The following is a 72,089-nucleotide window of genomic DNA, read 5'->3' as shown; positions in this document are numbered from 1 at the left end:
CTCGGACTGGACCTGGAAACCCAGACAACCCTTCCAAAGCCTTCCAAAGCCTTATCATCTTCCAGAACGCTTTACACACAGAAGATAAAAATGTAGTTCCGTATAACACCGCAAGAAAACTTTTGCAAAGGTAAGGCATTATTCTCATTGTAAAATAATTCACTTTAGTGGGGGGGAAAAAACCTCACCTTGACACTTCTTGAGATAGCAAGTTAGCTGACTGCTGAGTTTAGACTGCTTTAAGAGCATCACCTTAGCACGTGACTCTCATGAATATTTCCCCCCAACTAGATGAGAACTTATCCCTCTCATTTGGATCTTCGCCGAGTCACCCCTTTGTGTGGAGTTGCCAGCTCCCAGTAGGGCCCATAAGGACAGCAGAGCTCTATTCTCTGACTCTATCCATGTCCCATCACCTCCAGCCTCCTTCACTTGGTGGCAGCCCATTGTCTCCATCTCTGTCTTGAACATACCAGGTTTGTTTCCTCCTCAGACCCTTTGCACTTGCCATGGCCCTGCCCGAACTTGCCCTTCTTCCAGGCTTTGGTTAGTGACGCACTGTCATCATTCTGATTAGGATTGAATGCCACCCCTCCACGGGGCTTCCCTTAGCCCCTGTTAACGTCTGCTCCCCACCCACTCAGACTCCATTCGACTCCCTCTCAAGTCCAAGCCATAACCCCAATGTCCTTTTTTTCACGTAACTTTCCCCTAAGTTCCTTATGTCTTATTTACACCCAGGCCATCCCTGGGGACACTTGCTTTCCTCGTGTAATCATTAATTACTCTCAAGTGTTCTGGTTGAAATACGAAACTATAACATTATCATAGTTATCACTTCTAGAAATGGGGTTTATTTATTTTTCCGTATCCTTCGTAGATGTCTCTTCACTAGAAAGTAGGCACAGGGACTTTGTGCCAGGTAATTATTTAGGCACTGGGGAGGCAACAGTAAATACAGATTATGAGAACTCATTCAATATTTTTTGATGGAACCAGTTAAAGAAAACGAATGACAGGCTTTCATATAATGTGTTTGTGCACAGACACATAAACGAACTGAAGTGATGATTTTGTGTTCTTTTGTTTTTCTTTTAATTTTTATTTTATATTGGAGTCCAGTTGATTAACAACGTTGTGTTAGTTTCAGGTGTACAGCAGAGTGATTCAGTCATACATGTATTTATTCTTTTTCAAATTCTTTTCCCATTTAGGTTATTACAAAGTATTTAGCAGAGCTCCCTGTGCTATACGGTAGGTCCTTGTTGGTTATCGTTTTTAAACATAGCCGTGTGTACATGTCAATCCCAAACTCCCAATCTATCCTTCCCCCTCCCCCTCCCCCCACGTCACCCCGGGTAACCATAAGTTTATTTTCTATGTCAGTGAGTCTGGTTTTTTTTTTTGTTAAATAAGTTTATTTTTATCTTATTTAAGTGAAGATTTTGGATCAAGTTTTATTTCATAGTTATGTGGACATATGCTCCAAAAAATAATAAATAGGGAAAAACTCACACTCATTCAGAGGAATGAGATTGCAAAGAAATTGTCAAAAAGTTCAAATTGAAAAAGAAACTTGTTTGGAAAGGTTGCTTCTGCTACATTGCATGAAACTTCCTAAAGAGGTCAGCGACTCCTCCATTAGTACCTGGGGTCTTCTCTGTATCTTTGTCAATTGTTTTCTTTTCAACACTGGCCTTGGAATATGACAAGTTATTCTAGATAATTTAGGCAATATTCTTGCAAGTAGCCATAATGTGGGGGACCCAGATGTGGGGGACGAGTTTATCCATCTGTAGACAGAGCAACGATACTGGGGTCGCTGCTCGCCTTTGCACACGGAGCCATGGATGAATTAAGAACAGATTTTCCTTTGAGAGGATAAACTGGGAGAAAAAAGCTGAGGTTGTGTTTCAACCTCCACTTGTCTCCTAGGCTTGAAAGCTTCGGGCAGTACACGGTCTGCATCACTTCATGTGGAAACATGGGCGGTAGCAAAGACCATTTATTTTCAGTGTATGTAAAACCGATGAAATCAAAATTTACCCAGAGAACTATTTAAATTGGCGTTTATTTCTTTCTGACCCCAAGGGTGATTTATTCCCATCCACACCCCAGACACGGACACAGCTTCAAATGGACACTTCAGCAGCTGGGATGTACTGAGTTGCAGGAGGTCCCACCTTACAAATCAGAATAGTTCAGAGAAGTGACACAATCATATGCATGTTTAAAGGCAACCCAGAACTAGGAACACAGGGAAACCCCACTGAACTGAATTCCAGTAAGAGACAAGCCCTTCCTAGCAGAGACCATGGGTACTTTCATCCCTGCCGCATTTTTCCTTACTCAGTATGTGTGGGATGTGGCACCCACCTGTCTTTTAAACGTCTGCCAACTACAGATTGGCACTTGCCATCTGCCTCTACAAGGATTAAATCATGAACTGCTGCAGCCGCTGACCTTCCACACCCCCTGAAAGGAGCTCAGGGTGGAGAGCAGGAAGGAGGCCCTCTGTGCTCTGGGAAAACCCGGCAGAACAGGCCTTCAGATAGTTAGATATTCTCAGGAGATATTATGAGCCCAATTCTTGCATCTCCTTGTATCTAGAAAAGCACTAAAATCATTAATGGAGACATCTGCTCCTTGTGACGAGCAGCCACCTTCTGCCAAAATGCATGGGTTTTTTTTTTTCATTTATTTTTTGCGGTACGCGGGCCTCTCACTGCTGTGGCCTCTCCCGTCGCGGAGCACAGGCTCCGGACGCGCAGGCTCAGCGGCCATGGCTCACGGGCCCAGCCGCTCCGCGGCATGTGGGATCTTCCCGGACCGGGGCACGAACCCGTGTCCCCTGCATCGGCAGGCGGACTCTCAACCACTATGCCACCAGGGAGGCCCTCAAAATGCATGTTTGACTGCATGTTCCCCCTTCACTAAAATCACATCTATACTGACCTCCCCCTGCCTCTTGGGGACAGTTTCTCAGAGCTCTCTGAGAGGCTGTCTCCCAGGCTATAGTCCTCATTTTGCCCCAAATAAAACTTAACGCAGAACTCTCATGTTGTGCATCTTTTTAGGCAACTCTTCATCAGCCGTGTGTGGGCTGAGAGGAAGGTTTGGAATTCTGAGGATTCCCAGGCTTGGAGTGAATCCACACCACATCCTTCTCACGGGACCTTCACTGGGTGCATGGTAGCAGCACCAAGGCAGGTAAGCCCTCCCGATGTGCGGTACCTGGACCAAGTACGTGGCCGGGCCCTTCTGGAGGCTTGGGGACGTGCAGGATGGCCAAGGGAGCTTCCTAGGGCACAGGAGGCTCCTCCTGGATGCGAGGCCGCAGCAAATCAAAGCCTGCTCCTCTGGTAGAAGAATGGAGAGCGATCTGCAAAGGCTCAGGGAGTGGCTGCTCACGTGTAAAGTCTGGAGCCTTAATAATGATACTCGTGTACTGCCTTATTAAGCACTTTAACCTTTACGCTCTAATTCTCATAATAAACACATTACGTTTGTGATGTTATTCCCAAACTCTGGAGGATAACTGGCTTACTCTAGGCTTTAGAAAGTGAGTGTGCAGCAAAAGCAGGACAGAGACCCAAGATTGTTGCCTCTTAGTTTATGCTTTTCCAAGAAACAATAGTTACTCTGCTGCTGCACTATCCTTACCTCAGAAAACTCCTGCTGTAGCAACGTTTGTTGTTGAGGTCTCTGAAATACCTGTTTTGTTCTGAACCTCTGAACTTTCTTGGCTCAAAATGGGAATGACAGCCTTTAACACATGATTATCATTTTATAGCAATGTATGCATTTAGAATTCTGAGTTATGATTCACCCAGTTATCTGAATTAAAATATTTTCCTTGCCTTCATTGTTGGGCTTTGAAGTACCACCGTAAACCCACCTACCCCTTTCCCCAGAGTCTGGGGTAGGCGCTTCAATATGCCCCCATAGCACCATAAGATCCCCCACCATAATGCCCATCACAAGATACTGGACCTTCCAGTTTATGCGTCTGCTTCTACCCAGCGGTGAGCTCAGGGATTTTCTGCTTGGAGGAGAAATTATTTCGTATTCATCTTTTATCCCAGGGCTTATTACAGTGGCATTCAAGGGTCAGTGAATAAATACTACTGAATGACTAAACAAACAGGGTAAATAAATGCCTTAGGAGAATCGGTCACCCCCTGGTCTGCCATATCTCACCACGACTACATTGATACATTGATTAATAATTTGCCTGGAAAGAAGCTCTTTTATGATGGTGTGGATGATAGTAAAAGTAATATTTTCATCGTGTTATTAAGTGCAGTGTTGTTCAACCTGTCTGCTTATCTGCCAACGTACGGTCCGGGGCAGAGATCACGTCAGCTTTGCTGTCGTATCTACAGCAGTTTGCAGAGTTATCGGCACACGGTAGTGGCTTACTTTCCTGGGTGAATAAATACCTTTTTATGATGATTATGTAATACATGTACAGTTCTGTAAACATTATATATATTAGTCATGCTTTACATGTACACATATAAATTTAAACTTACCCATCTTTTTCTTCATTGATTGTGATTTTTGTCACTTGTTTAATAATTGCTTCTTTTCCCCAAGGCACTGTCTTTATTTTTTGGTAAGATTTGGGGGTTTGATTTTTATATATTGATAGTTAATTCATTAAAATTGTTTTCTTTTTGTGGTGTGAGGTAGGTATCAGATTTTTTAATGTATGCGTAAACAGTTTTCCCAGCTCTATTTATTGAATAGCTTAGCTTTCCTTCTCTGATTTGCAATGTCATTTATCAATGTTCTATAATTAATAGGCATTCTTTTCTATTATATATGTTGGCATTGATATCATAGTGTTTTCATTACTACAGTTTTGTAAGTCTTGATAACTAGTAAGAAATGTTTTGTTCCTTTTCTTCTCTCTTCTTGATCTTTCTTCTTAGAGGTTTTTAAAAAGCAAATTTTTCTTTTGTTGAAGCTCATTTGCTTTTTTCTTTTTCCATTTTATTGATTTCCTACCTATTATGTCTGCCCTATTTTTAAAAGCTTATTCTAAGCTTTTAAGTTCTTCAGACATTTACTTTTAATCTTTTTCTTTTATTAATGCACATATTTCCCTTTTTCTTGGTCCTACTATAGATGACTATGATGTAGTACACTTTTTGGTATTCAATTCTAAATATGTCTTAGTTTCCTACGTGAATAACTTATTATCTTGAGTAATTTGAGTCCATTTAAGTCTGTGCTTGTTGCTGATTTCTAATTACTTGGAGTTTTGCTCTGAGAATCTGATCTGAATGTGTATCACTCACACTCTAGCAGGAAGCAGATGCCGTACTCAAGTGGGTAATGGAGGAAGGTTTAATGAAGAGGCTGCTCATAAATATGTAAGCAGGGTTACAGGAAACCAAGAGCGATGGTTGAAATGCTCTAAACTAACTAGCAAGATGGAGGAGCCATTACTACCCTCAGGACTGAAGGTTAAGGAGAGGCAAAGTTGACCAGAACCCAGAGATAGTAGCTGTTGTTGTAGCAGAGGGTTTCCTGACAGGGGCTGTGGTCTTGGTAGAGAAACTTACTTCAACATATAACGACCCATCACAGAGGAAACCAGGAAATAAATAAGTACCCTGATCTCACTCTGTTCTCCAGTCCAGTCTCCACCAATGCTTCCCATTTATGCGAAACAACCAGAAGCCAGATGGCAAAGGGAACCATGGACGAAGTCCAGCCAGTTCAGCCTCCCAGGGTAGAGGCAGATGGAAGAAAGGCAGAGGGTGGGTTTGGATGGTATAATGAAAGTGTCCAGTACTGTTCATTCTTTCTGTCCCCTCCAAAGCTTCACTCACCTGTTTGGCATTCAAGTAAAATAAATGTGTTCTCAATGCCGGGGACAACAAAGTTCCATGAGCTGCCGTATAGATTGAGTGATGTCAATACCTGAAAGATAAAATGTTAGCCACCCCAAGCTGCCCACCATCAACTGAATGTTTTTTCCTGATATTCCAAATCATAAGATTGGATATTAACAGTAATATTAAATTATCCCTTGGAAATGGTTGGTATATATCAGAACAGGCACAAGTTAATCGCACAGGTAGCTGGGTCATTTACTCACCTGGAAACTGTGCCTATTTCTGTGTCTACTGCTTTGCCCTCAACACACACCTGTGGCCTCATGAGGGTTCCCTATGAAAAGTTAACAAAAAGGGTAGGTCTGGTTTGCAGATGGATTTGCATAATATACACATAGATAACCAAATGTATTACAGCTCCACACAGGGATGGTGGATTTGGGAAAAAAACAGTGATGATGGGCAATCACTTGGGGGTCAAGCACTAAGTTTCCACCAGGGTCAATAGGAGGCCAGGAACTGCTTACCAACTTGAGGCTAGTTACTGGCAGAAGACGGCATGGCTTCATTCCCAAACCCAAGGGACCATGCAGTGATTCTTTCTTTGGGATTTTTCAGTTGCTGTTAAAATATATTATCTGCCTCACACACAGGAAATACCGTAGCATATCTTGACACACAGCATAAGTGACAAGACAGCTTGAACTACTTCCTGGACATGATACGGAAGTCTAAGCAGTAGACCTTCTTGTTCTTTGCTCTTTCCACCCGCTACCCCCCCACCCCCCGCAAACTGGCCATCTTAAGCGTTACTCAATAATCATGTTACAAAATCATGCTTACATATCCTATATGTAGCCTTCAGAAAGCAAAAAGTCCATCAACAGTTATGTCTATTTCTTTGAAATGGGTGCTACAAAGTGTCACAGTATATTTTCACTTTAGAGTGAAAGTGAAAGAGTTTAGGTCTCCAAACTCTTGTGGGGCTTATCTCTTACCCTCTCACCCTTGCTACTTCCTCTCATCAGCTCCAGTGAGCAAAACGTCATCAACGTGATGTGGTACCTGATGTGATATTAAGACATTCAATTCCCTCTGGTCTGTCTTAGGACCAAAGCAGGAGAGATGGATGATGTAGGGGTGCTGATGCTCCTGCCACAAGAGAATGAGTTGTTTCTGATCATCTTTACTGATAGAAATGGGGAAAATTATCAGTATATGCCAGGTCAACAGCCGTATACTCGGTGGTAGAGCAATGTTGATTTGCTTCGGTAAAGATACCACATGTGGAACTACAGTTATGATGGACATGAGCACCTGATTAAGTGTGCGATAACCCACAGTCATCCTCCAAGACTCATCTGGGTTTTGCACCATTCAAACGGGTAAGGCAGAGGGACTTCCCTGGTGGTCCAGTGGTTAAGACTCTGCCTTCCAACGCATGGGGTGCAGGTTCAATCCCTGCTTGGGGAGCTAAGATCCCACAAGCCTTAGAGCCGAAAAAACAAAACATAAAACAGAAGCAATATTGTAACAAATAAAGACTCCTGTTTTCCTCCTGTTTGTACAATGTTTTTTTAAAAATCCCTGTGACAGAGTTCTCCTGGTGTGAACCGCATGGGTTATGGCTTCAATAGCAACCAGAAGTGACAGCTCCTAGGTCCTCATTGGGAGAAGCTTCCTACATGGGGGAAAGAGAGCTGGAAGGCATGAACCCTGAGTGGGAGGAGGGCGCTGCAGCATCAACGGTGCAGGTGAGGGTCATGGCAAGGATGCTGGCCGCCAGAGCCACACTCGGTCTCAGTTATGCTCACCTTTTTGCTGAAGAACAGGGGGAAGCCTGTCCCCTTTCCCTCTCCGAATCGATCCAGAGAAGGTGGCCCTGGCCGGCTTGCCACTCTGTAGAGCCTCGAGTTGGCCACCAGGAGGCAGTGCTGTCTCTTCTCAGACGCAAGGGTAGAAGGTCCCACCTGGCTCGGAGGTGAGTTCTCGGGTGACCTGTGGGAGGTGTGAAGACAGAGAAAGGTGGAGACAAAGAGGGCTTTTCTCTCCCACTCCGATGTAGGGAGGAACCTGTCGCCACCCTGGGGTGTTCTGATCGCAAGCATTTAAGCGGAGCCTAGAGGATCCCCACCCCCGCCCCGGTCAGGCAGGTGGGGATTGAAGTTTCCCTCCAGAAGGTATTTGCCTGGTTCACCAGAAAACACCTGACGTCCAATGCTTTAGTCCAATGAGTTCCCTGAAGGCAGGGCTACTGCCTCTTCATCTCTCTCCTAGCAGGGCGTGTGCTTAACTGACAAGTCGTCCAGTGAGTGATTTAATACATAAAGCATCTGACCTTTGCTAAGACGCTGCTTTCGGAGGCAAGGAACCAGGTTTTCATGTCGGCCCTCCTACCGGTCTGTCGCTGAGAAATAACTTCTGTCTGAGCCTCCACTCCCCGTGTGTGACTCACGCGCAGATGTAAAGTCGAACTCTGCTGAAGGCAGGGACACAGTTACGGATGCATGTTTTTGAAAGGAAAAAATGGTTGTGAATGTGAAATCCACGTTTCTTCCTTGACTGTTTTAGATCTTATAGGGTAGAGTAAATTTCTTATGTGAAGGCACCTAGAGATTTGCCTCATGGCCCTCAAGGCATGATTACCAGGGGGTAAGGGGGAGACGGATAAATTGGGAGATTGGGATTGACATATACACACTATATAGATAACTAATAAGAACCTATTGTATAACACAGGGAACTCTACTCAATACTCTGTAACGGCCTATATGGGAAAAGAATCTTAAAAAAGAGTGGAGGGGGCTTCCCTGGTGGCGCAGTGGTTGAGAGTCCGCCTGCCGATGCAGGGGACACGGGTTCATGCCCCGGTCCGGGAAGATCCCACATGCCGCGGAGCGGCTGGGCCCGTGAGCCATGGCCGCTGAGCCTGCGCGTCCGGAGCCTGTGCTTCGCAACAGTGAGAGGCCCGCGTACCACAAAAAAAAAAAAAAAAAAAAGAATGGAGGTATGTATATGTATAACAGATTCACTTTGCTGTACACCTGAAATTAACACAACATTGTAAATCAACAATACTCCAATAAAAATTAAAAATAATAGTAACACATTGAGCTGAGAGTGCAAAATGGGTGGAGAGCCCGTCCACTCGATTTACAACCTGGACAGCGGCCTGCATCGTGGACGAGGAGGCTTGTCTGTGGACGCTTCAGGGATGTGGCCTGGTTAGTTTCACGTTGACCCTCCCCAGTTATCCCTGACCACCCCCGTCAGGGGGCGCTAGATAGTAAGGTTCTCGGGAGTAAGAACTATGCTTGGGGTGGGATAGGGAGGGTGGGAGGGAGGGAGACGCAAGAGGGAAGACATATGGGAACATATGTTTATGTATAACGGATTCACTTTGTTATAAAGCAGAAACTAACACACCATTGTAAAGCAATTATACCCCAATAAAGATGTTAAAAAAAAAAGAACTATGCTTCATTCATCCAGTAACTCGTTCAATATCCCCTACACACTCCTCGTCCACTTGCCTTCTTGGGTCCTCCAGACCGTGTCCTCTGGGTGTGTGTGTCCCCATGGCAACCTCTCCATACTCAATAAAAGCCATAGGTTTGCACCAGCAAACACGAACCTTAGGTCTGCATGTTTCCTTCACCTCAGCTACACCTTTTCTTACATTACCCAGGATCAGCCACTATCCAACGCGTCATCCCAGCCAAGCCAGAAACACCCTCAAATACAGCTGGTCCTTTTCCACTCCACTCCACTTCCTATTCCGTCGTCCATTCCATCACCTTCATGATGTCATATCTTCACGTTTTGGCGTCGCCAATGTTGGAATAGCTTGTCACTTACCATCTTACCACCCTCTTTCCTTCCTGTCCAGCTCCTTCAACATTCTGTGAGCTCAGCCACGGCAGGGAGGGTCTTGCATTCCCAGTATCTTCCGCTGGTGTTGGCCATATGGAGTCCTGAAATCAGCGTTTGGGAAATGATCAGATAAAAGAATGGCCCGTACGTTCTGAGTCGTGAAAACTCTCTCAGTCAGGGATGTTTACTGCTTTGCTGGGAGATGCATGCAAATTCCTACTTTAGGGAAAGTTGGGATTTTCATAGGCATATTGAATCATCTCTTAAATGATAGAAAATTTTAATATATATAACCTCAGCCTGGTGATGCAGGCAGAGCAAATATTGCTTTTCTGAGGTTTAAGTTGTAAGAGGAAGAAATGGGGCCTCAGAGGTGTAAAGTGATTGCCAAGGTCATGACTGTGTCTGGCAAGAAATAGGATCTCCCCGCCCTGACCGCAGTGCCCTTTCTTCATTGTATCTCCTCCCTCATGACCTGTGGAGTGAATGATGGATGGGTATCTGCTCATGGATGCTTACAATGGGTATCTCTGACCTCTCCAATAATTGATGGGGCAGAATCCTTTGAGTTCAGGCTTAAGGAAGACAGACACTAACTGGGGTAAAATTAAGTGGTTTAAAATGCTTTTGAGATACTTCACCTGAAGACGTGCTACTGACAGGTAAATGAAATGAATTTGGAGAAACCTCTTCCCTGCCAATGAATAACACATAGCTTTCAGGCAAGTAGGTAAATTCAAGGAGACTGTCTTTCTTAGCTACGCTTAAAAAGTTCAGTACATGAATAATTGAACAACTTCCTGGCACACTCAATATTTATTTGTAAGCCTGCTCCGGGCAGAAAAAGAGAAAAAGCATTTTGAAAACAAGTTTTGCATTAGCTAGGAGTTTATTTGTTTGCCGGAAGATTCCCTAATTACATTTGCAAAGGAACATATTGTTGTGTCTTGTTATTTTCTCGTTGACCTATTGATGTGAAATATATGAGACAAATTAGAAGGGAGATGGGTAAAAATCTGAACCACGTGTGTACGTGTGCGCTTTAGGAGACCAGAATAGAACTTGCAGAAATCTGCACATGGATTACGATCCTTATTACAGTCTTACAATCCTATGGAATAAGAACTGCTTTTGCACTTGCTTTTTCTCTCCAGTTAAGCCAGTGGCCAGTCCAGGAGGGCCACAGAGCTTCACCAGAAGCGGATGCTCAAAAACTGCTGAATAAATGTTTTGCTGGTTTGCAAACTGGTCCCCATATATGGAGGGCAAAGAGAGACCGAAGAAGGAGGCAGACACTCCAGATTGGCAGGTGGCAGTTTTAATAAGCAAGGGGACTTACCTATGAGGCTTGTCTTGGGGGCCACAGATGATTAGATGTCCACACTAGGTGGTCTCAGCACCAGCTCGCTCTCTCAAGGCTGCGTCCTCGGAAGGGCTCTCGCTGTGGAATGGTGGGCAGATGCACCTTCAAATGTGGGGATGGGATGAGGAACCTCCACTGCCTGGGTCCGCCTTGAGGGTCAGCTGGTGGTCACGTCCTCTCGATGACCTCCTCCAACATGTTTCCTATTCCAAAACGTTCGCAATGTCTTCTTTATGAAATCTAAGTTATGAGCGTGTAAACAAGCAGAGGGTCTTCCATCGTCCTCCGTCTAGTGGGGGTAGGAAGTCCCATCCAGAGAAAGCCTGACTGCCTGATTCTGTTGGTTCTTCACATGCTTATTGGGTCTAATGAGGAGGAGAGGCTGCTGGTGACATGGACCCAAAGATGGGATTCTGGGGAGTCAGCACCAGGGGTCTGGGAAATGGACCCTGCATCTAATCTCCGTAACACATATTATAGACAATGTGTCTCCTTTAGACCTGAGGGCTCACTAATCATGCATTCACTGCTTCATTCACTGAATGAATAGATTTTGAACACCTTCTATGTGCTGGACGCTGTTCTTGGTGTGGATAACAGCAGGGAGTGAAAGAGACAGCCATCTCTGCCCTGGGGGGGCTCACATTCTATGGGGGAAGACGGCCAACAAAACAACACAGGGATGTGTGATCTAGTGTGATTGGAGACTCCGTAGAGATTCACCGTGAGATGCAGCTCACATCCCGTTGACTGAATATTTGTGATCCAGGATCAGGCAGTCACCTCTCTGGGGCAGGAAGTGAACGTCAGCCTCCCAGGACTGTACTCCTCCCAGGGGAAACCATCAAGATTGCTGCACTGATTTAAACATTGGTTAGAGAAAATTAACCTGTTTCATTTAAATAGCTTTAACCAAATGCAAATTAGTTTTTCCTCATGGGAGGGTGTTAAAATACAGGTCTCCTGCTAATTCAGGGCTTTGCCAAGTAAACTACAGCACCGAGGTTCAGATCTGAGAAAACTGTTGGTTATACTCTATTGGCCATCACAGACTCCTCTCTTCCTCTCATTTCCTCTCTCTCTGTCTCTCTCTCTCTCTCTCTCTCCCCCCCCACCTTGCATATTTGATGTTGTCTTGTAGGTTTCCATTGAAAAAAAAATCAATGCTTGGCTCTGATTATGTTCTTGGTACAGGTGTGAACTCCGATTAGGTAACTGCTGTTGCATTTGACTTTTTCCTTTGATCTGAATTGAGGTGATAAGTGTGGCAGACAGAATAGGAGGGAGATTAGCAGCCTTTCCTACCAATATACTTTCTAAAAAAATAAAATAAAATATTCATGCTGGTTATTCTTCATCCCTGCCTTCCCCCCCCCCCTTTCTTCTTCTTCCTTCTTGGTCTTCTCCGCATGCCTGTTGGGGATGTATTTGTTTGCCCTGAGGCTGTACCCCCTGCTTCAGCCAGAGGCGCAGCTGGGGAGAGGGCGGGGATTTACGCCCACTTTTGGCTTCTGTCCCAGTAGCAGCTCATCTCTCGGAGAAGCTCAGCTCTGCTGGGCGCCTGCACCCCACCCCCTCCGCCTCCCACACAGCTCAAGCCCTCACCAGGGTGCTCTGTTTCTTCTTCTTGACCCTTGGGGTCTGCGAATGCCAACCCCTCCCCAGGACTGCTACTTCTGGGTGCGCCGACCTTCTCAGATGATGTGCTTAACCCCGCAGCCCCTCATAAGTCCCTATAGGCAGCTCTCTCCAGAATCCCATAGGAACATGCCTTCTCTTTCCAGGTGGGCCCCTGACTGATATTGTAATCTATTTAAGTAACTAAGCATCGAATATAAAACATTACTGTTTTGAGAAAAAAAAAAATAATTATTTAAAGGGAGACAAAAGCACAAAGGTATGATTTAGGTATCCCGTTTTTCCTTAATCATCTTAAGTTAGTGCCTAAACTAACCCTGTTTTTCTTCCAGCTTCAAGGGATCACTTCTTTAAAATCACTCTCAGTTTCTGATTTTAGATCAGAAACCCTCCCCCCCCAAAGGATACATTTGACTCTGGAGCATCTCAGCTTCAGAGACAGTTGAAATCTTAAATTCTCTTCCGTTCTGGCTGAGAGTTAAAACTGAGTTCTCTGTTTCCCGTAACTGCAGGAAAGGAGTCCGCTGAGGACACAAACACGCAAGCAAAAACCTGTAATAGAAAGTGGAAAGTGTGACCTTCACCTGGGGAAACTTGGCGAAGAAGTTGGCAACTGTGGTGGGACCTACAGGATGAGTGGGCACGAGTGTGTCATCTGCTGGTAATGACCTTCACCCTCTGTATCTGGAGAAGAGGCACCAGCAGCTGGAGTATCTGGGGAGCCTTGAGTCATGGTGAAATGGATCAGGGGTGGGAGGGGGTGAGGGCAGCCCCAGGAAAGCTGAGGTCACCCCTGTTGCCTGAACTCCCAGCCTGCTATTAAGACAATTTCCAGAGGCTTTATTTCCCTTGTCAGGAACGCCCTTTACTCCCTCTTCCACTTACTGAATGGAGCAGAAAATGTCCTCTACCTACCCATGGAAAGCCTGTTATTAGGAAAGAGTGATTATTTTCACTTCTCTGATTAAAAAAAGCATGAAGGTACAATTTAGGTATCTACTATTCTAAATCTACAATTCAGAAAAGAGAAGCCTTGACATTTTCTTGTTTTAATTCTTTGCTTTTTAAAATGTAGAGTTTGGGTTACTCCTATGATTTAAACGATTATCCCACTAACTCTGACATGTTGCCTCTTTCAGCCTGAGCTCCTACTTGAATTCCAAAGTTAAGTTCCAATGCACCTGTTTGATTTTAGAGGGTGAGGAGAGAATTTATGAATATTTGAAAGCTTGAACTTGAGGTCACGGCACACTCTTCCTCTCCTCCAGCCTCACCTTTTGGTCTCGTTTCCCCCTTCCTGTCCCTGCTTTCTTCCCTTCCCTTCTGTTTCTCTCCCATAGAGACTCGCTCTTCTTCACACCTCATCCCCACCTGGGGCGCGGGTCCCACTGGCCCCATGAAGGGAAATCATTTCAGCCCTCCTGTGCGAGCCCCCCAGAGGGGTCTGCATGGCTTCCTAGTGGCTCTGGAGATGGGAAAGTTTGCCGTGAAGGAGAAGAGACCAGGTGACATAGCTGAGCGCTGAGTGAAAGGTTGAGAGAGATTCCAAGTGGACTTTGAGCTGTTAAACCTCAGGGTGGAAGTGGGGGTCAGAAGGAGGGTCGTAAGAAGGATGAGGGCAGGAAGGCCGTGTTACCAAACCAAACTTAGGTCCACTCACCCGTGCGTAGTAAAGCCAGTCTACTGTCACCAGGTTGTGGTGAAGAGAAGTTCAGCGTTTATTGCCAGTGCCAAGAAAGAAGAATGGGCAGCTCATCTGCAAAAGACCTGAGTGCCTGATGGCTTTCAGAGAAGGGGTTTTAAAGGCAGTGGGACGGGGGGGTCTGCAGGGTGCGTTCTCAGCTCATGCACAATTCCTTCATTGGTTGGCATCAAGGTGAAGTTCAAGCATTATCTGGTCCAGGACCAGATGGTTTCACATGTAAATTCTATCAAACATTTAGAGAAGAGCTAACACTTATCCTTCTCAAACTCTTCCAAAAAATTGCAGAGGGAGAAACATTCCCAAATTCATTCTATGAAGCCACCATCACCCTGATACCAAAACCAGAAAAAGATATCACAAAAAAAGAAAATTATAGACCCGTATCACTGATGAACATAGATGCAAACATACTGAACAAAATACTAGCAAATAGAATCCAACAGCACATTAAAAGTTTCAAGTGGGACTTATCCCAGGGATGCAAGTATTCTTCAATATATGCAAATCAATCAATGTGATACACCACATTAAAAAATTAAGGAATAAACACCATATGATCGTCTCAATAGATGCAGAAAAAGCTTTTGAAAAAATTCAACACCATTTATGATAAAAACTCTCCAGAAAATGGGCACAGACGGAACCTACCTCAACATAATAAAGACCATATATGACAAACAAACAGCAAGAATCACAGTCAATGGTGAAAAACTGAAAGCATTTCCACTAAGATCAGGAACAAGACAAGGAAGTCCACTCTCACCACTCTTATTCAACATAGTTTTGGAAGTCCTGATAGCCACAGCAATCAGAGAAGAAAATAGAAATAAATGGAATAAAAATTGGAAAAGAAGGGCTTCCCTGGTGGCGCAATGGTTGAGAGTCCGCCTGCCGATGCAGGGGACACGGGTTCGTGCCCCAGTCCGGGAAGATCCCACATGCCACGGAGCAGCTGGGCCCGTGAGCCATGGCCGCTGAGCCTGCGCGTCCAGAGCCTGTGCTCCGCAACGGGAGAGGCCACAACAGTGAGAGGCCCGTGTACTGCCAAAAAAAAAAACCAAAAAACAAAAACAAAAACAAAATTGGAAAAGAAAAAGTTTGCAGATCACATGATACTGTACATAGAAAATCCTCAAGATGCCACCAGAAAACTACTAGAACTAATCAATGAATCTGGTAAGGTTGTAGGATACAAAGTTAATGCACAGAAATCTCTGTCATTCCTATACACCAACAGTGAAAAATCAGAAAGAGAAATTAAGGAAACAATCCCATTTACCATTGCAACAAAAAGAATAAAGTACCTAGGAATAAACCTGCCTAAGGAGGTGAAAGACTTGTACTCAGAAAACTATAAAACACTAAGGAAAGAAATCAAAGATGACATAAACAGATGGAGAAATATACCATGTTCTTGCATTGGAAGAATCAATATTGTGAAAATGACTCTACTACCCAAAGCAATCTACAGATTCAATGCAATCCCTGTCAAATTACCAACGTCATTCTTCCCAGAATTAGAACAAAAAATTTTACAGTTCGTATGGAAACACAAAAGACCCTGAATAACTAAAGCAATCTTGAGAAAGAAAAACGGAGTGGAGGAATCAGGCTCCCTGACTTCAAGCTATACCACAAAGCTACATTAATCAAGACAGTATGGTACTGGTACAAAAACAGAAATATAGCTCAATGGTAGAGGATACAATGCCCAGAGATAAATCCACGCACATGTGGGCACCTAATTTACGACAAAGGAGGCAAGAACATACAATGGAGAAAAGACAGTCTCTTCAGTAAGTGGTGCTGGGAAAACTGGACAGCTACATGTAAAAGAATGAAATTAGAACACTCCCTAACATCGTACACAAAAATAAACTCCAAATCGATTAAAGACTTAAATGTAAGACCAGACACTATAAAACTCTTAGAGGAAAACATAGGAAAAACACTCTTTGAAAAACCACAGCAAGATCTTTTATGACCCACCTGCTAGAGTAACAGAAATAAAAACAAAAATAAAGAAATGGGACTTAATTAAACTTAAAAGCTTTTGCACAGCAAAGGAAACCATAAACAAGACAAAAAGGCAACCCTCGGAATGGGAGAAAATATTTGCAAATGAAACAACAGACAAAGGATTAAACTCCAAAATATAAAAACAGCTCATGGAGCTCAATATCAAAAAAACAAACAATCCACTTAAAAAATGGGCAGAAGACCAAATAGACATTTCTCCAAAGAAGACATACAGATGGCCAAGAGGCACATGAAAAGCTGCTCAACATCACTGATTATTACAGAAATGCAAATCAAAACTACAATGAGGTATCACCTCACACCAGTTAGGATGGGCATCATCAGAAAATCTACAAACAACAAATGCTGGAGAGGGTGTGGAGAAAAGGGAACCCTCTTGCACTGTTGGTGGGAATGTAAACTGATAGAGCCACTATGGAGAACAGTATGGAGGTTCCTTAAAACACTAAAGATAGAATTACCATATGAACCAGCAATCACACTACTGGGGATTTACCCAGAGAAAACCATAATTCAAAAGGTCACATGCACCCCAGTGTTCATTGGAGTACTATTTACAATAGCCAGGTCATGGAAGCAACCTAAATGCCCATCGACAGATGAATGGATAAAGAAGACGTGGTACATATATACAATGGAATATTACTCGTCCATAAAAAGGAACAAAATTGGGTCATTTGTAGAGATGTGGATGGACCTAGAGAGTGTCATACAGAATGAAGTAAGTCAGAAAGAGTAAAACAAATATCGTGTATTAACGCATATATGTGGAATCTAGAAAAATAGTACAGATGAACCTATTTGCAGGGCAAGAATAGAGATGCAGACGTAGAGAATGGACATGTGGACACAGTGGGGGAAGGGGAGGGTGGGATGAACTGGGAGGTTAGGACTGACATATACACACTACTTTGTGTAAAATAGTTAGTGGGAACCTGCTGTAGAGCAAAGGGGGCTCAGCTCAGTGCTCTGTGATGACCTAGATGGGTGGCCTGGGGGTGGGGTGGGAGGGAGGTCCAAGAGGGAGGATATATGTGTATACATACAGCTGATTCACTTCATTGTACAGCAGAAACTAACACAACATTGTGAAGCAATTATACTTCAATAAAACAAACAAAAATCTGGTAGCAATGAGAATTCACTTAATGTTTCTTCCTCTAAAACACCTTTAGCTTCTACTTAAAAGAACATTTTTATTTGGATATAATTTTAAACTCACACAGAAGTTGTAAATTTAATACAGAGAGTTCCATATACCGTTTACCCAGCTTTCCCCGATGACAACACCTTACATTATATTATATAACAAGTTTAGCAAAGCCAGAAAACTGACATTACAAAAATACTCTTAACTCAACTGGTTTTTACACACACTCATTTTGGGGGGCACACAATTCTACGAAATTTTATCACATTTGTAGCCCTAGGGTCTCCACCACCTCATTCAGGGGTCTCTTTAGTATCCCTTCTTGTGCTGTGAACTGGAAACTGCTTCAGGTTGTAATCCAGGATACTTGTCAGGCTCATCTTATTTTTTTCCTTCTTTCAGGAATCATACTCCTGTGCTGTCAGTGTCCTATGGCTGAAAATTACTATTTCATATATATTTGCCCAGTTTTCTAGTTAATTTTAGTGGGGAGATAAATTAGGTACCATTTATGCACATGGATGGAAGTGTGAGTATACATGCTGGGAAAATTTAATTGCTCATTTCACTTTCTCAGGCAAAAGTAGTGGAGTTGACAAGTCATCACATTGGTGACGAGCTGCCTCTTGAGTGGGGAGAGCCCCAGGCTGAACTTTGAATTTCCTCTTCTTCACAGGAGCCCATGTTTATGTGACTATTACCGTCTTCAAAGGCTTGCTGTGGTCGCCTGATTTTCTGTGTCAGTTTTCCCTCAAATTAGAATCAACTGATTATCCTTCACCAGTCATCTCCCATTTTTTGTTCAACTTCCCTTGCTTTCTGCCGGCTCTCTGTTAATTCTACTTTTGGATCAAACTCTTACATTCAGAACTGTCAGTTTTAACACAATCCCAGACTCGGCAACTTTGTTATGCCAACTTTTTCTACCGAATACCGTTGTGTCACCAGGCATTAACAGAAATCAAAGCCTTAGAGAATGTCAGAATTGATGAGGTTAAGTGTTACGAATGACCGTCATTTGGTTTTGTAGCTAACAGAGTAAGCATTAAAGGTCATTAATTACACAAAAATGTTTCCTGAAGGATAGTTAATGTCAAGGCAAACTACCCTCTGTGGTGAGATTGTCAGGCTCGAGGGAGGGTCAGAGAGGGAAGGGGAGCCATCACGCTTCCCTCACGTTTAGCTAAAGTTGCCAATGAACAGAATGAACAAAATTATAGAGATATATTTATTGCTTTTAGGTCTCAGTCTCTGCAGTTCTGAGAAACTCGTTTTTCCTTCCTGTCTACCTACCCATCACTTGAGGATGATAACTCAGGACGTATCCAGGATACACTGCCATAGTGAATATCAAAGTCATTTGAAAAGCATGTTGGAATAAAAAGTTCTTACGGTAAAAGAAGGTAGTTATAAATACCAGCTAAAACCGTGTGACCAAAATACCTTCCCAGGAGCACCTAGACTGGTGTCTCATTGCGTGATGGGACTGCAGCTAAGCCAACACCAATAGACCGTCACTGTCCAGTGCACCCCTTTGTGAACTTGGTACCATACAAAATTCCTTAAACCATACTTAATTTCTAACTAAAGACAATAACAAAGTCATACTTTGACCCTACACGATACAACTATTCTGTGTACAACAAAATCAGGCCAACCCTTCCCCCAGAAGGGGATGCAGAGTCAGTCCTTGAGTGAAGCCCACTCTTATTCCTCGACATCCTGCAGCATAAACACTATGCTGTAACGTTCACTACTATTAATATATTTTGCGTGAGATGATAAGGGGACAGTAGAAGAAAGCAAAGAAAATATTTGGGTAATGTATATGCAAACAGAACAAAATAATGAAGTTCTTACAACTATTACAGGCCTTGTATCTGCAACAGTTTCCATGGTTGTAGCTGGTATTTATAACTAATTCTTCTACTACCCGTTCCACATTCCCTTTGCCTTCAGCGAGCACTTCAGCTGGTTGTGGTTCTTTGCCTTTGCCTGGTGAAGTGCTCCAGACCTGCATTGCAGAAGCATCTGGGCTATTAGCACTCTCCACAGAATTGGACGGTGGTAGTTTTCCATTGACTTTAAGGACATGATGGTACTAAGAGGCACAAAGGGATATTCTGTATTCCAGATGTGCTCTTCTTTGCTCTTTGTGTAGGAGCTACCAAACTTCCCTTTGGGAGTCAAAGTCATTCACCCCATCAGTATAGCAAACCCTTTCTTTGCCTGTTGATTCAGAGGGATGAGGAGATCAAAGTGGCTGGATGCAATCTTAACTTTTATTTCAATGGAATCATTGTTTTCTTCCCCCTGATGGAAGCAATCTTTTATCTGGATCTAAGACCTCTAGATGAGTAGAGCCTAAGGTCACAAGGATGGGAAGCAACAATTTTGCTAGTGGGTCACCTTTGTTAATAATGACTAGAGCCACTCCTACTTCTGTGTCTTGATTACAGGACATGTGAATCCCGGCTCTGGGGGAAACAGCATCGTATGTTGGACAGTGATTCAGCACAGTCAGTCTTCTGGAGAACTTTGCCCCACCCTGCAAGGTATCAGCCATCTGGCTTGTGCTGTAATTGAGTCTTCAAAATGCCATTCCATCTTTCTGTCAAGCCAGCTGCTTCAGGATGGTGGGGAACATAGTAAGACCAGTGAATTCCACGGGCACGGGCCCGTTGCCATGCTTTGTCTTCTGCGAAGTGAGTTCCTTGACCAGAAGCAGTGCTGGGTGGTGTACCATGACAGTGGATAGGGCATTCCGGATGGTAGCTTTGTCAGAAGCACTGCATGGGGAAGGCACATCTGTATCCAGGTTAAAGGTCTAGTCCAGTAAGGGCAAAGCACTTCCTCTTCCAGGATGGAAGTGGTCCAGTGCAGTCAACCTGCTGACTGACGACCCCAGGGAATGGTGCTATGTTAACGGCTCAGTGTGGGTCTCTGTGCTGGCAGACTGGACACTCAGTGATTAATGATTAATCACATCTACAAAATACCTTCCCAGAAACACTGTGGAAGGGGATGGAAGTGGGTTTTGTTCTTCAGGGATAAATGAAATAATGGAGTTGATGATTCATCATCTGTCACCTATGTATTAATGAGAGCCATTTGAGAAGTCTATTCTTAGCGACGCAGGCATTGACTCACCAGTGGAATCACAAAAGGGAGTTCAAGGTTTGGGTGTGCAAAGTGAGCGTTCATCTGTGTCTGGGAACACAGTGGAGTAACTTACATGGAAAACCTTCACCACCCAGAAATACTGGTTACAATGGACCATGTATTTTCTAAAAAACACAGGGAGTTGAGCCATTCAATAAGCATGTTACTAAGCACCATCTGGGGATGGAGTGACAAACCCAGTGTGGCTCTGCCTGAAGAAATATATGGAATAAATGAACACCTCAGTCCGGTCAGAGTGGCCATCACCAAAAATACTACAAATAATAAATGCTGGAGAGGGTGTGGAGAAAAGGGAACCCTCCTTACACTGCTGGTGGGAATGTAAATGGGTGCAGACACTATGGAGAACAGCATGGAGGTTCCTTATAAAACTAAAAATAGAGTTTCCATATCATCTAGCAATCCCACTCCTGGGCATATATCTGGAGAAAACTATAATTAAAAAAAAATACATGCACCCCTATGTTCATAGCAGCACTATTTACAGTAGCCAAGACATGGAAGCAACCTGAATGTCCATCGACAGATAAATGGATAAAGAAGATGTGGTGTATATATACCATGGAATATTACTCAGCCATAAAAAAGAACGAAATAATGCCATTTGCAGCAACATGGATGAACCTAGAGATTATCATACTCAGTGAAGTAAGCCAGACAGAGAAAGACAAATATCATAGGATATCACTTATATATGGAATCTTAAAAAAAATACAAATGAACTTATTTACAAAACAGAAATAGACCCACAGACATACAAAACAAATTTATGGTTACCAAAGGGGAAAGGAGAGGGGCAGGGGTAAATTAGGAGGTTGGGATTAACACATACACACTACTATATATAAAATAGATAACCAACGAGGACACACTGTACAGCACAGGGAACTTTACTCAATATATTGTAATAACCTATAAGAGAAAAGAATCTGAAAAAGAATATCTATATATCTGAGTCACTGTGCTGTACACCTAAAACTAACACAATGTTGTAAATCAACTCTACTCCAATGGAAAATAAAAATTAAATAAAAAGAAGACCTAGGCATGATGCCAAGGAGATTTTACCGTATAAGTCTGAGGTACTGTCCTTCAGAATGACACACAAACTCTGATACAGTGAAACAGGGACGAATAGGTAGTGATCTTTCCATCACAGCCACGATATGCTGGTCTAGGAATCAAATGATGAACATTAAGGTGGGTCCTCACACACTTATTTCTGGAGCCCCATTTGCAGCTATTTTGTATTTCTTGCTCCACTACTATGAACTTGGCTGAATTAGAGGTTTTAGAAAGTAAGACACGTTTCAACAAAAGACAAAGTAATGGTTCTTTTCATTTGGAGGCTGAGACTAATACCTGGCAATTTTGGAATCTTTGTGTCGTTGGGCAAATGACGCAAAAGGGAGTTCAAGGGTGATCTGTGGTTGGGTGATTTGATTCTGATTATGAAGGGAAAGGGGTACCACTAAGTACTGGGGGCAGGGAAGGGTAGGGATGAAACTCACTCTTTTGGGAAATGACACTAAATCCTGATCAGCAATGGAGATGGCAGTGGAGGCTCTAAGTCTAAGAATTTGAAAGCAAGTCACTGTCACTTCCTCTTTAATTCTCCCTCCAGCCCAGAATGTCTTACCACTTATTACACAGCAAATCAGGGGCCTATGCACAGAACTGAAACAGAGAGGTTCATAAAGACAGCTTAAGTTCTTGCCCAGATCATGGATAGATGTAGGGCTTCACAGGAAGAGCTCACCATCCGTGCTCCGATGCGGCCAAGGCTGTTCAGCCTGGCCTGTGACTCCTCACATCTCTAGGACTCTAACAGCTCTCTAAGTTTTCTGAATGAATGGGATAATCCTGCCATGTAATATATCACAGAAACTTCATTTGTATTTCAACAGAAGCACTTTGTCCATTTTCCCTCTAGCAAGTAGATTGATTTTGGTTAGTCATGGGAGACAACGCTGGCAGCATGAGAAACTCACAGTGACATTTGTGAGGATCAAGGCAGTCTAACAATTGTACCCTTCAAACCCTTTTTGGAGGACCTGTAAGGTGCTGGGCACGGTGCTAAAGACTTAAGATTGGAACACAGATCGGGTGCCTCTGATGACTCGACCAGCGCGGGGCACGCACTGAAGCACTGCGTCTTAGATGTGTTTTCAAAGCGGCACTTGTGCATGTGTTCTGAGGTGTTCTGGTGCCTCATACACACTTCTATCCTGAGTTGCAACTTTTCTTTCACGGCTATGCTGTGAGTAGTGAAATACGTATTGATGCAATCAGGGAAACGCTGGTGAGACAGACTATGGGTTTTGGAATCAGGGAAAGCCACATTCAGATGTAGCTCTTTGACTTACTGGCCACGGGAGAGCTACGGCTGTGTCTCATTTGTCAATGTTGCAAATGCTATTTACATCATGAGATCGTTGGAAAGATTGATGGAGAACTTGTATTAAAATACCTAGTGTGAGAAGACAGGAAGTCTCCATTTCGCATTCCAAGCTTTGTATTTCTTTCACCGCACTGCGATAAATTTACCTGGGCTGAAGAATTTTAAATAGTCAGGAAGCTCTCCTGTAAAGAAGACAGAAGAGAAAAAGCATCTATTTAAAGGTTTACTAACTTACTAGGTTGTTTTTACACTCTTCCTAGAGGGATTCTCTAGAACAGGTTATTTCTTCCAATTACTCCTCACGTTACACCGCACCCATGAAAAAAGGGTGCGTAATTAACGCACTGGATCTGATCACAGCGATGTCACCGTGTATAAGAAATCATCAAGAGGTTAATAAAGCAATGATGGAGTCTTTGGCAAGTGCGGTGCTGAATCTCAGAAATAAGTCAAAATACCACTACATCATCACACTTTTCCCAGCAAAAGGACTCAGAAAAGTAAGACATCATAATGTTCCAAGGAACGGAAGGAGATTGTCTTCCCTCTTGTGAGAATGCACACAGTCTGTTAAGAGAGGGAGGTTATAAATGTCCCTGCTCTTTCTTGTTGGGCCCTTGGACTCTCCCAGTGTTCAGGCTTGTCAGCCTGTGGATAGGTCAGTAGAAAGATCAGGTCTGGTCTGTGCCCTTGGCTTCAGTTCAGGGGGCAAAGGAGTTGTTATAACCCTTGCTTCAATACCAGTGCCAAGTTTTTTGTCCAAACTACTTGGCCATCAGTATAGCTGCTATCATATTTCCCATTGGGCTCAGCTGTTTGTATTTATATTTTAGCAGCCAGAGCTCTGGAGCAGGAGAAAAAGAGGGGGCCAGGAAATGGGAGGAGTTGGGACACAAAGCCAATGTTACCCTTCAGCATCCTGGAATATCAGAGCTGGAAGGCATTGAGCGTCATTATACTGATGAGAAAAATGAAGTTCAGCTGGATGAAGTAAATTGCCCAAGGTCACACAGCACGTCCGTGCAAGAGACACAAGCAGGACTCAGGATGGGGCAGTTTAATGGCCTTTTCTCTCATCACGCTGCCTGTGACTCTGAACCATATGCTGTTGATCTGCTCTTTTCTCGAGGTGAAAAAGAAAATTTCCGGATTTTCCAACCGTTTATGTGTCTTGTTTTCCAGTGTTTAGGACCCGGATTATTGTCCTTTTCATGGGATCATGCTCCCATTTGCTAATGCTCCTTAATTTTGAGGCATCACAGAGGTACTCCCTCAGGTGCACTGCGATCTTATGAGAGGAATAGAGGATGATTCCTCTTCAATCTGAATGAAACACTTCTACTGAGACCATCTAAGGTCAGATTAGCTTTTGTGGTTGTTGACTAACATAGAGTTTAATGTCAGCCAAATCCCATGCGTCTACTTTATTCCTTTAAAATCTTAGCGATGGGGCTTCCCTGGTGGCGCAGCGGTTGGGAGTCCGCCTGCCGATGCAGGGGACACGGGTTCGTGCCCCGGTCTGGGGGGATCCCGCATGCCGCGGAGCGGCTGGGCCTGTGAGCCATGGCCGCTGAGCCTGCGCGTCCGGAGCCTGTGCTCCGCAACGGGAGAGGCCACAACAGTGAGAGGCCTTAGCGATGCACCGTCAACATCAACATTGATTCTTAAAGTGATAATTTCTTATCGTGATGTTACTAATAATAAAGTAATAAAAATCGAACTATTCTTTCCTATGTTCCAGGAACTTTGAACATCAGCTTTACTTACAGGTTTTAACTCATTTAATCTTCACACGAATCTTTTGGGTTAGTGACCATTATTTCTCCTAATATGCAGATGAGGAAACCGAGGCCAGGGAAGGTAAATGTGTTCAAGGTCACAGAACCACTAAGAAGCAAAGTCAAGATTCACACCGAGGGGGGCGTCTACAGAGTCCACACCCTCAGACGCTATTTTTTAAGAACTCAAGTTATGCCTTTCTCTTTCTGCCCTTCAGGGCTTGGAGCAGTGGAGGATATACCTAAACTTCATAATCATGTGGGTATAATATTACTGAGCAAGAATCCTGTAATTACTCAAAGGTAGGCTTGCAAGAATTGGTGATAGAGAACCATAGTGGATTCCAAGTCCATTTCCTCAATCTGTTATGTGGACAAGAAATTGAAACTCTCTATCTCTTTTGAAGACAGACAGAAAAGAGAGAAAATAGGGTAGGGGGTAGTCAAAGCAGGGCATTCCTCTTTCCTTACCCCATGGAGAGAGCCAGTGGAGGGGACCTGCTTGCCTGAGACAATGCAACAGAAAAGGTAAACATGTACGGAAATGTTCTGTGCAGAAGCACAACTTATAACACAACGACATCACCTATTTTGAAAGTAAAGTCCAATAATGTCAAGCGCCTGCCAATCACATTAGCCACTCTTTCCTCCCTGGGGATGCATGAGCCAGGGATGGAGCGGAGGCAGAAAAGTGGGAAGGGGGGTGGGTCTTCCCTTCAAGAGGCAGCTGCTGCTGAGTGAGTACGGGAAGTGCAGCAGACCTGAGCTCCTTGGGGCCTCCAGCAGAAACCAAGGACGAGACGATGAGGCGGTCTGCTGGTCTGCTCTCTCCCACCCAGCCTGGACCGTTTTCTAGGCTTATGGGGTCCTCTTTGGTCTGCAGAGGAATATCCATCAGGAATCATTACATCAGGCTGTTGGATGTCAGTACCAACGCAGAGCCCAGGAGACTGGTACCCACCCAGGGTCGGGCAGTGGCTCCAGTTTTAGCATCCTCTCCACATGAAGCCCCTAACGTGGTCCGGAATCAATCTAATTTTCTGATGGATCATTAGAACACTTTTCAATATCCTCTTGTTCTGTAGTTATGGTCTCCATGGAGCCATCAAGTACCTGCTTCTATCGTCATAATAAACAATAACACACACTTCATTTGGGCTCTCCTCCAAATTAGGTATTCCGGTGATGACTGCTGGAATTGATCACCCTTGAAATAATATGGGAAAGTAGCCGGTGGCTAGAAAGCATGCTTTCTATTTATAATTTGAATAGCTTATCTGTCTCCTTAATTACCACTGGAACTGTCAGTTCTTGGACTCCAGGAGCTATCTGGATCATAGGGTTAAATAACAATTTTTTTAGACCCTTTATTGGCTTTCATTTTTCCTTCTTTTTTAAAAAAATTTTGACATGGCATAAAATGAATTTGCTAGTTAGTTTTCTCTTCCTCACTTGCATTAATCTTACTGTTTCAATCTGTCTCCAATGAGACCAACAAAAGTGGTTAAGCCCATACTGCTTCTAGAGACCCAGTATTCAAAAAAGTTTTAAGACAAGATGCAATTCAAGTGGAGGTTAGCCAGCTGTGTAACCTTAGCCAGGTGGGTGGCCTCTGTCACCTTAAGTGCACAAGGACAAGATGGGGATATCTTATCTCTAGATTTCTCCACCTACAGGTCCTTGGAACAGACGCTCCCAAACTTGCCTGGAACACTTGTTTACAAAATGGCCTAGATATTCCAAAGTAGAATCAGGGAAGAGATCTAACTCTTATGCATTGCATTTAACAAACACCACCCAGTGGTTGTTATCATCAAGGAAATTTTGGAAACCCTGGTTTAAGAGGATGAATCTAGGCTGGGTGATTCTTTTTTTTTTTTTTTGGTATGCGGGCCTCCCACTGTTGTGGCCTCTCCCGTCGCGGAGCACAGGCTCCGGACGCGCAGGCTCAGCGGCCATGGCGCACGGGCCCAGCCGCTCCGCGGCATGTGGGATCCTCCCGGACAGGGGCACGAACCCGCGTCCCCTGCATCGGCAGGCGGACTCTTAACCACTCCGCCACCAGGGAAGCCCTGGGTGATTCTTTTTGACATTGGAGTTCAAGACCTACTGCCCTAGAGGAAAGTGATAACGAATATAAAGGTATAGATAAGATTAGACCAAACTTACTGTAATCAGATTCTGTATCACCACACACAAACGTTTTTTCCTACCTAGAAGCATAAAAGTTTAGATATGTATATCTGGAATACCATCTGTTAGATCATTTAGTTCACTCTCAATAATGCAGAAACTCTTTTCAAGTAAAAAGAAGCTCACTATTTTTCCTTCCCCAAAGCAAGAGGGTCTACCATCTACAGTCAAGAAAATCTGAACTAGTTCAATGATTCCTAAACGCTCTGAAGCAGCTTACATAAAATATAGATTCTGAGATCTCACCATATACCCACCAAATCATAATGTTCACGGATAGGGCTTGGCAATCTGGTTTTGACCCAGAAGAACGAGGTCATCAGTCAAATTCAACAATCACTGATCTCTTCCACTTTTGTTCAATAGCTGAGTGCACTCAGCAACAGAGTCAAAGTGATTCACCAAATCAGACTTATGGGAGGCCTTCAACTTGTCTGCAAAGTTCAAGTCTGCTTGGTGTGAGTCACACACAGATGTTTTGTCTCTCACAAAGTCTAACGGGGTGATCCCATCACCCTGAGTATTAGAAGAACTTTGGAGGTTAGAGAAATCTACTCATCAACGATTCAAATTCTTCATGCACACTGCCATCTATCGACTCTCCCCACCTGTCAATTAAGATCCGCTCTCAGTCAAATGATTATAATCTCTGAATAGGCAAAAGAGAAGGATTGGGATGGGGGAAATGATCATGGCATTGTAGGCGAGAGAACAAAGTGTGCTTGTGTCCCTGTGCTTTGATCGTGAAGTTTTTAGGACAAGTCAACATGAAGATAGAGAGTGTGGGCATCTTATAAACCACTGAATTCTAGCTTTACCGTTACTTCCTTTTCTGAAAAATTGGGGCAGGTAGCTTCCAAAATGATCCCAATGATTATAATCTCCTAGGATCTATTCCCTCTCCCATGTTGAACAGAGACAAACTGTGTAACCAGCAGGGTACGGTGGAAAGGATGGGATGTGATTTCTAAGCTTGGATCATAAAAGGCACTGTGGCTTCTTCTTTGCTCTCTCATGGAGCATTGCTCTGGGAAAACCAGCCACAATATAGGGTGGGCGCACTTAAGAAGTCCCGTGGAGAGGTCCACACCATGAGGAAAGGGGCTTCCCACCCACAGCCAGCGCCATCTTGCCAGGGATGTAGGTGGGCCCCCTGGGAAGAGCCTCTTCCAGCCTCAGTCCAGCCTTCAGATGATGCAGCCCTGGCTGACATCTGGCAGCAACCTCATGATGGCCCTTGTGCCACAAACCCCTGCTAGACTGTGAGATAAGGGTTCACTGCTTTAAGTCGAAGTTTGGGATAGTTTGTTATGCAGCAATAGATAATCAGCACATATATGTTGAGTGGTTATCCCACAGATATAAGACTGTTGTATTTGCTATGAGATGATCACGACTCTTCAGCATGGAAGAGGTAGAAGGAAGCACCAAAGATGAGATTTACAGGCTGAAAAAGTCAAGGCTAGTGAGGTGTGCTACCAGCCACGAGGAGACAGTCCTTGCACTGCATTTTAGACCATCTTTCGGGTGACTGTAAATAGTGCATGAGATGCCAATTTAGAAGGAATGGCATGAGTGAGAGCAAGTGGTAGTGAGAGCCCCTCGCCCTGGGGGAGCAAGTTTAAATTCATTTTCTTTCTTTCTCTGGTCTAAGCCACAAAACTACCCCTTTCATGAATCACAGGGGACCTTTCTATTCCTAGGGGGTAGTAAGGGGAACAACTGTGCTGTCTGAACCAAAGGGAAAGCACATTTTTTTAAAAAAACATTATTTTATTGAAGTATAGTTGATTTACAATATTGTGTTAGTTTCAGGTATATAGCAAAGTGATTAAGTTTTATATATATATTATATATATTTCAGATTATTTTTCATTATAGGTTATTACAAGCTATTGAATATAGTTCCCTGTGCTATACAGTAGGTCTTTGTCGCTTATCTATTTTATGTATAGTAGTGTGTGTGTGTGTGTGTGTGTGTGTGTGTGTGTGTATATATATATATACACACACCACATCTTCTTAAGCCATTCTCCTTTTGAGGCACTCTTGGGTTGCTTCCAGGTCTTAACTATTGTAAATAGTGCTGCAGTGAACACTGGGGTGCATGTATCTTTTCAAATTAGAGTTTTCTCTGGATATATGCCCAGGAGTGGGATTGCAGGATCATATGGTAGCTCTATTTTTAGATTTTTAAGGAACCTCCATACTATTTTCCACAGTGGCTGAACCAATTTACATTCCCACTAACAGTGCAGGAGGGCTCCCTTCTCTCCACACTCCCTCCAGCATTTATTATTGTAGACTTTTTGATGATGGCCATTCTGATTGCTGTGAGGTGACACCTCATTGGGGGTGTTGATTTGCATTTCTCTAATAATTAGTGATGTTGAGCATCTTTTCATGTGCCTGTTGGCCATCTGTATGTCTTCTTTGGAGAAATGTCTGTTTAGGTCTTCTGCCCATTTTTTGATTAGGTTGTTTGTTAGATTTTTTTTTTATTCAGTTCTATGAGCTGTTTGTATATTTTGGATATTAACCCCTTGTCAGTCACATCGTTTGCAAATATTTTCTCCCATTCTGTAGGTTGTCTTTTCATTTTGTTGATGGTTTCCTTTGCTGTGCAAAAGGTTTTAAGTTTGATTAGGTCCCATTTGTTTATTTTTCCTTGTATTTCTTTTGCCTTGGGAGACTGATCTAAGAAAATATTGTTACAATTTATGCCTAAGAATATTTTGCCTATGTTAATGGTGATTTTTTATTTCTCCCTTTGTTTCTACATTTATTAATTGGGATTCTCCTGTGAGGAAGAACTGCCACTTCTTCCATTGATTTATTTATCCAGTTATTTATTTTTATCAGTATGGACTCATAGATACTTATTTTATTCTTTGAGTTATAGTCTAGTACTATAGTTATTTATTTTGTTTATCTATGTCTTGAGTTGTTGTAACTTTGCCCATTGGGAGACCTTTCAGGTTGGTTTCTGTTCCTTTCCAATATGTGTGCTTTTCTGTTCAGCAATTTCTTATTTTCTAGCTCCACAAGATGCTCCAGGCTCATCTGGTATTTTCTTTGTTCCAGTCCTGAAATCAACTACTAAGGAGGCTTGGTTCTGTCAACTGAAAAAAAAAAAAAAAAAAAAACCACACACACAACGTAAAAGTTGAAAATTATGTTTTATTTGGAGACATTGCTGAGGACTGTATAGCTGGGGAGACAGCCTCTCAGCTAATTCTGAGGAATTGCTCCAAAGAGGTGAGGGAGGAGCCAGGCTAAATGGGTGTTTTTGCTGAAAAATAAATGTGGTCAAAGATCAAAAGATTACTGCTACTCACAAAAAACCAGACATCTAAAGTGAATGATTTTAGTGCTTTTCTACGTATGAGAAGATGCAAGAGTCCGGGGTTACTGAAATTATTCCTTTGATATGCACCTTAACTATCTAGGGCCAGTATCCTGTTTTTCTCCATCTTGAGTTACTCTCAGGGGTGGGGGTAGGCTGCAGTGGCTGTTGGCTTGATGGCGAGCATAATTTATTGTTTACTGGGATGGCAGGCGACATTCTTTGTTTACTGAAATGACAGGCAACATTTTTTTTTTTTTTTTGTCCACAGTTCCGTTTTCGTTTGTTTGTTTTTGAGAATGGTATTTAGAAACCAAACCATGGAAGATAATTGTGCTCATTGATACTGGGGTGTCACTGCTGCTTCTATAGCTGTCCTCAGTTGAAATAGCTAAGAATATATGTACTCATATAACACATGCATACACACATCTGTATTTATGCTTTTGTCATGAGTCCATATGGATATCTCCAACCCCAGTCCAGCACCAGAGAAGTTTTTCTAGGCTTTTCCCTCTCCTTATTTGTAAATTCTTTCTCTGCCAGTGAGACACTTAGTTCTCATTATCTGCAATGTACTTATTTGTTCGACCCTAAAACACAAAGTAGTTTCAGAATTCTTAACCCATGGGAATTTCCTTTTCTTTACAACCCACAAAGATTCTTTATCTTCTCTAGATCTGTTTAGCTCTTTGCTTCTTTCTGTCTCTGTGAATATGATTTTCAAGTTACAATCTCCAAGTGTTGATCATTGACTTTTGCATCTTGTTTTTTTTTTTTTTTTTGCGGTACGCGGGCCTCTCACTGTTTTGGCCTCTCCCGTTGCGGAGCACAGGCTCCGAACGCGCAGGCTCAGCGGCCATGGCTCACGGGCCCAGCCGCTCCGCGGCATGTGGGATCTTCCCGGACCGGGGCACGAACCCGTGTCCCCTGCAGCGGCAGGCGGACTCTCAACCACTGCGCCACCAGGGAAGCCCTTGCATCTTGTGTTCTAACATGTCCTGCTTTCCTGTGTGCCTTGCCGTGTCTCAGCCTTGCCCTATTTAGGGATGCTAATAAATGCTTTCACTTTATCTCTGGGGCACTGTTCATTCTTGTGGACGTTGTTTCTTGGAAATTAGTTTGTTGTATTTTACTAGTCATAACTCATCTCTCCCTGCCCCCCCCAACTAAGTACCCAGCTTCTTATCCAGCCGCATGTCTCCTATTTCTTTTTAACATGAGGCGTGTTGAAAAAACAGAACTTGTTTCAAAACCCATAATGGTGTTTCTAAGAGACTTTCTCCACTCTCACGCCCTTTAAAATTCTGTTGTGAAGTCAAATGACTTTGGGAATTTTTAGTATGGGGTATATCTAAAGGAATTTGAGGTGATTTAGCACGGGGAAAAAAGTTTATAATTTCTCCTGATTTCCAGTCTATGGGAAGATATCATTTTGTTTATTTATATAGGAAGAGGGGCTTTCAGTAATCAAGTCATTCATGAGGAAATGATGAACTCTTCAGGAATATCAAAGTATTTCATGTTTCTTGTTTTACTGTAAATTCTCGAGGGCAATGGCATAAACACCCACACCCATGCCTGCATTGTATATGCACATTAATTAGCATGGTAGCCACAATAATAAAACATGATTAAAAGAAACATTATTGGAAAATACTGTATGAACTCCTAAATTAGTGACTTGTTAGTATTTAGAAAATAACCAGTGTTCACCAAAAACCAATATTGCACTCAATGTTTTAAATTGAATGTTGGAATGGAGAAACCCTTAGGTTGTTTCCAACTGTGGGAATTGGGACCTTCCCACGCTGACCTGTGGGAGATCCCAGTTTACTGAGTTCACCACCTTGCTGTCCCACTCCCGCGGGCTCTGTGTCCCTTGTTTTGCCATCTGGAAGCAGCCTCTCCCCATATCCGAGAACTCAAGACATTCTTCCAGGGCCCACTTGATCGTAAGGCATAGGTTTTCACATTTAATTACCAGTCTGCCACTCATTAACCCAGTGATTCTCTTTGTTTTTTGTTGGGGGTTTTGTGTTGTCTAATTATGATCTTTGAGGGATTATTTCCACCCTCGGTTATTTTCACCCTTGCTGCTTATTGGTGAACACCCCGTGGGAGAATTTTAATGCAACTCCGGGCTCTGTCATGCCCTTCTGGGTTAGTAATGAGAGCAGAGGCTGGCAAATCAGAGCAGCTTTGGCGTTTGTGATACACAGCTCACCCCCTCCCTCTCCTCCATGTGGGGAACAGGACAAGCTCTGCCCCCTGCTCTCTTGGGGGTGGGAGCGCATCTTTGCCTTTCCTCTAGGAGGTGTGAAATATTCACTCTCCCTGCCATCTACATGCCAGTATCTCCTGAAAAGAGACTGTGCATTCCATTGAGGGACAATGTCAGTGAACAGGGATCTGGGGATCATCAGGTGGGCAGGATAATAATCATGCAGGCTCACCTGCTCAGAACCCGGTGAGGATAAGTGATCCTGGAAACATTCAGTTGACTGAGGGTGCCCTCCTCAGTCAGCTGCCCCCCAATTCATATGCTTTATCACACAGCTTCTTAGACCTTCGCCAATCCCTTATTTAGTCTCACTTTAGACACAGTTTGAACACACTTCCTTGTTCGGTTTCACAGTCTGAATCAGGGATAATATGGGGAACCGAGGAAATACCTTCTCTCAGCTTCATCACTAAGAGCCTGCGTGAACCTGAGCAAATAATTCCAGCAGACTGGACGTGGGCTTCTTATCTACGAGTGGGGGCTTGGATGAGGTGACTGCTAGGTCCCTCCAGTTTAAACATCTTGCTTTTCTGACTTTTGTGAATGCCGCAGGGACCTCAGGTTAGACCTGCCTGAGAGAGTAACTCAACAGCAATAAAAAGAAGCACGTCTCGTCTTCAAGACCAGAGATCAGGTCATCAGGGGAGAAGAGACCCAGTGAAATAGGGACAGGGCAAGGAGTGCTGAAAGGAAAGTCACCCAAGAGAGAAGGTCTTTGCTACCCAAGGAAAGAACTCTGGGTTCTGTCTGAGTTGGGGACGCTTTGCGCCTTGAGAGCCCTCACGGGCTGAGTGGCAACACTGTTTTGCTTTTCTCAGTTCCTTTGAGGAGATGCTCCTCTGTAAATGCCTGATTCCGAAGGCAAGCAGGCTTCCCGCGAGGTGCTTGGGCTCTGATCTCTGGGCTGCAACATAAACTGCCTGGAGGGTGGCTGCGGAATGGAAACTGAATGGCAGCTGGATGCAGGATGCTCCAGCCCTGTGCTGAGTGTTAAGTCAGGGAGGGATTTGACGTTGGTCCCCACTTCCTGAAGGCAGACGCCTCTGTTGTCAGTCTAGAAATGAGACAGTGGGAGGACCTGGCCTTCTCTTAGTTTTTGTTACTTCCAAGCACAAAGCAACACAAAGCCAGGTCAGAGAGCAGCCCGGACGAGGTATGGACACCTCTAGCTGTGTGAGGCACCTGACACCGTACCCGTGCTTATCACCCGGTCCTCTCTGCACAGTGCTTGGCATGAGGACGGCCCTGCAGTGGCGGCGCCTGCTACAACTAAGGGCTAAGAGGGAGGTTCTGAATGTCAAGTGCTGGGGAGAGAGAGATGGCGAAGGTCATCACGGTGGAAGAGCCAGGAAGTGCTTTACAAGGGAGCTGCAGGGTGTGCTCCATTCAGAGGATTCACTTAGGGTCCATCCTTCCTTACGCCGGACTGTCAGAGCCAGGGAGTGGAAGGGGACTCAGAGGACAGAGGCCACGAGACACAAAACGACGAGAAGAGGATGCAAGTGATAAAAGCCACAGAGCAAAGCTGAGGACTCCGGCAGGGAGGAGACTTCCCTGCCGTCTTTAAAGCTGGTTCTTAGCAATGGTGTCACAGCACGTCCCGGTGAGCTCATCGGTACACCTGACATCCCACCAGTGTGATGATCACACGGAAATAACCCGCAAATTAAGAAGGGGCCTAGAAGTCCTTGGTTGGACAGAGGTTGGGGAGAGGATGGAGGGCGTGGGGACCAGTGATGAAGGTTGACAGCCCTGGTGCCACAGAGACGCCGTGGCCTCCAGAGTGATGTCCCGAGGAGGGCACAGCGCCTTTGTTCCCTTCTTCCCAGTAACGGGGAACCCCAGCCTGACCGCGGGGAGCATCAGACAGCTGGCTGCCGCTCTGCCTCCTTTACTGGGCTTAGGACTGAGCTCACCCCGGGTGTGTGTCATAGGGCACAGCAAGGTCTTTGAGAGTAACTGGCTACAGGAAATACACACTTCCGTTAAAAACGAGTTTAGACGTGGAGACTCCCTGACTTTCTCTTCTGAAGCTCACCTCTCTGTAAACTGGTAGCCACACTGAATGCCTTTGAAAAATGCCCCTCCAGGGCTTCCCTGGTGGCGCAGTGGTTGAGTGTCCGCCTGCCGATGCAGGGGACAAGGGTTCGTACCCCGGTCCGGGAAGATCCCACATGCCGTGGAGCGGCTGGGCCCGTGTGCCATGGCCGCTGAGCCTGCGCGTCCGGAGCCTGTGCTCCGCAGCGGGAGAGACCACAGCAGTGAGGGGCCCGCGTACCGCAAAACAAAACAAAACAAAATGCCCCTCCAAGGGACCCCAGGGGAGCCTTGGTTCTCCTCCTCCAGTTTCAGAGTGTTTCATGGCCTTCTCTTTACTTACTGCAAAAACGCAGTCCACTAGGTTCTTTACATCCACTGCAGAACCTTCTTAGCTGCTATTGCTGTGGCTATTTGGGAGGTCCACACTGAAATTCTTGGCTTTTTTTTTTTTTTAATCCCCTTTGCCCATCTTCTCCAAGGGCTCTAGAGCTCTCAGTAGCTCAGCAAGGGCACAAATGCCCTTGTCTATTATGTGCAGAGGATCACACCATATGTTTAGAGCCTAAAGAAAGTAGTGCAGTCAAGTTCCCTAGGGTTCTGTGGGAGGGGGGGAGTGAACAAACAAAATCCTGCTTAAGGAACATGGGGCAGAACTTGCCCTGTGGCAGGTGAGAGGTAGGCGACTTGAGGAAGGACAGGTCACAGCTGGCTGGCGTGGTCAGAAAGGCTTACAGGGCAAGCAGGGCTCACCCGGTCTTTGATGGAGGGGATTGGGAGGGTCAGGGAAAGGCCTCAGGTCCGAGGACACGCATACCCTCTGAGAACACTGGGTCTCTCGAGCTGACTGGAGAGAAGGATGCTTCTTGGAAGGAAGCTTAGACAAGTAGGCAGGGGTCTCTCGCGCCCGAGTGAAGAGTTTGGTTTTATCTTGTAGATAATAGAGGCTCAGAGATTACTTTTATGAGGGATCATGTGGTCATAAGGAACGCATAGATGTCGGACACCTGTTGGAACCAAGGGACGTGGAAGAAGTAAAGACATGAGGGAGTCACTGTGAGTGTTCAGGACCAGATGTAACCGGTGACAGTAGCAATGGGGTGGACAGGAAAGTCAGAAACGTCACAACGGAAGCTTGGGCGAGACGCACTCCCTGACTACGGAGAGAACAAATAGGAAGCATTACTGATGTGCTGTGATGGGGAAGATCAACCAGCGGGGCCAGGAAGCAGGGGGCCGGTGCTTCCGTAAGACTCTTCTCTAGTGACCCTAGGAAATCGAGCTAACTTTGGACCACCTCTTACTCCTGAATGAGAGAAGCAACTACAATTTCAGGCCTTGCTTCTCAAATTTCCTTGAGAGTGAAATAAGAGTTGAGAAGAATACATTTTTGAAACGTTAGGACGATCCTGCAAATCAGGATCATGATTAATATCCCCGTGCAACTGCAATCCTTGTGACTCATTAATTTTGCAAGTCGTGCCCAGATTAAGGGATCTGGGGGAGGTACAGTGCGCTAGCATCTGTGTGTTTCCGGAGGGAGGTCAGAAGACTGCCTTGCCTCACAGCAAGAAGGGAGTTTCCTATTTTCAGGCAAAACAATAAAAAAGAGCAATCTCTCCCCAGGAGCGAGTCTCCGAAGACATGATTCTCCTAAAAATCGTAATTGAGGCGTAACCTTATGTGGTACACGAGCATTAGCCTCAGTCCCCCTGCTAGGGGAGGACGTTTCCACCAGCCACAATAAACACAAACGCCAGATAAAATCACAGCCTGTGCGAAGACTCTGCAAAGCGCTCTGCTGCCGCCACCGTGTGTTCTGGCTTCCCACACGCGCTGCCATTTCCAAGCTCCAGACGGATGCTGAGGGGACTGGTACCCACCCCGACCCTGTGACTTTCAATCAAGCAGACACCCTATTAGCAGGTGGGGTTCCAAGCATCTTGCTGGCTGCCTGGTACTACAACCCATGTCTTTCTCACCCGGATGCTGGCTGGAGATGTAGGGCTGAAGGTGGTGGCGTTGCCGGAGCAGACGGTCACTGTAACTCTGGGAATTATCAGCCTTTAAACGACAGATGAGGTTCAAAAGCCGTCAAGTGTTCTACAGCTGTCGGGGGATCAGTGTTGTCATTCTGTTAGTTCAGCATTAATTTGAGGAGGTGATAAGATCTTAATGCGCGTCAGGGGTTGGTGCCACGAAGCTAGCTGGCTCCGTAATAAATGTTCCTTCCAGATTATCTTGTTTAATCTGCACCAGCACCTTCCAGTGGGGAACTTTTCTAATGCCCATTTTATGGATGAGAAAACTCAACACTGGAGAAGGTAAACACCTTGAATAAAGCCACAGAACTAATAAATGATCGTTCCCGGATCACACCAAAGTCTGCACCAACCCAAGCGTTTCACTAATGTTGCCAGCTCTCTGACATCCTGGGAATGAAATTCTCTGCCTGCCCTCCCACCCCCGCCAATTCTACCTCTTTGCTTGGCATGTACAAGCACTCAGTAAATATTTTTGGATTGATTGATCACGAATTGAATGAGGCTGGAAGTATGGCATCTGCCGCCCGGCATGAGAAGGAACTTAGCTGGACCAGATCATCTGAGTTCGTGGAGGTCCCGGGGCTGACACGGTGAGAGGAGAGCGGGATGGGGAAGCAACTAAGACCTAACGAGGGAGAAATGGGGGAAAGTGGAAAAGATGAATCAGAGTGAGTTAAGAAAGTAGAGAGAAAAGGCAGAGGCAACTAACAGAAGTGAGTGCTAGACATTAGAAAACACTGTATGATCTCACTTATTGGTGGAATCTAAAAATAGCCAAGCTCCTAAAAACAGAGTGAAACGGAGGGTCCCAGGGGCTGGGGGCAGACTTGGGGGGAAGAAAAGGGGAGATGTTTAAGGGCACACACTTGCAACCAGTAGATAAGTCCTGGAGATCTACTGCACAGTCTAGTGAATATAGACAACATTATTGCATTATAATTGTTAAACTTGCTATGAGACCAGCTCTTAATTAATCCCACCATGATAAAGTAATAACTGTGCCCGGATAGAGGCGCTGGCTAACACTGCAATGGCAACCAGACTACAATATATACACGGATCAAATCAACACGTTGTACACTTTAAACTTACTCAGTATTATAGGTCAAATATACTTCAATAAAAAAGAAAAAAGAGAAAAGTGGGCTTCATGTCATCGCCTTAAGATAGGTAATGGCTTTCTTACACCCTCATTTTGAAGTACAAAAATGGGTTGATGCAGGTGGTTCTGAATGAAATGTATGCGCCGCAAATCAAAGTGCCACGAGTTTCCCTGAGCAGGTGCTGTTCATTTTTGTCAACCTGTCCACTGAGGTCTTTGCCCTCCTTCCCTCTGGGAAAGGAAATGGCGCTGCCATTAACAGGCACCTGCTTCCATCAGGTGTCACTCATGGGTAATTTGTCTCCTGCAGGTGCGAGGGCCTGATTAACCCTTCAGTCCTCACAGGGCTCCTCAGCCCCTTACCTTTATATGATTTATTCCCTGGCTCACAGGGGGCAGCCTTCAGTCTCTTATTTCTCTAATTTATTCCTTCTAGCCGAGGTTTCTCACTTTTGGTCCATCATGGAACAACCTTTGATAACTGATGGCCCTAGAGCAAGCACATTACTTTTGTTTCAAACTGTGGAAAATCTCAGAAAAGACAGTAAACCTAAAAAGTTATCAACACGTGCAAAACAGTTCTCTGTCTTTTTTTTCACTAAGTCCTTGTAGGGAAACCCAAAGGCGCATGCAGGACCCTTGAGACTCAGAGAATTTTCCGCAAGCTATTGAATTTTAAATAAAAGATTTCCCCCACACTTCAGAGGAAAACAAATTGTATTTCTGTTAGAAGTTGAAAGGGGAAGGAGGAAAATGGGAACAAGTGGGGAGAGCTGGAGGGGTAGGGGTCCTGGGGGTTTAGCCATTCCTGAAAGGTGCGTGTGAATAAAGGTTAAGGCTACTATTTGTGAGAGGCTTTCCCCTCCACATGGCCCCAATCCCAGGTCTGTTCACGTTAAAGTCCCTGGGCATCTCCTTCTGTCGCTCCTGCCTTGGATCACAGAGGCCTGTGGTGACTTAGCGACCTTGTCCCGCAGAGGGAGAGGGTGGCGATCTTGGCCAACTCAGCCGTCATTCTCCTGGGTTTGTTTCCTGTGCACTGGCTTAAAGACCCAGCCTGTGTGGTATAGGGGAGGGAGCGGGCAGAATCAAGTGCATTCCAAAGAATAAGCAACTTCAGTGAGAGACGAATTCTTGAAACACAATTCTTTGATAAGCTTGGGATTGTCTTTGAACTGATCATGAAATCACTTGCTCTTCCTTTGGGGCTAGAACATATTTCCCCGTTTCTCCTGCGGTTCTGTGTGCCAGGTCACAGACTTCCACCAGGTGGATGCGAGTGCAGGTCGGGCGCACAGCATCCTGTGCCCCTCCCACCACGCTCCTCCTCTGGTCCTGATGCAAATGAGCAGCACATCCTCACAGCTTCAACTGAACAGGTTGCTTCCCACATGGAAGGGGCTTGGGTTTCCTTCTAGAGAAGGAAAGCTGCCTGCAGGTCAAGAATACTCACATGAGTTTCACGTGAGTGAGGAATAAATCTAAAAACATGTGATAGCTCAACACAGAGATGTATTTGTTACAGCAACACATGGAATTGAGTGAGAGAGAGCGCTCTGTTTCTCAGAAACAGTCTTTTGCATTAAAAAAACCCCTGAGTTTAGATTAAAAAGAAAAAGTAACACATTCTGGGGCAAGCCAGATTTTAAAAGGAAAAATAACATTAATTTATTCTTTAACAAATATTTATTAAGTAGGCACTTAGTTATTTTGGAAGTTTGCAAGCAAAGGGGGTGTTCTTCATAAGAAAACAGACATACCCCTGCCCTCATGGGGCTTACAGTCCAGTAGGGAGGCAGACTAAAAACAGATAGGTCATTAGCGTGGCTTTAATAGGTTCAAGGGATGTGCTCTGAGCCAGTGAACAGGGTGGGACTCACTCTTCAGATCTCGGAAAGGACTCTCTGACTCCACAATTTAAAGTTATAATTCGCAGAGGCTGCTCTGACTTAACATCTGGCTGAGGCAGTAGCCCGTGCAAGGGTCCTGACTCCGAAGAGATCTCTGCTGGACCCGAAAGAATATTACTATCACTAGAGAATAGTGAGTCAGATGAAGGGGAGCGTGAGGACAGATCATGCAGGGCTGTTTGGACCTTGGTAAGGATTCTGTCGGATATCCTGCTTGTGAACGGAAACCACTGTAGGCTTTGAACAGGAAGTGATATACCAATAAGACTTTGTCAGCTATGTGTAGAATGGATCAGAAATGGATACCAATTAGTAGCCTGTGGTTTCAGTTCAGGTGAAAGGTTATGGCTACCCCGGACAGGGGATGATAGTGACAATTCAGATCCACAGAGGTGGATACGGAAATGACAAGACCTGGTGATGGGTATGAAGGTGAGTGATGGTGAGAAGACAAAAGTGAGTCCCAGGTCCTGGGTTTGAGCATCTGTTTACAGAGACGGTGAAGACTAGAGGAGGAGCAGGTGAGTCACCTTACCTGGTGTGAATTCAAGCCCAGGTAATTCACCCTGCTTAAATATACACAGATCCTGGCTAGGGATTACATTTTGAAAGACAGAACCAAATACAAAATATGTAGGAGATATTGGGAATGAGAAGAACTTTAGATGATGATGCATTCACGCCCTTATATTAAAAAAAAATGTCTTAGGGGCTTCCCTGGTGGCGCAGTGGTTGAGAGTCCGCCTGCCGATGCAGGGGACACGGGTTCGTGCCTGGGCCCGTGAGCCATGGCCGCTGAGCCTGCGCGTCCGGAGCCTGTGCTCTGCAACGGGAGAGGCCACAACAGTGAGAGGCCCGCGTACCGCAAAAAAAAAAAAGTCTTAGAAAACAAAAATTGGGGGCCTTATTGGTATTTTCAAAGATAGTTTTGGTCTTTAGTCAAGCTATTAGGGAATTTTCTTCAGTGTATGGTATTTTCTCAAATAAAAGTCGTCAGGAGTTACCGATAGATGTTTACTGAATAGATACATTTCCATGGTTTCTCAGAATTCAGAAGATGGAAATCACAGCATCAAAAAAAGTCCCCAGTGGCATCAATTGTTTCTCCAAACAGTGGTTCCTGACTCTGAAAGGAGAAAGGACAATCCCTCAGCTTTTTAGAAAACTTCTTTGGATGCCTTGTATACTCGGCAGATACAATTCTCAGAACGCGTCGGGTGCTCTGGTGTGGAAACAAGACATTCAAGGGAAAACATAACACAGAGAGTAAAGCCTCTTGCAAGTGTCCACACTTTGGGTCATGCTGTCTGTTGTAAGCGTCCACAGCATGAGAGAAGTGAAGTCTCAGAAGGAATGTAGACCTATCAGCCTGAAAAGCTATCGTTTGTTTTAATACCATTCTCTGTCTATACATTTTGCACTTTACAAAGTTCCTTAAGCTGTTCAGTATTAATTCTTGCTTTAATATAAGGAGCACTCTTAAATTCAAAAAACACAGGAGTTTAAAGGGGGCTCCCAATCATTTTGCCCTAAGAATGAATGAATTTATTCAGCAGATTTTGTTCCCAGTTGTCACTGTGATATGCTTGAGGGTGAGCAGAGGAAATAGGATTTAAGATATTGGCAACAGACTCACTGGGTAGGCAGAGGGGCGTCAGCAGAAGTCAGTTTGGGCAGAGGGGGAAAAGAAGAAAATAAGAGTTATTTTCTTAGACCAAGGAGAATGTCTCCCTTCTGCACTGTGAGCCCTGGAAGGCAAGGTCACAGTCTCCGTCTCGGCCTCCACCACACAGAGGTGAGCACAGTGCGTCCCTGAGTGTAGGAAACAGTCATTGGATGTAGGATGTAGAAGAGGCCCCGAGAGATACTGTGCCTATTTTAGTCCTCAAATTGGTCCCAAATTACAGAGACCCACACCAGTCTGTGCTGCTCTTTCCGTGGGTCCTTCAAACATTCCGGAACTTCCTTGAAGCCAAGTAAAAGCAACATTTCATTTCATGAAAAAGAAAGGCATTGATGGGTAGCATACCTAGTTGAGAAAAATGATCCTGGTGAAATGACTATTAGATGACATGCTGACACGGAACTGACCTTGATGAAGGTGGTTTTGGTTTCTATTGTGGAGATAACAGTCTAACTTGTGTAGTTTCCCAAGGTAATGATGGGAAAGGATGTGGATTCAGGGACTGTAGGCTCTCTTTTGCCGAGTCGTGATAAAAGGCGAGTTGGACACGTGGAGAAGCAAGAGACTCATCTGAGTTCAAGGGAGGTTCTTTTATTATTGTTTTTAAAGATGAGAACATCTTTGTACGATCAAGGGAAATAATCCACAGAAAGGGGCATTTATGATGTGAGAGAGGATGGAAAATTGCCACGGTGATATCTTTGAGCAGATGAGAGGGGATTGAATTCAGGACACAAGTGAGGCGGGAGGCGGGTGGGTGGGAACTGTGCTTAGATACAGGCAAACAGATCAAAACAGTGATCTTTAAGAGAAGAGGGGACTGTTCTAGTGATCCAGATGGCTGTCATGATCACAGGGAGCTAACGAGGCTGGCTAATGGCAAGAGCTTCAAAGAACCAGATTCATTTCATGAGTGAGGAGGGGTGACGGTCTAGAAACCACAATGAGGAACTGGAAACCCCCACTTCACGTCCCAGACCACCTGTGCAAGGGGTTCGAAAGAACAGGCTGAAGGGGATGCTCAGTCCTCCACAGTCAGCCCGTTCCTGCCAGAGAAGAAGGTGAAGAGATTGTTCCAAGAAGACGTTGAAATAGAGAAGAGCTCGCTGATGACCTTGAGTTCTAGAAGGCCCGGTGGGAGGATTTGGGCTATAGTGGAGTGTGAGTGTTCAGAGATGTGCAAAGCTAAGTGGGGTGAGTTTCCAGTTAGTAAAGGATGAGGTGTGACTCAGTGATGGATGTGTATGCGATGAAGTGGACACAGGAGTGTTGTGCAAATTGGGGTGGTGAGGCTGTGCATGCTGGGGACAGGGAGGAGGCTTCTCCGAAAGCAAGCAGGGTTCTGGGTGTCTCCAGCCCCATCACTCTGATCGCGGGACAGAGGCTGGTAAATGGCCCACGGTGTGCACGGTCCTGGGGACACTCCCTGGCACATTTGCGGAACAGGGCTATGTCATGTGGTCCTGCCTCTTCACCCGCTGCACGCCTCCGGGGGAAGCCATTTCCATCGGTTTCACGTGAATGGTGCCCTGTGGCAGCTCTTTCCGCAGAGACCAGTGGCACCAGTAGCACGTGGGGCTCATCAGTATTTCTCATGTAAGTGATGAGGAAACTGAGGAACAGAGAAGTTCAGTGACTTTCCCAATTTCATGCTGCTATTGTTAAGGGAATCAGATTTTTTTTCTAAAATTGAAAGTTTATTTTTTAATACAATTTTTATTTATTTATTTACTTATTTATTTATTGCGGTACGCGGGCCTCTCACTGTTGTGGCCTCTCCCGTTGCGGAGCACAGGCTCTGGACGCACAGGCTCAGCGGCCATGGCTCACGGGCCAAGCCGCTCTGCGGCATGTGGGATCTTCCCGGACCGGGGCACGAACCCGTGTCCCCTGCATGGGCAGGCGGACTCTCAACCACTGCGCCACCAGGGAAGCCCCTATTTTTTAATACAATTTTTAAAGGTTACTTTCCATTTACAATTATTATACAGTATCGGCTATATTCCCTGTGTGGTACAATACATCCTTGAGCCTATCTTATACCCAATAGTTTGTACCTCCCACCCTCCGTCCGTATATTGCCCCTCCCCGCTTCCCTCTCCCCACTGGTAACCACTAGTTTGTTCTCTATATCTGTGAGTCTGCTGCTTTTTTGTTATATTCACTAGTTTGTTGTATTTTTTTAGATTCCACATATAAGTCCTATCGTACATTATTTGTCTTCCTCTGACTTAGTTCACTTAGCTTAATGCCCTCCAAGTCCATCCATGTTGCTGCAAATAGCAAACTTTTGTTCTTTTTTAATGGCTGAGTTGTATTCCATTGTATATATGCACCACACCTTTATCCATTCATCTGTCAATGGACATTTAGGTTGTTTCCATGTCTTGGCTATCATAAATAATGCTGCTATGAACATTGGGGTGCCTGTATTTTTTAGAATTAGTGCAATTTGGGGGGATATATACCCAGGAGTGGAATTGCTGGGTCCTATGGTAGTTCTATTTTTAGTGTTTTGAGAAACCTCCATACTGTTTTCCACAGTGGCTGCACCAATTGACATTCACGGAACCAGCTTTGGTTCCGGCATTTGCATGTGCTCTTAATCTTAATGCTGCTTCTTGAAAGCCAAGATTCTTTTGTCCCTCCGAGGCTACTGTTAACAGTGAAAGGAAAGCCAAACAAACACTGAAATGCACTTGAAGGGAAAGAGTCAATCTATTTAAGAGAAAACTTTAAAAACCAGAGCTATCTTTAGTGATACAGGCTTGCCTCAATTTTCCGGTGGTCTCTTGCTTTCTGTTTTTATTTAAGAGTCAGCAGCAAAGGAGATCTGTGAGCATGGTTAAAGCAGGATTTCATTTACGGTTATTGGGCTGAGACCTGGTCATTTTGTGAGAGGCACCCTGAAATAGCAGGTCTTGTATCTTCTGCTAGGCCGTTTCTCTTGGGAAGAGCCTCTGGCCTCGTGCCTGAAGATATAAATATGGCCGCTGGTTTCCTGAGACCAAGAAAGGGAAGTGGACTGGGGAAGTCCCTTTCCAGCGTTTGGGTTTTTAATGAAAGCTTTTGTTTTCTTCCCCTTTGCTAAAACCTTCCCCTGTGCCTGGAACTCCCAAGCCCTGAGCCCCCAGCTCATAATTGTATTTGCGACCTGTTTTGAAGCACTTCCAATCCCCCCCATCTACTTTGTTCCCATCACTGCTGTGGTGACAAATTCCATGCAGGGGTGACCAGCCCCACGCAGGTTTACCCTGACAGCACCTGGCCAGCAACTCCTGATTCTGCCCCTGAGCTTCCTGGGTGCCTTGGAGGGGAAACTCAGTAGGTATCACATGTGTGCAACCTGGAGGGACAGGGAAGTTGATGCCGCCAGTCACAGTAGGTGGAGGTGATGGACATGTATTCTCCCCGCCCCTTTCCCAGGGCAGAGGGTTCCGTGAACAAATCCACAAGCCTCCTCAGAAGTCCTGGTGAGCTGGGACAACTGGTCACCCACGCGCTGGTCCACAGAATAAGGCACCTGCTCGTGACTCTCTCTCCTTCTGCTCGTCCTTCACTCCCGCTTCCTGGGATCAGATTCCTAAATAAAGTATTCCCAAGCAAGCCTGTCTCAGCTCTGCCTTTGGGGTACACGTATGGAGAGGTCGGCCTTTGTGTCTTTGTGTGGGTGTTGAAGGGTGAGCTGGCCGAGTGAAGGGACAGAGGGAACTGAATTCCTTCACAGATGTCCCCCAGCCCCTCTCTCAGCCCCACTTTCAGCGGCACCTGGAGCATTCACCTCCTGGGGCTTTTCCACAGTTCAGGGGTGTCAATTGCCTTGCGTTCTGTTGCTCTCTTTCCCTGCAGGAGATCAGGTTTCAGCTTTCCCCACGAACGTATTATTTACCACCTAAACATCTGCTTTGCCTCTTCCAGCATCTCTTGGCATCTCTCGTCTGGGATCAGCTCCTCGATGGGTCTCTGTGTCCTTGTAGGTTTGTAATATAACGTCACGCGTTTGCTTTCTTTTTAGTGGGGCTTCCAGAGGGATCGTAGGGAGAGAAAACACACGTGTTCTGTGCCCTGCTCACAGGTGAGCTGGTATTTTCCCTTCATGTCACCTAGTGTGTCATAAAGAGCAAAAACCCTGTGCTCTAGCTCTGCGTCACTGGTGATTCATGGTGAGATTTGGGGTAAGACGTGGAATGCCTCGGAGCCCCGGTTTCCTCATCTGTGAAATCTGCTGTGTGAATTGACCTCTGACCCCTCCAGCTCCACCTTCGGCCCTCGGAGAATCCCAGAAACTACCAGCGGTCAGTGTCTCAGGGCAGAATTGGGTTGATCTTCTGGCTTAGGGAACCATGTTCTGTACTTGCCTCCCCAGGAAATGCCCGGACTGATGAGTTTTCCTCTTCTCTGGGGCCTGGAGTCAGCTTGTATTAACTCTGCAGAACGTTTCACAGGCCCTGTGTGTCTGTCTCTAGAATTGACTTGCATTTGCTCCCCTTGGCACATTTAGAAAGCTGTGTAGGACATTGACAGACAATTATATGGGAGTTCCTGGCCTTGTATTCATGTTTTTCTCCTTTTTTCTAGCATTACCTATACCTTCTGGAATAGATTTGGATAGAGGGGCCAAAACATGGACTCTAAACCCATGGCCTATTTATGTGTGTGTGTGTGTGTGTGTGTGTGTATACTGGGATACATAAACACACACACACACACACACAGAGCAATGTGAATATGTTCATTGTCTTAAAGCCCTCCCTTCTCCCAGGTCAGCGAAGCGTACGTGTGGTAGGGGTGTAGCTTCTCTCTAACTTATCTGTTCAAATCCATCTTTACTATTCCCATCTCCCTGTCCTTTCCCTACAGATGGTTTGACAGCCACTGGATGTCAGGCTCTGGAAACCATTTCTGAGATTGTCTAACGAGCACGAGCTGTCACAGAGAGAGAAGCACTTGGCTGTGTCAAACCTAGAATAGCACCGTCTCCATCAGAACTGAATATCTCCCCTTCGACCTTCAGATGCAGCTCACATATCACTTCCTTTGCAAAGATCCTCTTAATTGTCCCAGACAAGGTTAGACACTCCCTCCTTTGTTTGCTGTTAGATTACCTTATCATTCTATTGCAAGATATGCATGTTTCCATTAGAATAAATATCACCTTGCATTATAATTGTACATGAGAAACAAGATACTAAAATGAGATGCTCGTCAGTTTGGGCTGAGGCCCCAAAGCCTGGGAGCACGGAAAGCAACACGGCATTTTCAAGAGAGGAGCTAGTTGACTTATGGAGGAATTGCTTGGGGAATGAGCTGAAGCTGGTTAGTCAACGTTAGTTAATCTTCAACCTCCAGCCCTCTCAAAAGATGAGGTTGAAGAGGATGAGGCGAAAAAATCCCTCTGGGGAGGCTTTTCAGAGAGCTCGGCATTTCCCCTCTACTCTGCCACTTCACCACCCCTATGGGGATGAGGGACAGGGTGTTGTAGTCAAGAAAACCAGAAGGACGCTCCAGAAGTTTCATGGAATGTGCAGAGCACACAGCCTAGTGTCTGATACCCCTCAGATGCTTAAAGGCGGGAGGATGCGTCTGGAGCTCCCTGATGGGAGGCAACGTTACACATTTCCCGAACATTCCACATTGTCTTAAAACTGATGCATGCCAAGGGGACCACTAGGAGGGGAGGGGGACCCCAGGGAGAAGGGAGGCTATAGAAGCTCAGGGGCACAGGGAGAACTGCAAGGGGCCAACCGGAGGAGGGAGGTCGCCCAGCTGAACACAGAGTGCAGGTGGGCCTCCCAGAGGAAGAATCTCGAGGAAGGAGCAAAACACAGGCAGACACAGACACACAGATACACACACAAAGACACACACAGACACATACACACAGATATACAGAGACACACACACAGACACACACAGACACATAGACACAGATATACAGAGACACACACAAAGACACACACAGACACATGCACACAGATATACACAGACACACACACACATACAGAGGTGTTTTTTCGCTGCTCACACAAGCCAGCGGTACCAATGCCAAATCCTCCAGTGCACCTGCCTTGTGGATGTAAACTCACCTTTGCTTCTGTAGCTCCTCCCCCTCCATCTAATCCTGGAAGGGTCAGAGATAGGAGCTCGTGGGCTGGGGATGAACTGGCATGAAGAAACAACAGCTGACTGTCCTTTCCTCTGCGGTGTCTCCTTGCCTGGTGACACCGCAGTAAGTACCCCTCAGCTCTGCCGGCCCCCTTCCACGGGCTCCACCCTGACCGCCTCCTCCTCCCCCTACCGTGATCACACCCAGCCTTCTGAACTCAGCCCGCACGCACATCGAAGATAAACCTTTCCCTGAACGGTTTCTATCTCTGGGATTCCTCGTGGATAGCGAGCCCCAGCACGTCTAGGAATGGGCCACAAGGCACAGAGGTCCCCACAGCACATCGGGCAGAAGAAGGGGATGCTTCCCCATGGTAGACTAGGGCGTTAGGATGGGCATCAGGGTCTACCAGGTGGGCAGGGCATACGGTCCAAAGTGCATGACCGGCTCCGTTTGATTCCGACTGTAGTTAGTAGCAGAATGCCCTGGGAGGGTTTCAGAGCTTGGGTCCAGATCAGGAAATCTGGGAATGAGGAGTCTTTGGTGAGGCTGTCTGCTGGGTGCTATCACACCGATGGTCCCGCCAGACAGTGGCTGCTACAGGCTGGGATTCAGAAGCAGAGTCTGGGGCCTGAGGAAAGAGTCCCATGCCCTGGAATGTGACACGTATTTCTTCATCCATATGGTTGAGTTTGACTTTCACAAAGTTCAGTGTGGCAGATGTGACCCTAGACCGGTATTTTCAAACATTTGCAGGCATAGGTCATCACTAGGAGAGCCGATTAAAAGGTACATCTTCCCATCGTCAGGTAGGATACACCTTACCTGGTCCTCCTTTCGGAGGACAGAATAGAACATGATGATTGGAGCTCGCATGATTCGTGATTCACGGCTGTGCGTCATCAGGCCTTGCAAAATGTCCATTTCCTGGGGGTTGCACTCGGTAATTACAGAGTTTGGGGTGGGCCCTGGCAATGGGCATAGCAGCAAGTTTCCGGGCGATCGGGGGAAACCACACATGGTCCCAAGACCACCAAGCATGTGACTGAACTCTGATCAATTTCCATATTTACTAAAAGACCAACATAGGCTTCGTCTTTTCTGTGTTTCTCCCTCCAAGTGTTACGTAATTACAGCCGAGGCTGTGGGTGAGCAATTCAACAGGGGCTGGGGGACCAAGGTCACAATTAGATTTTCCCGCAGTCGCGTGATAACGGATTATTTCAGCCCTTGAAGAGGCAGGTGGGCGCGCATTCTAACAATGGGCAGAATGGTCTATGAGTCACCCTCCCATCTGACCGAATGTTTGCCCACACGGAAGATTTGCTCCATCCCTCGGTATGAAATCGGGCTTCCTCCTTGCAGCTGCCTGGTGAGCAATTTATAGGACACAGAGGATGAGGACAGTAATTAGGTTTCGGTTTTGGTTTTGGTGGGTGATTCAAATGCCGTTGTTCCCTTGTCATTCCTGATTTCTGAAGAGTCCACTGCTCTCCCACATTCACATGTAGAAGCCGGAGGATGTTTACAGTTTCTCTGCAAAGCAATTCCTTTGAGAGCTGTTTTTCTCTCTGCACGCTGCATGATTAAAAATAGAAACCATGAGCCCCAGAGGGAGTTAGGGGTAGATGCTTTCAGCTTAGGTGGTTTAGGAAAAAAATATTCCTTCTTTATTTTTGGTAGAGGAGGTAGTATTTCCAACAGGTGGAGCTGGGGGGAAAAAAACCTGTTGTGACTATGTTTCTTAGTGGGACAAATTACTCTTAGGACACTGTTTGAATGGATGAGTTGCAAGTCAAATTTGCCTGCAAAGGAGATGCTCTCTAGGAGATGCTAATGTGGTTCGTGTTGTGATTTCCAAGGATAGTTTCTAGATGACCTATAATGTGTTTTCCTTTCCCTTGTAGATAACAACCCTCTTATTATCTGCAGCCTCAAGAAGAGAACAAAGCAGACCAGGCCGTTAGGGGACTGAAATTACGCATTTAACTTCATGAACATTGGGTCTACGTGGCCTCATTCGTTCAACATATATTTATAAGTAGCTTTATGCCACATACTGCTCTCAGCACTGGGGGTGCATCAGTGAACAAAACGGTCCAAATTCCTGCACTTAACGCAGCTTACTTTCTGATGAGGTCATCGTTTGACTCCCTGGCCCTTACAATATGGATTTCGGCGTGACTTTGGACAAGCTGATAAAATTCTCTGAATGTGAACTTCCTCACCTGTCAAATGTGTTCATTGTGCTATTTGCGCTTCCCCAGTTCTCCTGGTCTTGAGAGTCACCAGGAATACTTGACAAGCATAAGCTCCTCCCACAGGGACTCTGATTCGGTATGTCTGGACCAGCCTTGTCCAGCAGAACGTAATATGAGCCATTCATGTCATTTCTAATGTTCTCACAGCCACATTTAAAAAAAAAAGTATAAAGAAATAAGTGAAATTAATTCTAATATCTTCTTTTAAATATAAATGTATTGATTGATTGATTTTTGGCCGCGTTGGGTCTTCGTTGCTGAGCGCGGGCTTTCTCTAGTTGAGGTGAGGGGGGCTGCTCTTTGTTGAGGTGCGCAGGTGTCTCACTGCGGTGGCTTCTCTCGTTGCGGAGCACGGGCTCTCTGGGCGCGTGGGCTCAGTAGTTGTGGCTCGCCGGCTCTAGAGCGCAGGCTCAGTAGTTGTGACGCACGGGCTTAGTTCCTCCACGGAATTTGGGATGTTCCCAGACCAGGGCTCGAACCCGTGTCCCCTGCATTGGCAGGCAGATTCTTAACCACTGCGCCACCAGGGAGGTCCATATCTTTTACTTAATCCCATAAATTCAAACTTCTATCATTTCAAGATGTAGTCAATAGAAAACAGTCATGAGATATTTTATACTCTTTCTTTGTACGAAGCCTGCAAAATCTAGTGTGTATTTTATACTTGCAACACAACTCATTTCGGATTTGCCACCTTTCAAGTGCTCACTCATCACCCGTGGCTGCTGGCCACCATCTTGGACAGCACTGGTCCCCACAGAGCCTTGGAATCTGTACATTGAACAAGTGGTTCAGAGGATCCTTATGTCTGAGCAAGTGTGGAAGAGACTAGACCAGATGCTCCCCAGGGGAGCTCCCAATTCTCACTTTCTATTAGAATTTCGAGGTGTGTGGGGGGCACATCAAAGCATCTATCACTCAGTTGGCAATTACCACATATTCTTATTTTCAGAACATCAGTTTCATAACTTATTTGATCTCCTCTGTTTTCTCCCCCTCCCATCCTCTATGTGGTTAAACTGAGAGTCAAGTCTTCTTAAGAATAATGACATAACAGTGCCGGAGACACTCACTGAAGAAAACTTCACATGATCAAAGGGCTAAGGAGGCTGCCTGAGGAGGATAACCTAAAAAGAACACAGCGCTTCAGGCTAGAAAAAGAAGGTGGAAAAGCCAGGGTGATCAAAGTTTGTAAAGTCATGAAGTAAATGGAAGCCTGAACAGGAACGTTTTGAAATCCAAAACTTAGCCGAAGAATGGAGCCTATTGGATAGCTTGAAATCACTCGCCTTAAGACAGATGATGAGAAAACAATAAGAATTCTTTAGGCAGCAGACACAGAATTTAGAGAACCCATTCCCTCGAGGATAGCAAAGGATATAATGCAAAGAGGTTCAGGCCATGTTTCGGTTTAAGCCCTAACCTCTTACAATATCCTAAAACATTCCCTATCTCCCTAGTAAGCAGTTGGTTTTATCTGTGGGAGGAGGTGAGCTTCAGGTCCTACTACTCTGCCATCTTGATTGCCTCCCCAGTCGTTGGTTTTAGATAGAATACTTTCCATCTGTCCATCCATCCACCCACCTGTACATCTGTTCATTAAACTTTGTAAGGGTCTACTCTGTGAAATAGGTTTTGTTAGAGGTTTTTGTATGCAGGGCTTCATTGAATGCACATAACAATTCTGCAAAGTAGATACTATTATATCTTATTTCACAGATGGAGTTATAGGCTCAGAGAGGTTCAGTGACTCGTCCAAATTCATCTGGCTGACACGTCGTGTTAGTGCTTGGTTTAAAAACTCCAAGTCTTAAACAAAGTCCAGTGGTCTTTACAAACAACAGCATGAGGCCAGATGTCTACTAGGTTGACCCAGAGCATTCTTATGAGCAAAGGGGGAAGGTTCTCCTCTCTCAGAAGATCTATCACCAAGGCCGAGTTCAGCGTGCCTGCCAGGACCTCACAAGACCAAAGCCAGCATGCCCTGCACCCCACCAGGCTTGTGGAAACCCTCTTCTGACTTGTGATCACGTGGTTACAGATGTGTTCAATCAGTTTCATTTGTTGAGCTTTCTTGGGGCAACACAGTGTGACAAACCTTGTTAGAATCACAATAGTACACAATCATCAAAACTAGTGGAAACCATTCAGATCCTCTTTTCCAATCTTCTCGTTCACAGTAATGGCCCAGCTGCTATGTGTTTGTGGCCTTGGCCAGCGCCGGGATTAGAACTGACAGCCTGACTCCCTGGCCAAAGCTCCTTCCAGGCTGGTAAGCTTTGCACACGATGCCCTTTCCCTGCTGTCCAGTAGGCAAAACAACTCAGAATTTGACATTTCATTTCTTGACACTTGACGGAAAGGCCTGAGATATGTCACATCAGACTGAAAGATCACTGGGCCTGATAACATGCAAAAATGATTTACAGCTTGTAATTGAAGATTCAGCGCTGGGACAAGTTATTCTGGGCGACTTCAGAGGAGAGGTTTAAATGGCCCCCATTTGCTTTCTCTGTATCCCACTTCAGAGCTCTTGGTACACGCTATCTTCTCCATCCGAAACAACTGTTTGTTGCAGGGCCCAGCAGTAAGGGCAGGTAAGAGTCACGGGGTTGGAGATACACGAACCGGTAGTCAACAGTCACGAATCACGATTCCCTACTGCACACGTTCGGAACACAACACAGGCCAGTCAAGCAGGGAACGGGGGGAACTAAGGGTTGGGTCCTCCCGCAAAGAGCCTTCAAGTCACTCTGCTTAGCATCTCGTTTGAAGACGTCACGGTTACCCCAGGGGAAGGGATCTTGGCTCTATCCATTGCTCCTGTTCCAGTGACACGCGTGACCCATCAAACTTCTCACCTAAAGCAGTAGTCTTCGTTCATCACTTGAAGACTCCCGCAGTCCCGCAGAGGACATTTCAAAACAACTAGTATGGAAGTTCCCATTGGCCACTGTGACTCCACGTTGAACTACTTAACATGTCTCGACAGTGCTTAAATCCTGTACGTTTCACAGAAGATGAATAGGAAACCTAACATGAAAGAAATCACCTCATCACATACCCCATGTGTATCAGATGGACTAGAATAAGCTTAGCTGTTGTAGCAAATAAACCCCGGCCTCTCAACCTGGGACGTGTAAAGACCCTGCTTCTCACTCACAGCACGGTCTGATGTGGGCCGAGCGCACCTCCCGCATGGGTCCCCTGAGCCAGCTTCCCCGCACCGCTCTGCTCTGCGCCTCTCACAGACCTGGGTCCTCTCCTTGGCAGTGACTCTGGGATCCGAATTGTTTTCATAATGCAGCGACACCATCTTAGACTCTTTCCTTCCAGGCAAGTGGGGAGAGAGAGAGATGGAGGGAGGGAGAAAGGGAGGAGGAAAGAGATAGATAGAGATAGAGATAGAGAGAGAGAGAGAGAGAGAGAGAGCGCGAGCGAGCGAGCACCTAGAGAAGACACACGTGCTTGTATTGGCCTCCAGGATCGTGTGGACACTTGGTAGGGAGCAGCAGTCTCTACCACGCCAGATCTGGACTGTGTCCCCCTGCCCCTGCCACACATCAAGAAGCCTTTCTTCCCTAAGCACTTAACCTAGCAAGATGGGCTCCGTCTATTAACAGGTTCTTGGTTCACCGACAGGACTGGAAGCTCTTTCAGGCGAGGGAGCTCCTAATGACCTTCATCAAGTATTCTCAGGGATCATATGCTCATGCGCTCTGGCAGGTGGTTGATTTGGGGGAAGGAGTGTGACTCCAAGGCAGATGGCCTGTGGCTCACTCCCAATGCCAGGTGGGGGACAGGGTGTGAGAAGGGCACCGCTGACTGTCCCTGGGGCCTGGGGGGAGGAGGGGGCGTCTCTCTGAGTAGAGAAGCCCCACTGGCTTCCTTTCCTCATTCAGGAAAAGCTTTCACTCTGTCCTGTAACTCGTTCCCTCCGCGACATTTACAGAGTGGTTGCTATGAGCCAGGACGTGTCCTAGGGGCTCCCTCTGCTTCATAAGAAGGGTGTAGCCAGTGTTGTGAGGTCTGATGAGGGGACTTCACAAAGCACAAGGATAGGGCAGACGGGAGTCATTTGCCTCAATGGTAGAAAAAAAGAGAAATTCCATAAAAGTGGTCATTATTATCTGGAAAATAGTATAGAACAACCCGCAGAGAATGAATTCCACACGTAGGATTACAGCTGTGAAAAAAGTATTGGGGAAAGGACATCCTTGCCCCTCAAGCCTTAGGGGACAGATATGGCCAACAGATAAAGGAAAGTCTCTGTTCCTAGAAAGCGAGTCAGAAGACGAACTGGCAGAAACTGGTGTGGCCTGCTCCCCTGTGATCTGGTGGAGAACCAGTTTAAGGGGTATTTGATCAGAATGGAGAAAGTTGCCCAGCTGCCTTAAGCCCCTCTACTACTGTCCAGGAGTCCTTGTGGTTCCCTCTCCAAGGAAAGGATTAGACTCAGAGTCTGGGGCTGATGGTTAAATGCCTCCAACTGCAAAGACTGATCAGTTGGTGGGGCAGGGAGCCACGGGCAGCCACAGAGAAAGTTCATTGTCATTAAGTGATACCACCGGGAATTAGTGGGAACAGGACATCACTGCAAAGAATAGCATTTCTATGGGCAGACCTTCCACCTCACTTAGGAGTCATACCCTGGAAAAGTAACTTACATGTTAGTGCTGCCTTTGCGATGGTCAGTGAATGCGGCCGGCTGAGAGGCACACAGACCAAGGTCATAGTGTGGGTCACAGGGGGCAAAGTCATGGTATGGGGCCGTATAGGAACAGGTGACAGGAGAAAGGACCAGGGAGGAAAGGTGCCGTGCTTGGTACAAGAGTCTGGGACAGTTGGATTTGTCTTGAGTCTTCTGGACGCTATGGTTAGAGGAACAACCCGACAGCTCCTGTTAATAGCAACTGGTCAGAACTGCCTACAGTTACTCCCAGTGGGCATCTGTCAAGCTAGATTCCCAGGGCAAGCATCCCAACAGAGACAGAAGCTGTATCTTTTTTTAAGACCCAGCTGTGGAAGTCGCTCTGACTTTCTTCTGCCACATTCTACTCGTTAGAAATGAGCCATTAAGACGGCTTGTCTCCAGCATTTACTGTTTGTAGAGTTTTTGATGCTGGCCGTTCTGACTGGTGTGAGATAATAAATGCTGGAGAGGGTGTGGAGAAAAGGGAACCCTCTTGCACTGTTGGTGGGAATGTGAATTGATACAGCCACTATGGAGAACAGTATGGAGGTTCCTTAAAACACTAAAAATAGAACTACCATACGACCCAGCAATCCCACTACTGGGCATATACCCTGAGAAAACAATAACTCAAAAAGAGTCATATACCAAAATCTTCATTGCAGCTCTATTTACAATAGACAGGACATGGAAGCAACCTAAGTGTCCATCGACAGATGAATGGATAAAGAAGATGTGGCACATATATACAATGGAATATTACTCAGCCATAAAAAGGAATGAAACTGAGGTATTTGTAGTGAGGTGGATGGACCTAGAGACTGTCATACAGAGTGACGTAAGTCAGAAAGACAAAAACAAATACCATATGCTAACACATATATATGGAATCTAAAAAAAAAAAGGTCATGAAGAACCTAGGGGCAAGATGGGAATAAAGATGCAGACCTACTAGAGAATGGACTTGAGAATACAGGGAGGGGGAAGGGTAAGCTGGGACAAAGTGAGACAGTGGCATGGACATATATAAACTAAATGTAAAACAGATAGCTAGTGGGAAGCAGCCGCATAGCACAGGGAGATCAGCTCAGTGCTTTGTGACCACCTAGAGGGGTGGGATAGGGAGGGTGGGAGGGAGGGAGACGCAAGAGGGAGGAGATATGGGGATATATGTATATGTATAACTGATTCACTTTGTTATAAAGCAGAAACTAACACACCATTGTAAAGCAATTATACCCCAATAAAGATGTTAAAAAAAAAGATGGCTTGCCTTCAAGGAGAGGTGAATTGGAGCCCTCCTTTTTATGGAGGGTCAAAAATGTTGCAGATATGTTTTGGTGATTTTTTTTTTTGAATACGCTTCTTTTTAAATTTTTTTTATCATTAACAAGAGTTCAATTTTTTTTACATTTTTTTCTTTTGAAACAAATCTTACACATGATAAATGCACAAGTCTTTCATGTACATCTGTCGAGTTTTGACAAATGAATATATCTATATACTCTAAACCCTATCAAGAGATATAAAACATTACCATCATCTCTGTAAGTTCCCTCAGCCCTTTCCCAGTCTGTTCCTGCCCTAATCCCAGATGCCAGGGGTGTTCTGTTTTTGCTTTTTTCTATTGTAGTTTCAAGATGTTGATTTATACCAGTTAGTATCATTACTGAGTCCTCAAATAATTTTTCTTCGGTTGTTACTTGGTCTTCTTTTTAAAAGCATATTTTCCATGTTCTGGCCACAAGTTATTTGCATTCATCTCACAGGCCCACTTCCACCCAGGATCTCCCAAAGGCTCATCTGTCATGGGACTCGACTCATGATATCACCATCTAATTAGGTCCAGGTGCAGACAAGCCCCTGAGTTTGGCTTGCCCAGCACAGCACCCTCAGCTCCCACCCTCTGCAGGAAAGAGACTTCCTTACAGAGTGCAAGCGCCCTGCAGACAGAAACTCATCTCCTTTGACCCCTCATGGTGCTTAGCACCAACTAAACATTAAATGCTCTGGAGACATCATCTTGCAGATTTTCTAATGTTTCAGAACAATCAAACCTCGACATCCCTCTCTTCTGTTCCCAAGTCGCACAATTCCTTGTCGCGTTGGCTTTCTGCCCTTGGAGCTCAGGAACTGCCTCAAGAACAGCAAGTAAGGCCGCGTGCTCGTGCCAGTGCAATGACCATCGGCAGTGGCAGGGAGGGGCTCTGCGGCGTCACGAGGGGGCACTGACGCCGCTTCACTTCCCAAATTCTCAAACTGCACGCTGCTCCTGGGATCCTCTTGGCAAGCCCTCCCTGCCTTTGGGATATCAAACCAACTGCAAAACCAAAGAGACAGCCTTACATGGAAGGCCCCTGACACTGCTTACAGCCAAATCAATCTGTTCACGGTCATAACTGAGATACAGGGGCCCCAGGTGCAGCCTTCAACTGGACCTCGATCTGCCTCACGACAGGACCAGGGACGCTCAGGAGTATACAAGGAAACCTCCTCTTCCCCTCCAGTCTTCTGCCGCCTGTCCCCACGCCCACCCTGCGCGCACACTCCCGTGAGAAAGACTTTTCAGGAACAAAGGGTGACACATAAGAGTAGGAGCTCATTTCATCTTTACAGCAGCCCTATATGTTTCTTATCCTCAGATAAGACACTGAAACCAAGAGGGGTTATGACTGGCTGGGGGTCCACAGCCCGTGAGAGGCAGAGCCAGGATTCAAACCTTAGTAGATTCCAGAATGTGTGCTATTCACCACCACCTCACTGTGAAAGGTAGACAGTGTGTTTTGGGTACAACAATGATATAAACAGGTTTCTAATATAGGACTAATAATGCAACATATCCTACCTGTAGGTCAGGAATTTTATGCAGACTAATAAGAAAGCACTGAATGTGTGTACGTTGATTTATAATTTATAATGATCGGCGGCCACGCACTGGGTGCCTCCAGGAGCAGACACTACACTAAGCATTTTACATATTGTGTCACTATGCTTCATACCCTTGCAACATCGTTATTATAAAAGTGGGAACTGAAGCACTGAGGAGTCCAATACGTTGCCTACATTTGCATAGCTGGGGTGTGACCGGGCTGCGGTACATATGCTTCCTAGCTTTCCAGATACAGCTCCTGCCATCTGTTTAACCTGACTGTCCCTGTCACCATTCCAGCCCTCTGTGTAGTATTCCCAGCCCTCCATGAAGTCATCAATTTGCTAAAAATAATTTCTGTGGTTGATGGGTTTTTAACGGAGCATGCTGTCTCTGGCCCCTCCCTAGAAGTCTATGTCCAAGGGGGTGGGGAGTGGGTGTTCAGAGCTCCCGCTAATCTTAGCAGAGGCTCCAGGGCTGAGGCTGTGCCCTCTCTGATTTCTGCCTCATCTTATTTTTAATGAGGTCAAGGGCATCCACTGGGGAAAGGGAGGGGGCTATCTCTCCTGGTGGTGCCTGGAGCTCTCTGCTGTCACCCCTATTTCTTTGGCTTCTCACACAGTTGGTGTCAGAGGCAGAGACATCACTCACCCAGCTAGTCCTTGTAGGTCACGTCATTTTGAGCCAGATACCCCAGGTGGGTGAAGGAGAGATGAACCTCTGTATCTCCCAGATGTCACCTGCCCTTCAAAGCCCTCTTTCCATATCCAACAGGCAATTTCCTCACTGAGCTCTGCCTGGTGGGCTCTTCCCAGGTAGAACCAGCAAACTTGACCCTTCAAAAACAGATGCTGGTGGCAAGAGGCATTTCCTGTACCTCAAACTGTATGAGAAGCTGGTCCCAGGGACCGCTCGAGCTTGGAGTCACCCAAGAGATGGTAGGAGGGGCCACCCACACGGAGCTTGGTGTGACCCGTGGAGCGGACACCAGCTTGGCAGTCCAGCTCAGCCACAAAATCGCCTCTGGGAGAAGTGCTTCTCCTCTGACGGCCTCTGTCTTCCCATCTGTGGTGTGGGGAATAACTCCATCTCATCTCCCACATGAGCGTAAAGTCAGTGCTGGAACTTGGCTCGTGACGCTGCAGTCAGAGCCCTTTTCTCCATCCTCCTCGCTATCCGTCTTCTCAGCCCAGTTCCTGGTCCCCCCGCCCCCCCGCCCTGGCCAAGCCCCGCCTGCTTCCCTCTTTACAGCCACATCTGTCCCTGCCCTGCATGCTGCTGGCTCACACTCACTGCGCTTCCCCATCTGCACTGGTGGGCCTGATGCCTCAGCCATGACTTCTGCAAACTCGACCACAGGGGACTTATCTTACGCCCACCTCTAAAGATGGGGAAAAGCAGAGGGCAAAGGTTATGCACACTTTTACTCTATTTTCCTGTGATTAACATTAGAGGTGGGACTTTGCTGTTAGTTGTCTATACGTTAATAATTTTTATGTCTTCCTGTGTATTGACACTTTTTATTATGAACTGTCCCTCTTTGAACTCTAGCAATGTTTCTTGTCTCTGAACCTATTTTCTATGATAGTGATATCATCTCTCTAGCTCTTTCACAGTCATTGTTTGCATAGAACATCTTTTTTCATCCTTTCATGCTCAAGCTATTTGTGCTCTAGAATCTGAAGTGTTTCACCTGTTGACAACGTATAATTGGAGTTGCTTTTTTTTAATCAAGTTTGAAAATCTGTCTTTTAATTAGAGTGTATAGAACATTCACGTCTAATGTAATTATTGAAGTGCTTGGGTTTCACTCATTTTGCTATTTGTTTTCTCCAGGTCTCATGTATTTTTGTTCCTCTGTTCTTTCTTTACTGCCTTTTTTGTGTTCAATTTTTGTAGTGTGTAATTTTTCTTCCTCTGTTCATTTTTACATATATTTTAAACAGTTTTATTGAAGTAAAATTGGCATAAACTGTGAATGTTTAAGGTTTATAATTTGGTGAGTTTTGACATGTACACACCCACGAAAGCACCAGTGTGCCCCTTTGTCTCTCCACCCATCCCCGCCCATCAACATAAAATCCCTGGCCTTATTTCTGTCAATGGGCATTGGTTTGTATAATCTAGAATTTTATATAAATGGAAGCCTATAGTGTATTGGTTTAATCTAAATTCACTCAGCATGATTATTTTTCAAAAATAATACATAAGTAAAAACAAAAATAAATAAGCATGATTGATTATTTGATGATTCATCCAGGTTGCAGTGTATCAACTGTTTATTATTTTGAATTGCTGAGTACTATCACATGATAGAGAGATATTACTACAGATACAGATATATACTACATTTTGTTTATCTATTCACCTGTTTATCTATTCACCTGTTGGGACATTTGGGCTGTTTCCAGTTTTAGGCTATTATAAATAATGCTGCTATAAACATTCATGGCCAAGGTTTCGTGTGGATATATATTTTTATTTCTCTTGGAGATACAGCTGGTAGTGAAATTGCTGGATTGTATTGTAAGTATACTTTTCTAAGATACAGGATTTGAAAATATTTTGTTCCAGTCGAAGCTTGTCTTTTTGTTTTTTTTTAATGATGCCTTTTGAAGAGCAGGCGTTTTGGGGGGAGGGATGGATTGGGAGTTTGGGATTAGCAGATGCAAACTATTATCTATAGAATGGATAAACAACAAGGTCCTACTGTAGAGCACAGGGAACTATATTCAATATCCTGTGATAAGCCATAATGGAAAAGAATATGAAAAAGAATGTATATATAGGTATAACTGAATCACTTTGCTGTACAGTAGAAATTAACACAACATTGTAAATCAACTATACTTCACTAAAATAAATTTTTAAAAAAGATAAAAAAAGAAGTTTTTAATTTTGATGGAGTCCAATTAATCAAATCTTTCTCTTTTATTTATTCGCTCAGTTTTTAGTCATTGCACGCTATATCTTTTAAAATTCCTCTATTCTAAATTATTTGATTATCTTAGTTTTAATTCTCTGTGTTTTCACAAAGTCCCTTAACCAGTACCTGGCTGCGCATTCTGTTTTCATCCACTGTGGCCATTTGCTGTCCTCTATTATCTCACCTGGGACCATCTGCACCTTAGATTCCATCTTGAATTCCTTGTGGTACTTACGCAGTACCCAGCACGCAGAAAGCCCTCAAAGAACAAAGGTTGCGTTATTTGTGCATTGCTCGTGTGTGCTGTTTGGGACCAGACTACGCTTTGGGGTTCACATTCTTCCTTCAGAAAGACAAATGACGACATCTGAGATAGGGGACCTCTCCAGTGCAACTCCATGCCTTTTAATCAACGGGAATCATGGTTTCATGCCCATCCATCCCTCCAAACTCAAAAGAAACTGCGACACGTGCTTGTTGAGAATGTGACGCGTGCTTCTTGCTCTGTGACCCTTTGATCCATGTTAGATGTGGCCTCAAACACACCCCTCCTCCCTCTGTTGGAGGAGACTGTTTCTTGCTAGCAAACGTTTTGCCTCTGCATCCTGTGCATGGAAAAGGCCTTTGCATCCCGTGGAGATTTTGCGTTTTTACTCAGGTCAGTAGAGGGTACGGGATCCCACTGTGTCATCCAGGTTACGAAACGGCAGGGTGAACAGCCGTGATCTTGAGACGAGCTTCACTCCCAGGTCTGTCCTGAGCAGCCCTGCCAGCCCACACCTGTGCTGACAGGTGTCACATGTCACAGGTCTCTTACTTTCTCCCCTCAGCATCACTGTGAAGGCTGCACGAGCAAAGGGCTAAGGTATGTGGAAGCACCTGCTACAGGGCAGGTACATGGTGGGGGCTTGTTCCATTATTCCCGGTGCGCCTGAAACGATTCATACCTTTAAAAATATAACTGGTGTATTTCCAGGCACTGTGAGGGGCCAGGGAGACGACAATTTCTATGAAGGTCTGTCCCGCACCTGTCAACGTTCTGCCCGTTTCCAAGCGTCTTGTTTCCGGCGCACCTCCTCTGCCGCATCTCTGCGTTTCAACAACTAATCTAAACATCGGTCAGTTGGAAGCAGCTTCACCGACACCAGGAACAGACCTAGAAGCACATAGGAAGCTGTGGTTGAGCTCCTTTTGGGGTCCGGTGCTGCCTGTCCGCTGGGAGTGGTGCTGAAGGGTGTGCCAGAAGGGAGAGGAAGGGCGAGTTCCCGGGGCAGAGGCCCCCGCAGTGAAAACCACTACGCTTTGTCCCCCAGACACTCCTGTTCCTGCCCTCGGCTAATCACAGCCATGGGCTTTCAGGTGATTCTAGTCAATTTTTGATAACGCATATCAAAGGGTAACAAAAATACTCACTTCTGAAAATCGCCACTGCCCTTGCTTCCCTGGCCATCCGAGAGGAAACTGACATTTCTGGGACAAACTGACCAGCTTGAGCGGCGAGCGATGGGCCACTGACCTCGGTGGGCAGAGGAGCTGCTGAAAGGCACCAGTGGGCGTCCTCTAGGCCTCCAGGGAGCCTTAGGGACGTGAAGTCCTCACTTACATGACATTGTCGCAAGTCCAGCCATGCTGTATTTTCTTGGTCCAGGTCTTGGGCCTGCCGGCAGGTACTTGCAGTCAGAATGTGTTTGCTGTGGATTGCATCAGATGCGAGGAGAGGTGGCCGTCAGCTGTGGTGGGCCGGGGGGATGTGCTTAGGTTGGCACTGAGTCCTTTCTCCTGAGGACAAGCTAGTGACCCTGAAGATGGCTCAGCCTCAGGCCGAGAGGGGCAACCCTCTACAGGGGCCCAAAGCAGGAGTAGTGTGTGATGACCTCCACCGACACCGTTCCCGGGCCTTACCCCGTAACAGGACCTGGCAGGAGGCATCTAACAGATCTGCTGGGTATTCAGCTTCCTCATTTTTGAAGAGGGTGGGCCTCGGTGACGTGGGGATGGGGTGTAGGACTAGGAATATGTTCTTACTGACTTCCAAGTAAGTGAAGTAAAAATGCTATTTTTTATATTAATTTTTATTGGAGTAGAGTTTTCAATGTTGTGTTCGTTTCTGCTGTACAGCAGAGAGAATGTTATACACATGCACATATCCACTCTTTTTTAGATTCTTTTCCCATATAGGTCATTGCAGAGGATTGAGTAGGGTTCCCTGTGCTAGACAGGAGGTCCTTATTAGTTATCAATTTTTTTTTTTTTTTGCCGTACGCGGGCCTCTCACTGTTGTGGCCTCTCCCATTGCGGAGCACAGGCTCCGGATGCGCAGGCTCAGCGGCCACGGCTCACGGGCCCAGCCGCTCCGCGGCATGTGGGATCCTCCTGGACCGGGACACGAACCCGTGTCCGCTGCATCGGCAGGCAGACTCTCAACCACTGCACCACCAGGGGAGCCCTAGATGGGACCTTTTGAAGCCTGGACTGGAATAATGGAAGGAGAGTATGAGAAATGTGATGGGACTTGACGACTCTGGTTCCTGACAAACAATACTGGCCATGAGGAATACATCTAATTCCAGATGGCCACACGGCTACAAAGCAGTGCGTGTCTCAGCACTGAAATCATCTTAGAAACCAGTCTTTTCAAGCAGCCCATGATCTCCAACAGCTTTATCTTACAGATGAGACCAAGATGTACAGCCTCTTGCTGAGGGTCCCAGAGCCTTGTACAGGTTTCCACAACCCTAATCTCTGCTCCCTCTAACCTGGCAGTAATATGCAATTGACTCTTACCCCTTGGGTGCATCTGAAACTTGACCTCCAGGATCCATCCTTACCACTGCCTGGAGCAGAGTGTCACAAGGGTCCTTACCCCTGGCGTTTGTTCCTCAGCTGAACTTTGAGTCAGACCTCTGGTCCTGCCGGGGTCTCCTCTCCAGGGTCCTAACACTGGATTCTCACCTTGTGCCCCAGCTGTGCTCCTGGTTCCCAGGTGTTAGTCTCCATACCTGCTCCCCAGGTCTCCTTGGAACCCGTGGCTCAGGATTGGGCTGGACCGTCTGCTCGGCTCCTGCTGGATTCAAGGCTGCTCCATCCTCTGCTCTTCCTGATATGCCTCCAGCCCCTGCATGCTCTTTATTGCACTGACTCCTTGGTTTCATGCACAGTTCCCAGCCTCCTGCATGCTCTTTATTGCACTGACTCCTTGGTTTCATGCACACTTCCTGGAAACCTCCCTCTACATCACGGATCCAAAATTGATGGTCCCGGTGTGACTGCCTAGTGGCCACCATGCCTCCTCCTGAGTGGCTGGCCGTCTTATGGTTCTGAACCTCCCAGGCCTTCTGCCTCCAGGTTGATCCTGACTTACGCACTGAACAGTGTTTACAGGGAAGGCAGCTGCTGGCTTTCGTGCTCATCTAAGTCTGGCTGTTCCTTGTCTCCATCGGGGTGTCTGATGGAGGTTCGTCTATGGCTTTGACCTCAAACTCCCTTTGCCTTTTGTCTTTTTAGACACTACTGTTCATCTGCTGGGCTTACCTGCCATGGGCCCTAGGAGGGGAGCCACACTGCAGCTAATGGGATAAAGAAAGGGCAGCCTTTCCCCTCCACCCCACTGACCCTCCCACCTTCCCTCACAAGACAAAAATCTAACAGGGAATGTACAGAGAGAGCTCCCTCCTTCTACCTAACCTAGCCATTCCAAGCACTGCCTGTCTGCTGTTCCAGGCACTTCCTGTCTGCTGTTCCAGGCACTTCCTGTCTGCTGTTCCAGGCACTTCCTGTCTGCTATTCCAGGCATTTCCTGTTTGTCCTTCCTGTCCTTTCCTGCCCTCCTCTGTTGGATCCTGTGCTCTGACTCCCCAGGCTTTTTTGTCAAGTGATCTCTGGCCTGATTCAGCCACTGGGAGACTCGTGCTGGGGACCAACCCTCCCCCCCGTCCCCCCCGGTTTCAGGCAGTGTCTATGACAGTGCCGTTCCTCCCACAAGGATTCCGCTCCTGCCAGACAGCCCCTCTGTCCAGGAACCCAGCTCAGGTACTGAGCCTCTCACTGAGATGCCAGCTTTTGAAGAACTGCGCACCTGGGGAAGGGGGGCTCACTGTGACCATCTCCTCTCTTTGCACCTTAGCCGGGGGTGGGGGCAGCTCCTGGGATGGCTCTTGTCTGGGCCCCTCACTGTGCCCTCCCTGTCTGCTCTGACTTCATTGATTGTCCTCTGTACCATCAATTATACAGCAGCCTTTGGGTATAAGTGAAGTCACACTATATGACGCATATGTCAACTTTCACATAACGCAGCTTATACTGCATTTATCAGGTTTAATATGACATGGTTTCAGAAACACTAAAACATAAACAATGGTCTATTTTAGGATCCCATCCTTAGTGCCATGTTGATTTCCCCTTGCGAAGGTTGAATATGTGATGTAAATCCTTGCAGGAATTCTCAGAACATCTCAGGTGTTTAGTCCTATTCCTATTAAGTTTAAAAAACTTTTTCCATTTCTCAAACTTACCTGACTGTAGCTACCCTTTTGTGCCACATCTATTAACAACCAGTGGAAAGGCGTTTCCCATAATATACACTGAGAAATACTGTCATCATATGAAAAATACATGATTCACAGTAGACCTCACGTTTCCCATCCCTTCTTTCCTTCTTTCTTTCCCTTCCTGCCAGCCTGAGGTTGAGTTTTAAACCTTCAAAGGAGACTGTGAAATAAAATTCATGTTTTATGGCAAGACAAGAAAAATCTAAACGTAAGAAGTCTTCTGTGCTCTTTGGCCTCCTCTCTCCCTACTGTGCCTTGTGCGCCTGCATTATGCATGGACCAGACCTCCCCCACGGAAAGAAGTGCCTGCTCAACCATGAAGAGCAACATCCTCCCAGCATCAATAAGACAACTCCTTAAAGATAACGTTCCTCCTTGACCTTGTAGGGGTCACATGATCCACCTCGATGGTGCCTACATCTGGATTATGTAAATCGTCAATAATACGTCATCTGATGTACAGCCCTCTGTCTCATAAAATTTACATAAACTATGTCTTGACTTCTAAGAGGTGGAACAGTTCTCAGAGCTTTCTGAGATGCTCTTCCTGGGTTATAATCCTCAAATCTGGCTAGAATAAAAATTTCCATTTCTTTCATAGATCGACTGATTAATTTTTCTTTGACAAGATCTACTTCATCTCTGCTTCTCAATTAATGAAAATTCTATTTTTATTTTTTCGTGGAACCATAGACCACTGGACCCATGAGGAACTGTGCTGGGCAGAAGTCCGATATTGTCCCCAAGTTCTCAGCCCCTGGTGTACATGCACTTTCTCCTACTTATTGAAATGCTAATCTGGGTGCTGTTCTGAAGGGATTTTGCAGATGTAATCAAGATCCCAAATTAGTTGACCTTAAAGTAGGGAGATTATCAAGGTGACCTAATCAAGTGGTCCCTTAAACAAAGGAGAGACTTTTCTCTCCTGGAGAAAGAGGTTCAAAGCATGAAGGGTATTGGATATGTGAGACGGTCTCCTTTGCTGGATTTGAAGGTGGAGGGACCATGTGGCAGATACCGCATGTGGCTTCTAGGGGCTGGAGCAGCCCCTGTTGACCCCTAGCAAGGAAATGGGACTCAGGGCTGTAACCACCAGCAGTTGAGTTGTGTCACAACCATTTAAGTTCCAGATGAGGATGAGCAGAGAACTTGACCATGGCCAGCCTGCACTCGACCTGTCGAGCTGTGAGCTAATCAATGGGTTCTGTTCTGAGCTGCTCACTGCGTGGGGATTAGTTATGCAACAAAAGGAAAGCAACCCAGGGACAATGTTTTTCTCCTTGCAGCTGGGGAAACTGAGGCTGAGAGAGGTGCAGTTGTGTCTCTTGATCTCCTACGTGATGCCTTCGGCACCATGCTGGTGTCCAGAGGTGGGACCAAGGTGACTACACGGGGCTCTCTTTCAAGGGACAATTTTTTTACAAGAGGAAACACCTGGTTTTCCATCAGATTAATCAGACACTTGCTTATCTCCGTTGCAAACCCCCTTAGGTATCGAGTAGGGGGTCCTTCAGTGGAACTCTAAGTAGGGCCAGCCCTTCATGCTTCAGTTATTTTATTCCCAACCTAAAAATAGGTGCAGCTGGTGCTGTCCTTGGCCTGAGCCTGGATGTGGCCGCTGTTTGCCCAGGATCCTGTTGCCGAGGATGCAAGGCTCCAGAGCTCCCAGCGGGGCACCCTCTCCGGTTCCAAGACAGATGGCTCAGCACTGGTGAGGAAGCTCCTTCCTGCCCCCCTTCCCGGTCGCTACTGCTCCATCTGCTTGGCCTTCCAAACTCCCCCCTTCCTACTTTGGCTTCTGACAAGAGGGAGCAGAGAGAAATTGGGTGTTGGGGGTCAACTGGGCTTCGGGGGTCTTCTCTTCTCCGTATTTCATTGTTTCCTGGTACCCCAGTGCCAAGGGAAGCCTCAGTCCTGGGCACGGGAAGTGAATGGCTCCACGTGCCAATTCATAAGCACAATCTGACTCAACATCTAGGTCTGCTTATGTATAACTGGTCAACCCAGGATACGTCCAGAAAACTCCATGGTGCGGTTTAGAGAGTTTTAAACCCCTAAGTCTGACTTAGGCTAAGCGAGGAAATGTTGTGCTGCCATCACTGGTGTACAGTAAGCCTTTCTAAGCATCTACTGCTAGCCTATCCAGTCTTCACTAGGTCCCTTAGGAGATGCCAGGGCAGAAGCATAAGGTATAAATCATCAGGGAAATGCCAGTCAAACCACAACAGGCATCACCTTACACTTGTGAGGATGGCTATTATTTAAGAAAACAAAACGTAAGTGTTGGCAAGGATGTAGCAAGAAGTGACACGTTGTTGAGAAGTGGTACACAGTTGGTGGGAAGGCAAATTGGTAAGGCCATTACCAGTATGGAGGTTTCTCAAAATATTAAAAATAGAACCACCGTATGATTCAGCAATCCCCCTTCTAGGTATTTATCCAAAAGAAACAAAGTCGGGATCTCAAAGACTCATCTGCATTCCTGTGTTTATTCAGCATTATCACAACAGCCAAGACATGAAAACAACCTAAATGTCCCTCAATGGATGAATGGTTAAGGAAAATGTGGTATATCCACACAGTAGCATATTATCCAGCCTTAAAAAGAAGGAAATCCTGCCATTTGCAATAAGACAGATGGACCTAGAGGACATTATACTAAGTGAAATAAGCCAGACACAGAAAGACAAACGCTGAATCATCTCACTTAGATGTGGTGGAATCTAAAATAGTCAAAGTCATAGAAGCAGAGATTAGAGTGGTGGTTGCCACGAGCTGTGGGAGGGGTTGATGAGGGAGATGTTAGTCAAGGGGTACAAAGTTGCAGTTATGCAAGATGAACACTTCTGGGGATCTAATGTAGAGCATGGAGACTATAGGTAAAAATACTGTACTTTATTCTTGAAATGTGCTAAGAGAGTAGATCCTAGGTGTTCTCACACACACACAGAGGTAACTGTGAGGTGATGGACGTGTGAATTAGCTTGATTGTGTTAATTCTTTCACAGTGGATACAGGTGAACCCCTTACATATATACAATTAAAAAAGAAAAACAGGATATAATTTCTACTCTCAGATAGTATATAAAGAATAAAATACAGATTAAAGTTAAGTGACATAATTTGAAATATACACAAAATCTACTGCACAATGCCCCAAGCCAGAAGAATCACTGTGGGATGAATCTGGAACTTTTTGTGGAGGACATAACATTTGAAATTTATCTTGAAAAAGAAAAACGGAGCTGGAGGAATCAGGCTCCCTGACTTCAGACTATACTACAAAGCTACAGTAATCAAGACAGTATGGTACTGGCACAAAAACAGAAATATAGATCAATGGTACAGGATAGAAAGCCCAGAGGTAAACCCACACACATATGGCCATCTTATCTTTGATAAAGGAGGCGAGAATATACAGTGGAGAAAAGACAGCCTCTTCAATAAGTGGTTCTGGGAAAACTGGACAGCTACATGTAAAAGAATGAAATTAGAACACTCCCTAACACCATACACAAAAATAAACTCAAAATGGATTAAAGACCTAAATGTAAGGCCAGACACTATAAAATTCTTAGAGGAAAACATAGGAGAACACTCTATGACATAAATCACAGCAAGATCCTTTTTTGACCCACCTCCTAGAGAAATGGAGATAAAAACAAAAATAAACAAATGGGACCTAATGAAACTTAAAAGCTTTTGCACAGCAAAGGAAACCATAAACAAGACGAAAAGACAACCCTCAGAATGGGAGAAAATATTTGCAAATGAAGCAACTGACAAAGGATTAATCTCCAAAACATACAAGCAACTCATGCAGCTCAATATCAAAAAAACAAACAACCCAATCCAAAATTGGGCAGAAGACCTAAATAGACATTTCTCCAAAGAAGATATACAGATTGCCAACAAATACATGAAAGAATGCTCAACATCATTAATCATTAGAGAAATGCAAATCAAAACTACAATGAGGTCTGTGGCGAATGGACCTGAGGATATGGGGAGGGGGAAGGGTAAGCTGTGACAAAGTGACAGAGTGGCATGGACATATATACATTACCAAACATAAAATAGATAGCTAGTGGGAAGCAGCCACATAGCACAAGGAGATCAGCTCGGTGCTTTGTGACCACCTAGAGAGGTGGGATAGGGAGGGTGGGAGGGAGAGAGATGGAAGAGGGAAGAGATATGGGGACATATGTATATGTATAACCGATTCACTTTCTTATAAAGCAGAAACTGACATACCATTGTAAAGCAATTATACTCTAATAAAGATGTTTTAAAAAAAGAGAAATATATCTTAAAGAATTAATATTCAATTCCAAAAGCCTACCTTTATTTCAGATGGATACATAGATAAATGTATCCATTGAAGAAAGATGGACCAGAAAAGATTTGAGAAGGCAAACATTTCCTCTAATCCCTCAAGCCTTTGATACCAAAATATAACAACCAGAACAACCTTGCAAAACTTTTATTTTGCCCATTATCCTGTTTGTTTCTGTATCTTCACTAGAATTTATACTCCATCTGGTATTGAAACAGTTTTGAGACATCTTCAAAATTAAGCACCGTGTAGAATACAAAACATTTAAAAATTATAATAATTCTCTTATTGTCCTGTAAGAACTTTTTTGCCTTCTGTTAATTGACTGTATCCTTCTTACCTTCCTTGTTACCAAGGCAAAAGAGAAAGGCATTGATTTATATTTCTGCTACTTTCTGAAGGCAAACATGCTGGTTTATTTATCAAGCTTTTTCCCATTATTGAATTCAAATGGGGATGAGTCAGAGAATCCTTGGTAAGAGAACAGACAATGCATTTAAATACAGTTTTAGAAAACGTGCATACGTCTTGTTCAAGCGGAAGGAGGCACACCACGAATTTATCTTAGTTGCCTGTGAAACTGCTTTGACTAGGTTATAATAGTCTGTGTTCGTTGCAATCTAACATTCTGGCTTCCTGTAGCCAAAGGACATAAAAAACCCTATTAGACTGTGAGTGAACTTGGGCATTAGACGGCCTTTCTCGGGTATCAGATGTCTCAAGTGAGCCTAGGCCGGGATGGATTCCATCTACTCAGATCTGAATTCTCTAGCAAGCGCCTGCAGCACACTCATCGGGGTTCGTTAATATGAGTCTTGTCTTTTCAACACCACGCACGCTGCAGGGAGAGCTGTCGTTCCAGTGAGTAAAATTAGTCAGGTAGAGCCCCAGTGGGCTGCAGGGGGATCTGCAGGACTTAAACATAATGCACTCTCCACTTTTCAGATTAAAATAGTCTTTTCCATGTGATGGGACCTTCACACACATGCCAAAGATGTCTAAGGGAATGCCTTAATCAGCTCCTCCTTGTTCATTTATTTACTGATTTTACTGACTCAGTTTGAATAAAATTGCTTCTTGGTAGATTACAAGAATGAGTAACTTACAAAATCCATCACCAAGCAGTCTAATCAATCGTCCTGGGAGTATGACTATTGATCATCGTTCACTTAAGTGTTCAGCACATCCAACTCAAACAGTCTAATTTTCATGTATCTGAGCCTGAGCTGCTTAATTTAACCTGAATGGGCTTTGAATTGTAAGATATTAGTTACTGTTCCCAATATATGGCTCTGAGCGGAGAACAAAGCTATGACTCTTATACAAGACGACTTATTCCTCCCCTCACTCTAGACCACAAGGAAGTGGACAGGCCTGGAGATTCTCAAGAACTTGGGGGGAGGAGCCTTTCTGGAACTCTCCAGCAACAGTGCTGATTGGACGGTCCCTCCTATTCAAGAAAACGCACAGGGCCACTCTGCAGGGTGTTTCTTCAAGGATTTTCCTCTCTCAATTGTTTGTAGACCTGAGCAATGAATTTATTGCCAGAAACCAGGGCTGTAGATACTAAATGCCAGATCCTTCATCCAGGGTGGCCGTGACTCTCTGCTCTGTCTCTGCCTACTCTGTGCCATCTCCCTGTGGTCTAGAATTCCTGCTGTCAGGGGTAAACTCAAGGAGTACACGCTTTCTCCTCTGAGAAGCCTGGATGTTAAACATTATCTCGGAGAAAGTAGAAAGGCCTATACATAGGGTGACCCTGGAATTTACATTGTGTCTGACAAGTTGCCTTTACTATATAGGTAGATAGATAAATTAGCTAAAATCTAAAACCATTTTTAAAACTAAAATTATTTTCAAAATTTAAAATGATATATCAATATACATTGAAATAGAATAAGACTCTTTATATTATTTCAATAAATATTAAAAATGAACATAGGCAGAATAATTATCCTTGGAACCTGGATGCTACTTCCTCTTCCCTGAGGCCCTAGTGATCACAGAACAAATTCTGCTCAGTGGAGGATATTCTCAGTCCCATGTATTTTTTAAATCAGCAGAAATATCAAATATGTTCACAGGTGCTTTTTATTGCCTCTAGTTATACTAGATTTTCTCAAAAATAATGTTTACAGGCCTAAACCATACAGAATTGTTTAGAATATTGTCAAATTTGGATGCTAAAAATCATTGACCTTCTCCATTTTATTCTATTCCACTACAGAATGTAATTTATCAATTTAAAAGGTTGAGACATTCCAAAATGCACTTATGAAATTTCCAATTAAAATTTTCAGACTATTTGGGATTTTTTCATTTAATTTATCAGCCTCCTTGCTTTTGATGGGGTGCGTTTCAGTGCCCCCTTCCTGAATATTTACAATTCACTGAACGGTGTCAAATCTAAAGTTACTCTTGTCGTATCAGGTATTGACATTATTTGAATAAAAAGGATTCCACCTGAGTTTGAAAAACATGAAGTCAAAATTTAGAGGATTCATTTAGTCCTAAAAAAACGAGTTTAATACCATTGCTCAGGTTGTTTATATTGAAGTACTTCAAAGGCTCACACATTTCTGCCATCTGACGGCAGCTTCAAAAAGAGAGAGCGCGCGCTGCCGTGCTAAGGTATTTTTATTGTATCCAAAGTCAGATTTTTCCCCAAAAATACTGTAGTTCAGTTATTCTTTCCCCACCCTCCTCTCTCCCCTACACCCTGCCCCCCGTACTGGCCATACACCCAAATAAGTTGCAATATTTTTCCAGT

This window comes from Grampus griseus, assembly GCF_964374135.1.
Source record: "Grampus griseus genome assembly, chromosome: 9".
Taxonomy (NCBI): Eukaryota; Metazoa; Chordata; class Mammalia; order Artiodactyla; family Delphinidae; genus Grampus; species Grampus griseus.
Note: the sequence above shows the minus strand (reverse complement) of the source record.